We start from the raw sequence: 72,089 nt of genomic DNA, 5'->3' as shown, positions 1-72,089 counted from the left end.
CGACCCGTAGCTCAGCATCTTTCCTGCTGACCTACACCTCGGCGTTGGCGAAATGCACATGACATCTGGAGTAGTTCCCGAGGTAATTCGATCCTCGGGTTGGTCGGCCGCACCCAACTTGAGTCTCGGGAGATACACGTGTCTCCAACATAACTCTCGTAGTAGAATGTCGGATGCCTATAAAGTATCGATAGTATCAACGGGGGGTTGCGACTAGAGCCAAACCCACCAAGAGCCAAGGTAGTCTGAGGAGTCCTAGGCAAAATGTTTTCCGATTTTGCTTTATATGCGTCAGTTTTGAATTGTGACGTCGGTCAATAGTTGGGTTGTCGGACTCCTATAATTTTCTCCTACATTCCGCATTGATCGGCTAGGTGTGCAAAGGGAGAACCATTGCGATTGTACTTCCGATTTGACTAGTCAAATACCTCAGTGGAGAAAGTCAAAAACTGACTGCCACAATGAGCGCAAGGTGGTCCGTGACCCAATAACTCTATCAAACTATAGATCGATAGAGGTTACCCCGTGGGACTTACATAAAATTGGTCGAAGTGTTAATGGCTTGACCTTGGCTGGTGCCGAACACTAACCAGGGGCTAGTAACTTGCTACCCTACTTAAAATCTCCTATGAATAAGTGAAATTTACAAAGCCTGAATATCCGTTTGCTTCGTTTCCACTAAACACAACCGCCTACGGGCACCGAGATGTCGACTAAGGGTTGTCTTGTTAGTACGGAAACACCTTGCGTAGTATCTACAAAGGGGTGGAAGCCGATGATGGGCCACTTTGAGATTATAAACAGTCACAATGGATTCAAAATAGCTTATAGCATAAAAACATTTGTATTCAACATGCAAGTGTTGCCTTCCGTAATCATCGTTATAAATCCATAAATATGAATCAATTTGACTTAAGATTTTGGCCAAGCCGGGTTGCCTCGCTCCTGTGCAAACCTCTACATTCCCGATTGTTTGACTAGGGGGTAAAGGGAGCACCTGTGTGATTGTTACTTTCGGGTCATCCGTGTTAGTACCTGAGACTGGGTGAAGCCAAAAGCTAGCCATCTTAAGAATATAATTGGTCGGCAACAACGGAAGTGAAAATTTTGGCTCATCAAAGACCATAGAGTTCGGGAACATTCCTCGAACTAAACCCTCAATATTTTCCTCCCACATTAATCGGAGTTGAGGTTTCACGATCATGGTCAACATGATATGCTAGGAAAGGGAACTTATAAATGAACAACTTTTCCCAGAATATGTTTATTACATTAAAAGGTAATATAACATATCTCTCTACGTATCTTTGTTTATAAAACCATATGGATGGATTGCCTTGTTTGTCATAAATCGTTGCTCTTATAAAGGCTTTATAAAGTAGGACAAAAACACCTGGCTACTGGTCGTGGAGGTTGAAGTCGATGGCCGGTGGACAAAGTGTTGTACAATGCAGATTCAAGCATTAATGACAAAAGGTACTTGGATACATAGAATCATTACACTTAAATTGTGTCAAACGTAACAAAGCTTGTCTCAAACAAATATCAATCCTTAATTCGACCACTCATGCCCAAATTAAGGCTCGGGGGCTACTACATTGCTTATTCAATGAAGCAGATTCAAAGTGCAATACGGTCTGTGAGGAGATTCGATCCTCAGGTTGGTCGGTCGCACCCAACGCGAGTCTTGGAGGCTACTGCACACCTCAAAGAAACTTGATTTAGTTCGAAACGTAATGTTTTGCTGAAGTTTTTCAGTATTGTCGAGCTTGTGGAACCTTTACCCTATTTATATGTTTTTCCTTTCACGAGGCGGGACATCCTCTTGTTCGAGGTGTTTTGTGTGGTGGTTGTGCTCGGAGATTTTTTTTTTCCGACCTACGGTTGGGCATCCTCCCTGCCGAGCTCCACCTTGGTGTTGTCAACACACACTTAACCGATGAAATAGTTACCGAGGAGATACAATCCTAGGGTCGGACATGTTGCCCAACCCAAGTCTCGCGGGCTACTGGTTATATAGCTCGTCAGAGACTAAATCACACCAATCGGAAATTCTTTTCTGAGTCGTAGTTTGGCATCTTTCCTGCCGATCTGCACCTTGGCGTTGTCAAAACGTACACAACAAGTGCAATATAGTTTTCGAGGATATTACGATCCTCATGTTGGTTGGCTGCTCCCAACCTGAGTCTCGGGGGCTACTGCACACCGTGCTTTAATTCCTAAAGTATGCTGCCAAGTAAGGAGTTGATTCTTAGGCCAATTTCATGAATCGACGTGAGTCTCGTGAGCTATTAGGACGACGGTTTTATTTTATCCTTCAGGTGCATCTTAGGTTTTAGACCGACGCACACCTTGAAGGCTACTGGCTATACATCTTGATAGCAAATAAATTACACCAATCGGAAATAAATTCCGCAAAAAACAGCCTGTGACCGAGGTGGTCCTGGACTGAGGGAGTCCTGGATTGAGGGGTCCTGGCCCACTGAGGGAGTCATGTACTGAGGAGTCCGGGGGCCGCCGGCCTATCTCTATGGGCCGAACTCCTAGGCTACTTCGGGCAACCGATGACATATGGGAGGAAGATTCCACAAGACTTGGTGATCAAGACAAGGACTCCTCTACACCGACGTAGCCGACTAGGACTCTTGTTATCCCACGCCTCCGGTGTGTTATATAAGCCGAGGCCAGGCTAGTCGATAGACAATCTCATATTCATATGATCATTATCATTAGGGTTAGACCACAATATGTGATCTCGAGGTAGATCAACTCTGTACTCAATACTCGACTATCAATATAAAGAAGAGAAGGCCGTAGGGTTTCACCTCCATCAAGAGGGTCCAAACCTGGGTAAACATCGTTTCCTTCGTCCCTTGTTACCCATCGATCTAAGGTCCATAGCTCGGGACCCCCTACCCGAGATCCGCCGGTTTTAACACCGACACGAGGGGTTACAATGATGTATGAGGTTGCTACCGAGAGTTTATATCTGATATTAGATGCCCTAGAGGGCTCCCCGACCTCCCTTTATATAGTCAGGGAGGCCTAGGGTTTACACAATGATAGATGCAATCTTGAGCATCGTCGCCCTTGTCTTGGAGGGCAAGAATGTTTTCGCCGTTCCCTAGTGGGCCTCGGCGGAAACCAAGGTCGGTCTTCCTTGAAGGAGCCACCTCGATGTAGGGTATCGTCACTCGTTGCCCTTTGCGTGTGGGGGAGTGCAGCCGAGCGTGTGGTTTTTCTAGGGAGGGGCGTTGGTTGTTGGTGCATGGGGCATGTAAGGTGTGAGAAACGGTTTCCTGTGTGGCGGAGTACTACACCAATTTAAATTTCTAAATGCACAAGAGAATATATTAAGTTAGGACTACTTTTTGATTGTGTTTAGCGGATGTAACTATACGATGGTAACGAACTCTTTGTACGTTTTAGAGATACATTTAGAAAAGATTATGTTTACTCGTTTATAAGTATATTATTGCATTCATCACAAAAAAATACACTACCATATACTCCTTCCATCCGGAGAGAAATGAAACTTCCAATAATTATTTACACAAGGAGGGAACAGTACACGAGAAGAGATACTCCCATTGCTGCATAAAGATACATAAGACCGCTAGTTACTGATAACACCCACCGATGGGTGAGGAGGAGCCCTCACGCGCGGGTAGACAGCACGAGCTGGCGAACAAGGACGTACTTAGCTATCCACAGTAGGAGTAACATAGATAATAACATCGATGCCACTTAAGCAAAAAAGATGATGTGACAGCTAATTAATAAGGAAATAGGGAAGTTAAGTAACATAACTAGTTACTCACCCTATGAGTAACATCACAGATACTAAGACAAGATGAGTCTATAAGCTAATAAATAAAAATAGTAACTTAGACAATAACGGAAATGCATTTCGGCTCCCGGGGCAAAAAAAGTTTCAAATGAAAAAAATCTAACAAAGTTTATTTTCTACTTAGTCACATCCAAATGCTACATGCAAATTTTGAGGTAAAAAGGATAAACATTTTGGCTTGTGCAAAAAAGTAATTAAACACCAAAAGTTACCCCAAATTTGTTTTTTTCCACGAAACACCACTGCTCCTTATCACACGAAAATTGGCATGCATGTTTGTGACACTAATACTATTATCTACAAAAAAATTCATAATTGTTTGAAAACATTTACTATTATTTTCGGGGTTACTATTCATCCGGGTGCAAATGCACACCTCCCCGAGACAATAACATATATTCCCTCCGTCCGTGAATAAGTATACATCTAGTTTTTGGTGAAAGTCAAAGTTTTAAAATTTTGACCCATTTTATAAAAAAGAATAGTAGCATATATGAAATCAAATTGGTACATTATGGAACTATGTTTCAAAAAGAATCTAGTGATACTAATTTAGTGCCATAAATGTTGCTACTTTTTCCTGTAAAGTTGGTCAAAATTTTAAAATTTTGACTTAGAACAAAAGCTAGATGTACACTTATTCCCGGACGGAAGGAGTATATGTTATTACTCCATGTTACTCCCTCCGTTCCTAAATATAAGTCTTTTAAAAGATTTTAGTATGGACTATATACGAGCAAAATGAATGAATCTATAAATATAAATATGTATATATACATTCATATCTAGTTTAGTTGATAGTAAAATGTGTTAAAAAGACTTATAGTCGAGGGAGGGAGTACTTTCCATTGTGGGTAGTCGACCCAATTGCCTCATTATTGAGACCTCCAAATCCCCCTTCGAACCGCGGTCCACTTGCCTAATCCATGCGTCAGTGGTTTAGGCTGGTCGTAATGGGAGTACCATAGGTAGTATCATGCATGACAACTAAGCAATTTTGATAGGTGGCATAGAATTAAATGAAGAAAGAGAGGGTTGAGTATCATATCATGATACCGTATCATATTAAATATTGTGCTACCATGTGTCATGCATGACAATAAAGGATCTATCCTATGGTACTAACATATGATACTATGCATTACGGGTGTAGTATCATACACTACTATCATATGCATGATACTAGTATATGATACTCCTCATTACAACCAGCCTTACTACCATGCGGTTAGAGCATCTCTAGCACACCACGTATAATGCCCCGACCCACAAAATAACCGCCAAAGTATGGGTCGGGGCAAAAAATGTTGCCAGAGGAGAATCCGCAAACGCGTTCGGCCCGTAAATTTTTTTGTGGGGCGCGGCAAAACTTCTCCCTCAACCTTCAGATTCACGGGGTGGGAGGCCGACCCGAGCTCACCCCTTATCAGCAATGAGATTTGGCGGGAGGGAAATTTCCGCCCCGTTCCCCCTGCTCACCCTCCTTGGCAGCCGTTACCTCGCTCACCATGTGCTCTGGACCTTCTTCCCCGCCATTCTTTGCCGCCATGGAAGCCTTCCAGCTAGCGGATATCGTCACCATGAAGGTCGTGCACGTGCAATCCCGTCCGGTGGATCTCGTCGGTGGCCATGTCGCCCCCGCTCCCGCTGCTGCCAACACGCCAGCCCGCAAGCAACAAGGCAATGTTGTCATGCACAACGACATTCTTGCTGACCCAGTCGGAAGGGAAGGTGCGTCGGGCGCCACCGCCGTTGCGCGATCTGCCCAACCGCCGCCAGGGAAGATGAACAAGGTTTTGGGCGTGAAGCGGAAGAAGGTTCCTACGGAGAAACCTCCAACCACTCCATACGCCCCGGCGAGCCATTCCCCGACGGTGCCTTCCTACGGTGCTGCTTCCACCGCAGGCGAGGTGTTCGATGAAAAGGTCGTAAGGTATGCATCTTCTCTCACTTATTTTTTGCTTCGATTATTCACTGATTGTCATGGGAATGAACCTGATAATAGAGGTGTGGGGTACAAAAGGAGAGGGCGGAGTCCTAGCTACGGCAAGCTTGTACCCCAGATGTATGAGTTTAGGCCCCTCTCGTGGAGGTAACAACCCTACGTCTCAGTGCTCTGGAGCTCTTGCGGTGTGGAATGTGTGTTACAGGGGGTGCGAGCCCTTGTGCCAGAGGGGAGGGGTGGCTTATATAGAGTGTGCTACCCCTCATCAAGGCCCAGCATCTAAGGGTTCGATCAATAGAGTTTCAAGGTGTACGTTACTGATAACGTGCGTAATTAATGCTATTCATGACGACCAGCCGAACGCTCGCATGTTGGCCTCCTTGGAGTGGCTTCTGGTCTTCTGTGTCGAATGGTTTCTTCCAAGTGGAAGTTGGTTGTCGAGTGAAGGGGAACATACTCCGAGTGATTGCTTACCGAGTGACATAAACGCCATGGGTATCCAGTCGGAATCTTCCTTGTGCCTTCAAGTTAATAATGAGGTACCCTTAGGTAGGACAGCTAGGTCAGGCCTGTGACCCTACCCTAGGTACATATCCCCATCATTAGCCCCCGAATGGATCAGGGATCGAGTGAGGAAGGGGTCGATGCAGATTGTGTCGAGGCATATCGATCTTGAACGTACTTCCGAGCTTGATAGAACTGTGTGTTGACTGAAGTCTTCGTCATTCATCCTGATCGATTATGTTGTGAAGCACTTACGAATGAATTTAAGCATTGAGGTTGATCCGAGTGGTTAACGAGATCTTGAGATGTGACGGATCACTTTGTCAGGTCCGGATTTCACAAGATTCAAAATTTCGGTTAGCGCGCGCTGCACGATGATGACGCAACAACCAGGGCAAGTGGGATGGTGGCCTTGATTATCGCGCCGCCCTTATCGCCACGTATCGCGTCTCCTTTGTTATTGGGATAGACAGAGTTCCGGTGGGTCCACCACCCAGTGACTCACTCGGGCGGTTATAAATCTCGCCGGCGCTAGGGTTGAAGCAGTGCTTTCCCCTCATTCTCCCCTGCTCCCTCTCCACCTCTGCCTCGTAGCTGCTGCTTTGATCTGTCTCAGCTGCCGCGGTAATAACGAAGGGCAAGACGAGCCAGCTCGAGCGCGCCAAGAAGGGTGGAAGGTCGAAGAAGGGAGGCGGTCGATCTGCGCTGCCGCCAGGGTGGATCCAGGGAGATTTTCTCCCACCAACTATCCGGAGGGAGTACGTTCTAGAGCTTGTTGAACACAGGATGGTAGCTGAAAAGTCGTGGAGGTTGCCTGAAGGAGATCTTGAGCGAGAGCCCCGCGAAGGGGAACAAGTCCTCCTCCTTACTAACATTGAGCGAGGTTTCTCTTTGCCCCCTCATCCTTTCATCTGCGGTTTCCTGCGTTTATTTTGGTGCACAACTTCATCATGTTCCTCCCAACTGCATTGCGTATCTCGCTACATTCATTACGTTGTGTGAATTCTTTCTGGGTTGTCCTCCTCACTGGGGACTGTTTAAACACATCTTCACTGTGCGCTCCCAAGCAGTGAAGAAAGCACACCCGAGTGATAGTAGGACTCATGTCATTCAGTTGTGCGGTGGTCTGGGGATTCAAAAGAGGAGTATGAGTACGTATCCTCAGATGACCCTTCCTGAGTCAGTCCGGAACTGGCAGTCGACTTGGTTTTACTGTAATGATATTTCATCTCCAAACATGTCAACTGGCCTTCCCCCATTCACCTTGGAGCGACCGACTACTCCTAGGACGCTAAACGTGTTCGATGATGAGAAGACTCAGGTGGGGATGTTGGTGAATGAGGTGGTTAACTTGGTTCGTGGCGGAGTGACGGGGTTGGACTTGCTCGAAACGTTCCTTGGTCGGCGTATTCAGCCTCTTTAGGCGAGGGATCATGCCACGTGGCACTACTCGGGCCCTAAGGACTCCACTCGGTCGCACCCGGAGGAGGTTTCTGAGGAAACCGTAACTCAATGGCTCAAAAGCATCACCGGAGCCTGCGACAATCCATTAGGAGCCAAGAGGGTCTTGCCTTACTCTGCCGAGAACAAGCCACGGAATCTAGTGCATTATTTCTTTTCTGGTTACTTTCATATCTTTGTCGAGTGAATGGATCTTCGGCCGACTGACTTTGCTACTTTTGTATCTTGTAGGAGTGGACAAACATGCATTCACCCGTACCCAACGGGTCTCAGCTCGACGTCATTTGGGAAAGCGAAGGTGAAAACGTTGACAGCGACTATGTTGAAGATAGTGAGGGGAGTGAAGACGATTCGGGTGAGAGTGAGGAAGAAAACCAGTCTCCTCCGCGGCCCGAGTCACGATCCAAGCATCGTCGTGATCCAGTAGCTACCCCAAGCAAGACCTTAGTGTCCAGCACTAGGAACGCGAAGCGCGACAGAGCTGTCGCGACTGAATCTGTAGAAAAAGACGCCAAACAACCCAAGCCTGATGCTCCTGAGCCTCGGAAGGCTCTGCCTCGAATGAGGATTATCATGCCAATCGCTTCAACGTGAGTGCTTGTCTCTGTCTTTCTTTTGTCATTGTGAATTTCCATGCCTTTGATGACCGAGTGAAATTTACTTGCCAGAGTTGCTACCTCGGTGACGTCGCTTGTTGGGGATGAAGAAGATCCCATGGACTTGGATGTTGTGGACATGCCTGCCTCTCAACAAGGTACAACAAGTCTTCATTCTGCTATGTTTTCTAGATGAAAACCCATCGACTGAACTAACCGATAATTTCGACTGACAGCTACGGACGTCATCCTCTTGGATGATGAGGGATAACCACAATGTTCGACATCCGAACAAACTCAGCCATACCTGCAGCGCCAGTGTCAAGTGCTCCTCCAGCCAGTTCGACTGCTTTGATTACATCTCCGACTGGTTCAACTGTTGTGACAATAGTGCCGACTGCACGTCCTCCAATGACTCCTGTTATCACTGTTGCGATATCGACTCCTTCAGCTCTTGCATATTCTCTACAGCGTGTCCCGGAAGATCAAACCGGAGCTGCTAAAGAAGCCATGATTCAAGCCGAACAGATGATGTAGTGGACCAGAGAGGCGTTTGAGGCTAGCAAGTTAGCATACGATGCCAGTTCAGTGCTTCAAGACAACATCCGAGTAATTGCAATTGTAAGTCCATTTCTGATTGAGTCTTGTCAATCTTGCTTTTGCACCTACTAGGTGTTTTCCTGTGTCGTATGGTTGTTTGTCTATGATCCAGTGGGGGCACGCTGAGTGAACCCACTGGGTGTAGTCCCCGAGACCGCTGTCGAGTGCTTGCATTGGCAGGGGTCTGATTAGAAGTCTTCTTCTCTTTATGTCTTTTTTACTCGGCCAGGTCGGACCTGGTCGGGTGGTTTTGTATCCAGTGGGGGCACGATGAGTGCACCCACTGGGTGTAGTCCCTGAGACCGTTGTCGAGTGCTTGCATCGGCAAGGGTCTAATTGGAAGACACACTCTGTTTCTTTTTCGAGACTCGGCCAGGTCGGACCTGGTTGAGTGGTTTTGTATCTAATGGGGGCATGCTTAGTGCACCCATTGGGTGTAGTCCCCGAGACTATTGTCGATCGTTTATGAATGGCAGTAGTCTTAATAACCTGGATGCAGAATCCTTTTTTGCATTTATAGAAATTGTGAGTGGGTGCGGTGGGCCACCATTCAGTCGACTGAATTGTACTTCTCCACTCGGGAGCAAAAAATATTAGTGTCGACTGAACTATTTCCTTGATGTTTCTTAGAAAGCCTGTGAGATTGGAGTCAAGTATGCTAACTTGGCATGAGAGAAGAACCAGCTTCACCTGGATCTAGAAGTGAAGACCAATGACTTGGACGCCTTGAAGAAAGCACTCGAGGATAAGGACAAGGTCCTTGCGGAAGTTAAGGAGAGGTCCGAGGCTGCTGAGAAGAATCTCTTGGAAATAGACAAGTTGGAAGAAGAAAACACGAAGCTGAAGAAAGAACGACTCGAATGGGGGGGAATCTTGAGCAAATGGCGAAAAGGGGAAACGCCATGGAAAAGTATCTGAAGGACTTCCTGACCAAAATGCTCGGGACGCTTACTGGTATGCTTCTTTCGCCAAGTGAATCTCTTCGAACTTTACCGAATGAATTGTGACTGACTTTTCATTTTTCCTTCGCACAGAATTCTGCCTGAACTTTGATAAGGAGACTGAAGAGGTGGAGTCGTATCTGGACCCCACCAAGTCACCTGTTTCAGATGTCGTGGTCGTAGATATGTTTCGCCTCAACGCTCGTCTCTTGAAGGTCTAGGGGTACGTTGCCCGAATGCGAGCTACGTTGGGGAAGATTGACAAGGAGTTGTGGCCTGAAGATACTTTCCAGACTGGTCTAGAGTCCATAATGAGCCGCTTGGACCAGATTCCCAACAAGGTGCAGGCGTGGAAGAAGTCTGCTGCGTGATGCGGAGCTGACATGACCCTTTCGCTCATCCGAGTCCATTGCAAAGAAGCTAGAGAAGGTAAGTTGAAGGCGCTCCAGGTGGCTAATACGAAGAAGCTCCCGTTTGAAGATTTCATGGAGACCTTCATCGATGCGGTGACTCGCATTGCTGATGGGATCGACCTTTACACCTTCGTTGAGCCTGCGAGTCCTAGTGAGCCTTGGGAAGAAACTTTGATTATCGTCCAAACTTTAATTCGCCTCGGTATGCCGAGTGTTACTGTATCCATTAAAACTTCGTTCAGGTGTTGAACCCGAGTACTTTTGTCTGCATGGACGACTTTAATCTGTGTTGGATTTCTTTGAATTTATCTACATTTGGTTGAGTTTGTTTGGTTTTTTTATGTTCTCAACTGAATAGGTTGCTATTCATTCGGAAGGGATTTTTAACTTAGGCAATTGATTCGTGGCTAATCCTCCGAGTGATAGGATTTCTCTTCACTCGGAGTAGTTTCTATACTTAGGCGAAGACTGGTTCGCAACTAAGCATCCGAGTGAATAGGTTGCTATTCACTCGGAAGGGTTATTAACTTAGGCGAAGGCACATTTGCAGTTAAGCCCTCGAGTGAGAGGATTTCTCTTCACTCGGAGTAGTTTCTATACTCACGCAAAGACTGGTTTGCAGCTAAGCATCCGAGTGAATATGTTGCTATTCACTCGGAAGGGTTTTTAACTTAGGCGAAAACATGTTCGTAGCTAAGCCCTCGAGTGAGAGGATTTCTCTTCACTCGGAGTAGTTTCTATACATAGGCAAAGACTGGTTCGCAGCTAAGCATCCGAGTGAATAGGTTGCTATTCACTTGGAAGGGTTTTTAACTTAGGCGAAAACATGTTCGTAGCTAAGGCCCCGAGTGAGAGGATTGCTCTTCACTCAGAGTAGTTTCTATACTTAGGCGAAGACTGATTTGCAGCTAAACATCAGAGTGAATAGGTTGCTATTCACTCGTAAGGGTTTTTAACTTAGGCGAAAACATGTTCGCAGCTAAGCCCCCGAGTGAGAGGATTTCTCTTCACTCGGAGTAGTTTATATACTTAGGCGAAGACTGATTCGCAGCTAAGCATCCGAGTGAATAGGTTGCTATTAACTCGGAAGGGTTTTTAACTTAGGCAAAAACATGTTCGCAGCTAAGCCCCCGAGTGAGAGGATTGATCTTCACTCGAAGTATATTTTATACTTAGGCGAAGACTGGTTCGCAGCTAAGTATCCAAGTGAATAGGTTGCTATTCACTCAGAATGGTTTTTAACTTATGCGAAAACATGTTCGGAGCTAAGCCCCCGAGTGAGAAGATTGCTCTTCACTCGGAGTATATTTTGGGTGTGAAGCTAGTCGATCGGAATCGACAAAAATTGTAGGAATTATGACTTTGACAAGCAACATTGCTCAGTAAACTCTCTTATTACATCAAGCCAATCGGTTGTCAAGCATAAAAACGTCGGAGTAGATCTGCATTCCATGCACGGGGTTCGTGGGCTCTCTTCTTGAGGTTGTAAAGATGGTAGGCTCCATTATTCAGTACATTGGTGACGATGAATGGTCCTTCCCACGTAGGGTCTAGCTTGTGAGGTCTCTGTTGATCCACTTGGAGCACCATATCGCCTTCGTGGAATGCCCGACTCCTGGCATGCCTCGCATGGAAGCGGCGAAGATCTTGTTGGTATACAGTCGACCGAATTAAGGCCAGCTCATGCTCTTATTCCAAAAGATCCACTCCGTCTTGGCACGCCTGTTCAGCTTCAGCTTCTGAATATAAATCCACACAGGGAGAATTACGAAGGAGATCACTCGGCAAGACAGCTTCAGCTCCATACACCAAGAAGAAGGGTGTGCGTCGTGTCGACCGGTTAGGGGTTGTTCTCAAGCCCCACAAAACAAATGGTAATTCGGTTACCCAGGCTCCAACTGCATGTTTCAAATCCCGCATGAGTCGCGGTTTCAGCCATTGAAGGATAAGGCCATTTGCGCGCTCAGCTTGTCCATTGGTTTGGGGGTATGCGACGGACGCATAATCCACCCGAGTGCCTTGAGCAGAGCAAAAGCGTCTGAATTCCTCCGAATTAAAGTTAGAACCATTGTCTGTTATGATGTTGTGAGGAACTCTGTACAGAAATGTTATATCTCTCATGAACTTAATGGTGTTGCGCGAGTCCAACTTCTTTATCGTCTTGGCTTCAATCCATTTAGTAAACTTGTCGACTGCAACAAGCAAGTGTGTGAATCCACTCTGACTTGTTCGGAAAGGGACGACCATATCCAAACCCCATACAGCAAATGGTGAGACAAATGGGATGGTCTTCAAGGTGGACGCAGGCTTGTGAGACAAGTTAGAATAGAATTATCAACCTTCGTAGTGATCAACGATATCTTTAGCCATGTCATTAACACGTGGCCAGAAGAACCCGACTCGGTATGCTTTGGAGATAATTGTCCGGCAGGATGCCTGACAACCACAGGTCATCGAGTAGATATCTTCCAGAATCAGTCGGCCCTCCTCACGGGAGATGCATCGTTGGGCTGCGCCAGTAACACTTCATGTGTAAAGTTGATTGCCCATCAAGGTAAAAGCCTTCGATCTGCGGACAATCTGCTTAGCTTCAGCTTCGTCTTCAGGAAGTTCTTGCCTTAGGATGTATGCAATGTATGGTATTGTCCACTCGGGCATGATCGCCAGGATTTCCATAACTAAATCAACGACTGCTGGAACATCGACCTCAGTCGGATTGGAGTTGCATATCGGTTGTGGGGGATCTTCAGTGAAAGGGTCCTCTACACCGAAGGAGTATGCCAGTGTTTCAGGAACACATTGCTAGGGATAGGTTTCCGAGTGGACCCAATCTTGGCCGGTTCGTCAGCTGCTTGATTTTTCAATCGGGGAACATGGTGGAGTTCCACACCTTCAAACTTCTTCTCAATCTTCCTTACTCCGTGACAATTTCCAGCCATGGCGGGGTTTCTCACATCCCATTCCTTCATCATTTGATTGACCACCAGATTTGAGTCGCTATATACCATCAAGCGTCGGACGCCGAGTGAGATGACCATACGCAACCCGTAGAGTAGGGATTCATATTTAGCCTCATTGTTGGAGGAAACAAAATGAATGTGGAGAACATAGTTGAGCTTGCCGCCTTTTGGGGACACCAATACCACACCAGCACCGGACCCATTCAACATTTTGGAGCCATCGAAGAACATAGTCCAGTGTGTCGAGTGAATTTGAGTTGTTTGTTGTTGTTCCACCCACTCGGACATGATATCGGCAAGGGCTTGAGACTTGATAGCTTTATTTGCCTCGAACTTTATGTCAAAATATAACAGCTCGATGGCCCATTTAGCCACATGACCGGATGCGTCACGATTGTTAAGAATCTCTCATAATGGGGCAGCGCTGATGACTAATATCGAATGATCTTGAAAGTAATGCGCGACCTTCTTCGTTGATAAATATACTCCATAAAGGAGCTTCTGGTAATGAGGATACCTTTGCTTCGAAGGGGTCAATACTTCATAAATGTAATAGACTGGGCGCTGGACTTTGTAAGCTTTGCCTTCTTCTTCTCGCTCGATGGTCAGAACCATGCTGACAACTTGATTAGCAGATGCGATGTATAAGATCAGGGGTTCTTTGTTGTGCGGAGCAGCAAGCACCGGCTGGGTGGAAAGCGGGGCTTTTAGCTCGACAAACGCTGCTTCTGCCTCATCATTGCACTCGAACACATTAGATTTTTCATGAGTCGGTATAAAGGCAATGCCTTCTCACCGAGACGGGTGATGAACCGACTCAATGCCGCCAGACAGCATGTGAGCCTCTGGACATCGTGCACACGCACAGGGGTTTGCATCTGGATGATGGCACCGATCTTCTCGGGGTTGACATCGATCCCACGTTCGGAAACGAGGAAACCGAGTAACTTGCCGCCAGGGACTCCGAAACTGCACTTAGCTGGATTCAGTTTGATGTCGTACTTCCTCAGGTTTGCGAATGTCTCTACCAGGTCAGTCAGCAGGTCAGAACCTTTGCAAGACTTGACCACAATATCATCCATGTATGCTTCGACGTTCCGACTGATTTGATCAAGCATGCACTTCTGGATCATACGCATGAAAGTGGCACCAACATTTTTTAAACCAAAAGGCATGGTGATATAAAAGAAACACCTGAAAGGGGTGATGAAGGCCGTTTTTATTTCATCTGGGCCAAACATACGGATCTGATGGTAGCCAGAATAAGCATCAAGAAAAGATAAACGCTCACACCCCGCAGTCGAATCGACAATTTGATCAATGCGGGGGCGCGGAAAGTGATCTTTCACGCAAACCTTATTGATGTTCTTTAAATCGATACATATACAAAGGACTTGTCCTTCTTGGGGACCATGATGACATTCGCAAGCCACTCGGAGTTGTAGACCTCGCGTATGAAATTCGCCTCCAAGAGTTGCGCCACCTCCTCGCGGATTGCTTTTCTCTTTTCTGTTGGAGACCGACGCAAATGCTCTTTGATAGGCTTTGCCTTCGGATCCAGTCTCAGTCGGGGCTTAGCCAGTTCCCTAGGTACACCCGGCATGTCAGCGGGCTTCCATGTGAAGATGTCCCAGTTCTCACAGAGGAACTCGATGAGCTCGGCTTCTTATTTGCTGTCGAGTGTTGTGGAGATGTTGGTCGGAGCAGCATTAGGATCTGTCGGGTGGATGTTGACTAGTTTGACTTCACCTGTCGACTGAAAAATGAACTTAGAAGCGGGCTTCTTGGAGCGCATCAGGTCCGTAGGGACAGCATTCCGATATTCCTCAAGTTCGGCCACAGCCATCTGTTGATCAGCAATCTTCGAGCCTTGTTGCAAGCATTCCTCGGCTCTCTGTCGACTGTATGTGACTGTGATGACTCCCTTGGGCCCTGGCATCTTCATTATCAGATACACGTAACATGGACAGACCATGAAACTAGCATAGGTTGGACGACCAAGGATGGCATGATATGCACTCTGGAAGTCCACCACCTCGAATGTCAACTTCTCCTTGTGATAGTTTTTGTCAGAACCGAAAACGACGTCCAACGTAATCTGGCCGAGTGACTTGGCCTTTTTTCCAGGAATGACTCCATGGAACTGCATATTTCTCTCGCTGAGGCAGGACATCGGAATGTCCATCCCTTTAAGAGTCTCCGCATACAAAATATTCAACCCACTTCCTCCATCCATTGGAACTTTGCGGAACCAAACACCTTCCACAACTGGATCAACCACAAGAGCTTGTCGACCAGGAGTGGCGACATGAGCAGGGTGATCCGACTGATCAAACATTATGGGAGTGTGCGACCAATTGAGGTATGTGGTGGTGGTGGGCATGGCCATGTTGATCTCTCTGTTAATGACGTTTAATCGACTTCTACTCTCCACGTCAGCAAAAATCATGAGGGTTGCTTGAACTTCTGGGAAATCATCTTTCTCTTCGTCAATTTCCTTTTTAGGATCCTTTCCACTCGAGTGATCTTCTTTAAACTATTGGAACAACAGCCTACACTAACGAGTGGTGTGCTTGGGCAATATTAGATTGCCATCTTCATCTTTCTTTGTGTGGAGTACACACGGTTGATCCAAAACATCTGACTGACCCTTAGACTTTTTGGGGGGGAATGCCCTTTGGGTTTTCCCTTGAATTTTCCTTGTGCCGCCAGGGCGGTTGCTTCTACCGGAGTGGAACCATCAGCCTTGTGCTTCTGCTTCTGATCGGAATTGCCGCAAACATCGTTTTCAACTGCTTTCCCTTTACCGGTGCGGATGCGGTCTTCTTCTTCGCCATTGGCATACCGGGCAGCAATCTCCAGCATCTTGCTCATGGACATGTCACCTGTACGACCGAACTTCAAATACAGCTCTCTGTACCTGACACCAGCTTTGAAGGCATAGACTGCGTGGTGCTCAGAAACGTTCTCCACCGTGAGATGAAGGGTGGTCCAGTGCTGAATATAATCTCTCAAAGATTCATTCGACTTCTGCACGCAAAGCTGCAACTCGGATAAACCAGCAGGACGCTTCCACGTGCCTTCGAATGTTTTGATGAATACTAAGGTGAGATCCTCCCAACAATAGATGCTAGAAGGAGCCAACTGATTCAGCCATGCCGTGCCGAACCATCCAACAATGGAGGTAAATGCTTCATGGCAATGTTGTCATTACCCCCACCAATCTACACTGCCATTCGGTAGTCATCAAGCCATGTTTTAGGCTTGGATTCTCCTGTGAACTTACTTATTCTAGCCGCCAACCTGAAGTTGGGGGAATATCAGCAGAAAAGATTGCTCTACTGAAGCACTCGGGACCAGAGACTACAGTACCGCTTCCACTCGGATGATCTCTGTCGAAACCATCTCTATGAGCTCTGCCCCTGTCAATCCCCCTCTGCACGAGTACATTTCTCACATCAAATCTAGGACTCCGCTCATCACAGAACGGGTGTCTGTCGTCGTAGTGTCGGGACACATACGTACCACTCTTCGGAGGAGAGTGCACCTGACGGTGGTCATCACGGTGATAACGGGGAGCAAACTGATTCCGCCCCGGACCTATTTGTTGATTCTCTCGGTAACCTCCGTCTCTGCGACGTTGAGGTGACCCTGGACTGTAAACTGAACGAACTGTATTTGCTCTGGTTGAATTACCGTGTAACCTATTTAGAGATCGTGATACAGCTGAGTTTTGTTGTTGTGCTGCTAGAAGAAAGGTACGAATCTCCTCTAAGCCTCTACTAGCCTCTGAGTTTGATGGCTGAACAGAATCTGCTATCTTAGCGGTGGCTGCAACATTTAGTACCGGAGTACGATATACCTCAATGTTGTCCTGTCGTCCACTCGAGAAGAGTTGTCGTTGATCTCAACTGGAAGTTGGAGGATGACGACGGGCGTGTCCACTCGACGGTTCTCCGACCTCGCATTCGCCGCGACCTAACCCGGGCGGGCTCTCCATAGAACCCGCCATGAAGACCTCCGCTGCTGGATTGTAGCTCTCGCACTCGAAAGGAACGTCAGACCGATCTGACACCAAGTGAATTGGGCTCCAGAGAGGTTCAACAGGCTCGATGGTTGCAACCTGCGAAGACGACGGAGATAACGCTTCGCGATCCACTGCATGCTTCACCCATCACTGAAGTCGTGAGCGACCGGATCGCTTGTGACGACGAACAGCGGAGCAAACGGTCGACAACAGAGTCGACGAGTGCGGAAGGAGCTTGCATGGAAGTGCGTCGCCCCGCGGATCGGGAGCGCCTCGATGTCGAGAGGCGCCTCGTGAAGCCATGCCGAGTCATCGCAACAAAGACGAGCACCGAAACGGATCTCGCCGCCCAAGAACGAATCGTAATCGGAAGACATGATGAAGAATAAAAATCGCAAACTTGTCGGAAGTCACTTAGACGCCTGCCCCACTGTGGGCTCCAACTATCGTGGGAATGAACCTGACAGTAGAGGTGTAGGGTACGAAAGAGACGGCAGAGTCCTAGCTACGACAAGCTTGTACGCAAGATGTATGAGTTCAGGCCCCTCTCGTGGAGGTAACAGCCCTATGTCTCAGTGCTCTGGAGCTCTTGCGGTGTGGAATGTGTGTTACATGCGATGCGAACCCTTGTGCCAGAGGTGAGGGGTGGCTTATATGGAGTGCGCTACCCCTCATCAAGGCCCAGCATCTAAGGGTTCGATCAATAGAGTTTAAAGGTGTACATTACTGATAACGTGCGTAATTAATGCTATTCATGACGACCAGCCGAGCGCTCGCCTGTTGGCCTCCCTGGAGTGTCTTCTGGTCTTCTGTGTCGAATGCTTTCTTCCGAGTGGAAGTTGGTTGTCGAGTGAAGGGGAACATATTCCGAGTGATTGCTTACCGAGTGACTTAGACGCCATGGGTATCCAGTCTGAATATTCCTTGTGACCTTCAACTTAATAGTGAGGTACCCTTAGGTAGGACACCTAGGTCAGGCATGTGACCCTCCCTAGGTACATATCCCCATCACCCATCGTGATGTGGTTTTCACTCGATGTAGTCGTGGTTCAAACAATGCCGCTGTCGAGTTCGTGCACTTGTTGGCCACTGATGTCCACGCACATTTCTATTCTTGTAGACTATGTTAGGCCTCCAAGCGTAGAGGTATGTAGGACAGCAACATTTTCCCTCAAGTGGAAGACCTAAGGTTTATCGAACTCCCGAAAGTAGAGGTTGAAGATGGTCTATCTCAGGCAACTCTGCAATTAAGAAACAAGAAGTCTCTTGTGTCCCCAACACACCTAATACAATGGTAAATTGTATAGGTGCACTAGTTCAGCGGAGAGATGGTAAAATATGGGTGATAGGTGTGGCAAAGCAAGGTAATATAAATCTATAATAAAAAATTACAGCAAGGTAGCAAGTGACAAAAGTAGCAAAAACAGTGTAACAATGGTGAGAAACAAGGCCTAGGCTTCATACTTTCACTAGTGGCAACTCCCAACAACATTAACATAGTCTAATCACATGATATTTCCACTAAAAACATGCAATGGAGACGTACTAGAAGGTCATTCCTTTGTGATCAAGAGAGGACGAGAATTATTTAGGGCTACAAAAGCACACCTGTGAGTTCGTAGTTCTCATCTATGGATTTCCCAATGTCACCGCGGCCATCCAAAGAGAGTACCACAATCACCACAACATATCTCAAGGATAGTCAAAGACAAGCACCAAGAGACTCTCAATCTTCAATCAATTCACAAAAGAGGAAATCACTCATGAAAATATTCTTCTAATCCATGTCCAATAGACCGCTGTCACCATGGTCTCGGAGATTATACTAGATAAGATCAAGTGACTACATTAATCCAATACATAGAAGAAGGGGAAACATCATAGGATCACCCTAGATTAACATAGCCTATGATCACAATCAAGATCACATCATGGGAGAGAGAATTAACCACATAGCTACTATAGAAGACCTCTGCCCCGAGGAGGAACTACTCCCGCTTCATGGAGGGACGAAGCAACGTCGATGGAGAGGAATCCGGGGGCACTTCCCCGTCCCGGCAGGGCGCCGACACAGGAATTCTGGTTCCCCGAAACTTGTTGGTGATGGCAGTGGATATCGGAATTGCTTCTGGAGAAAAGGGTTCTCCAATCAGGGTTTCCTCCATGGGGGTAAAAATAGGGCCAAAGGGGGCCCCATGGGAGGTCCCACTCGCCCAGGCGGCCTGGTGGCGTGGCCACCCCCTAGGCCGCTCCAGGTGGCCGCTTGGGTGGGGGTGCCCCCCTTTGGCTCTCCTTCGGGCATCTGGAGTCTTCTGGAACGCTGATTTTTTATATATTTTCTGTGGAATTTTTCGGGCACTGTAAATATGGGTATAAACCTGCAATTCACAGACATCAGCAGAAAGAAACTGGCACTGGGTACACTGAGTTAGTAGGTTAGTCCAAAAAAGGTTAAAAAGGTATGAAAGTGTACAAAACACATAGCAATATCACCCAAAACTTGCATGGAGCAAGCAGAAATTATAGACAAGTTTGGGACGTATCAACATCCCCAAGCTTAATTCCTGCTCGTCCTCGAGTAGGTAAATGATAACAAGCATAATTTATGTGGTGACATGCTAACATACATATAAGAACTTCAAAGTAAACAAGTAAGATATGCAATTCAAGTCAAGACAATAACAAGCAAGAGTCTATATCTAGTATTGAAACTAGCAAAGTAAGAACATAAAGGTGCAAGAGCTCTCGTTGTCTGTGACTCGAATGTCTCCAAATGGTGTTTGCGTGCAACAAGTGGGACATGGGTTTAGAGCATAAAAATACTATATATCTTAATTGAGAACTCAATCTACTAAAACTTCACACTTGGTCTCCTTTGGAATTTTATTTTGACTCATCTCTAGACCACTAGTCACGCACAAGTCAAAATGATCCTCTCCCTTTCGACTTTGAGCAGTCATGCAATGGATGAGTGCGAGAAAGATATATTGGCACTTAGGATGTCAAAGGGAATAATGATAGGGAAGGAAGACAAAAAAGGTGTGAAAGGCTCACATGAATGAGGACAATCATAGGCGAGAGAAAGCCAAATGATAGATATGATGTGAGGAGTAGGGATTGCCATGCAACATATGCACATATGAGCTAAGGTAAGCTCTCCAATGGAACTAGTGGGGGTGCATCAAACTTGCTTGCTCATGAAGACCTGCAGCTCATTTGAGGAGGCTCATCATTGGAATATACAAGCCAAGTTCTATAGTGTAAGGGTCCCCACATAGTTATGCATAAATGATAATCTCTACGGAGTAAAAATATAACAATGGAGTACGAGTGTGGATCTTTCAAAAGGAATAGTAGTGTTGCCCCCTTCTCTATTTTGTCCCTTTTTTATTTTTGTGGCCTCTTTGGCTCTTTCTATTTATCTCTCATTTGTCCTCTTTGGGATCTTTTCATGTGTCCTCTTTTTGGATCTTTTAATTTGTCCTCTTTGGGATCTTTTCCTCACTTAAGGGCAACACTCTGTATTTTACAAGAAATAAAAAAGAAGATCTTCACACTTTATAAGAAGTACTCAACATAAAGATAAATGAAAACTATCATGATGTATGCAAATGTATGCATGTGCCAGTGTAGCAGGATATGCAATCATACTAGTGCGTCATGTAGCAATAATAAGGGCAAAGCCCAACTAGCATGCGGCTCCTCGATCAAGCAAAAGCATGTATGACATGAAGATCAAATCATGAGATGGTGGATGTTGCATGGCAATGTATCTCGGAAAGGCTATGGAAATGCCTTAATAGGTAGGTATGGTGGTTGTTTTGAGGAAGGATACAATGAGGCTTATGATGATAGAGCGTATCATGCCAAGGGTTTGGATGCACCGGCGAAGTATGTACCAACTCTCAAGATGAGAAAGGGCAATGCACGATACCGAAGAGGCTAGCAAAATATGGATGGTGGAAGTGCCAACAATCGAATACTCGCATTAGTCTGAAGAACTCATGCACTTATTATCGTTAACTCTCTATCTAGTTAGGGGATTCACAAAGAGACAAGTACCCCAAGGAGGAGTGTTTGGGGGTTTGGTTATCCTTGCGCATCCTTGACCCATGATAACGTGAGGGTACTCTATATATTCCAACCCCTCCAGAGGTTAGCGATCCATCTAGTAGCTAGAGTTCTCAACTATTTTTTTTAGTTTTGAAAATACACACGGATTGCCCAAAATACGACACCTATCATTAATAGGCTCAACCTCTTGACACCAAAAGTACAAACATTACTCAAATCAATACCTCAAAACTATTGCAAGTTACTACTATACTTAAATAGCAATCTCAATTACCTACTCATGCAAGACACACAACTCAGTGCAACAAGCCAACTCTCTAAACAAGATAAGCATGATAACTTAAGAGAGTTCCAAAAGCAACCTAAATAAAAGCTCTTAAAAAGATAAAGCATGAAAACTAAGAGCTAACCATGACAACAGCTATGAAAAGATAAAGAACACACAAAACGATAAGCATGAAAACCTATGTTGTGTTCTAGGGTGGAGTGGAGCGTGTTTCTCTCCCAAACAAAGAAGGCTAGGGTCCAACTTGTTATGAACAGCAAGCAAAACTAAAACAAACTAAAAAAGTAAAGAGCGGGACGCTCCAAGCATAGCACATAACATATGAAGTGATAAAAATATAGCATGGAGAAGGACGAACTGATGATTGTTGATGGAGAAGGGGATGCACGGGGGCATCCCCAATCTTAGACGCTTGAGTCTCCTTGAATATTTCTTGCGGGTGCATGGGAGCATCCCCAAGCTTGAGCGCTTGACACTCATGGATCTTCTTTCATCATCTTCCATCGCATACTTGAAAACTCCCTTCATACGAAACTCATCATAAGCCGATTAGAGTGGTTAGTGCCCATAATAAAATAATTTTTATCCACTGGAAATAAAGATTTTCATGAATAGATACTGTTTTTCAAGATTGCCAAAAAGTTTTTGCAAAGAAAAAGCAAGCTTAAGATTTTCAAAACGATGAAAACGCAAAACGTGGCAGAATCTGTGAAAAACAGACCAACACGTAGTAAATAAAAACAATTCAGGGCACTTCTGCAACTCAAATCAAAAAACTCAGAATAGATGCTAGAAATCCAATTGTATAGAGCATACTGCTAAAAAAATTCAGATCAAAAAGATGATTTGGTGGTTTTTAGTGATTTTTTCCGTCAAGCAGACAGAATCTGTTTCTCGACAGCATGTCACAACTTTTGAACTTTCTTGCAATCAGAGGCTAAAACTTGGCACAAAGCTTAAAAATATAGATACAATGATGTTGCTAAAGTAGCAACACACATCAAGACTACTAAAAACTGAAAGTAAAAACTCAAAGTAAAGATAACAAGGGTTGTCTCCCTAGAGCTCTTTCTTTATAGCCATAAAGATAGGCTTAAGATTTTAATGATGCTCTCGTAGGAATAAGAGTTGTAGAACAAAAGAGAGCATCAAAAAGAAAATACCAAACACATTTAAGTCTAACATGCTTCCTATGCATAGTAATATTGCAATAGAATAATTCATTGAAGCACAAAGCAATAAGCATAGGAAGGCAAAACAAGTGCAGCTTCAAAACCTTCAACATAAAGAGAGAGAACTTGATATTATTGAAATATCTATAAGCATATGTTCCCTTACCATAATAATTTTCAGTGGGATCATGAATAAATTCAACAATATAAGTAACACATAAAGCATTGTTACCATGATCCATATGCAAAATGTTACTCTTACTCTCCACATAAGCATAATCTTTCTCGTTGGTAATAGTGGGAGTAGGACTATCATAAACAACCTGAACACTATAGATTAATTGTGTGTTGGGGAGCCCATGGTTAGGACATTTTAGCATTAAAGTTTTCAGTCTCCCCCAAGCTTGAGCTATGCTCTATCCATCATGAGGATAGAAATTATAGACATAATTCCTATTCTCATGAAATTCATGAAGAGGATAAAACTTGGAGTAAAAGAGAGACTGAATCTCTTCCCAATCCCATAGGTGAGAATCATCTAGTAGCATATACCATTCCAATGCTTTTCCTTTGAGTGACAAGGCAAATAATTTTCTCATGACTCCATCTCTTGTCAAACCTGAAATCTTAAACAACACACAAAGTTCTGTAAGTTTCAACAAATGGATACTAGGATTGATTGTTCCATCTCATGCATAACAATCATTCCTAATTATTTCAGTTATCCCAAGTGGTATTTTGAATGGGATAAATTTAGTAGGTGGAGGAGACTTCTCTACCACGGGTGTGGTAAAGCGGCCTTCCCCAAGCAGCGTACCAAGAGTGCAGTTTTCCATAAGCCTAACTAGTGAAAATAAAAACAAGAAACGAAAAGATTTAATTGCAAGATCTAAAGATATACCTTCAAGCACTCACCTCCCCGACAACGGCGCCAGAAATAGCTTGATGTCTACGCACGCTTCTATTCTTGTAGACTATGTTGGGCCTCCAAGCGTAGAGGTTTGTAGGAGAGCAGCAATTTTCCTCAAGTGGATGACCTAAGGTTTATCGAACTCAGGGAAGTAGAGATTGAAGAGGGTCTCTCTCAAGCAACCCTGCAATTAAGAAATAAGAAGTCTCTTGTGTCCCCAACACACCTAATACAATGGTAAATTGTATAGGTGCACTAGTTCAGCGGAGAGATGGTAAAATATGGGTGATAGGTGTGGCAAAGCAAGGTAATATAAATCTGTAATAAAAGTTACAGCAAGGTAGCAAGTGACAAAAGTAGAACAAACAGTGTAACAATGGTAAGAAACATGGCCTAGGCTTCATACTTTCACTAGTGGCAACTGCCAACAACATTAACATAGTCTAATCACATGATATTTCAACTAAAACATGCAATGGAGACGTACTCGGAGGTCATTCCTTTGTGATCAAGAGAGGACGAGAATTATGTAGGGCTACAAAAGCACACCTTTGAGTTCGTAGTTCTCATCTATGGATTTCCCAATGTCACCGTGGCCATCCAAAGAGAGTACTACAATCACCACAACATATCTCAAGGACAGTCAAATACTAGCACCAAGAGACTCTCAATCTTAAATCAATTCACAAAAGAGGAAATCACTCATGAAAATATTCTTCTAATCCATGTCCAATAGACCGCTGTCACCATGGTCTCGGAGATTATACTAGATAAGATCAAGTGAGTACACTAATCCAATACATAGAAGAAGGGGAAATATCATGGGATCACCCTAGATTAACATACCCTATGATCACAAACAAGATCACATCATGGGAGATAGAATTAACCACATAGCTACTGTAGAAGACCTCAGCCCCGAGGAGGAACTACTCCCGTTTCATGGAGGGAGGAAGCAACGTCGATGGAGACGAATCCGGGGGCACTTCCCCATTCCGACAGGGTGCCAACAAAGGAATTGTGGTTCCCCGAAACTTGTTGGCGATGGCGGCGGAGATCGGAATTGCTTTTGGAGAAAAGGGTTCTCCAATCAGGGTTTCCTCCATGGGGTAAAAATAGGGCCAAAGGGGGGCACTAGGGGAGGTCCCACTCGCCCAGGCGGCCTGGTGGCGCGGCCTACCCCCTAGGCCGCGCCACATGGCCGCTTGGGTGGGGGGTGGCCCCCTCTGGCTCTCCTTCGGGCGTCTGGAGTTTTCTGGAACGCTGATATTTTATATATTTTCTGTGTAATTTTTCGGGCACTGTCAATATGGGTTAAACCTGCAATTCACAAACATCAGTAGACAGAAACTGGCACTCGGTGCACTGAGTTAGTAGGTTAGTCCAAATATGTTGAAAAAGGTATGGAAGTGTACAAAACACATAGCAATATCACCCAAAACTTGCATGGAGCAAGCAGACATTATAGATACCTTTGGGACGTATCAGCCACCAACGCAGTCGACATCGATCAAGTCGACGGTGGTGAAGTTTAGGTCGAGGAGATAGATGATGGGACGTATCAGGAATCGCAAGAAAAAAATGCGTGAGATCAAAGAACTACACGGTCTTGGAAGATCAAATGTTGATCAAGGCTTGGAGTTCGGTGTCTCTGGATCCTTGCACGGGTGTGTCTCAAACCGCCAGGACGTCTTTGCAAAGAATTGAAGATCAATACTTCCATTTGATGTCCAAGTATCCCAACAGGACAACACGTACCTTTCATTCACTCCAAGGCAATTGGGACGTGATCAAGCCGACTTGTAGCCATTGGGCAACTTGTTTGGAACAAGTTTACAATGCTCCTCCAAGTGGAACCATCGAATCCAACTATGTCAGTTAATTGCAATTGAGATGAAGCCATTAGTTTGCATAATGTACAATGGTTCCATGTCACACCCTGTGTTTTGACTCTCCTAACTAAACTAACTTAACTCAAAATTTAGGACCAATTAAAAATTTTGTGAGTGCTTATGATGCTTGATGTGATTGTTGCTTGCTTGATTGTTTGCGTGTGTTTACATCCCAATGTTCCTGCCACTCTCCAAACTCACTTTCTAGACCTAAACCCTTTCCTAATGATCATACCATGTGTGTAGGACCAGAAACTATTTTTACCAAACATTATTTTGACCAAAAGCATTTCCTTGATTTAAGCTTTCAAAACCCCCTCAGATGGGACTAGTACTACAAGTCATCAAATTAGGGAAGTTATTTTGCATCAAATATTTTATTTAAATCCCATTATCAAAATGGCTTCCCAAAACCACAATATTATTATTTTAAAATTTATTTTACTATTTTATTTAAATACCTTCCTCTCAGGCCAGAAATGGTCCCTTGTGAAGGAAAGTTATATTTATTGCTTCCAAAATATTTTAGAAACTTTAGGGAAACTCACTGGACTTATATATTCCATATATAAGAGTCTGAACACATGGTCATGTTCGAAATATTAGACAAAACCGTTCAAAACCCATCCTGCCTATTTCAACCTTTTGGAATATTTCTACAACAAATATTCTTAATAAATTCCATTAAAATTCTAGCATGTCAGACGGGATATATGTGATGATCTTACCAAGTTTCATCTCAATCCAAGTTGATTTGATTCACCTAATTATCCCAAAACCCTATCTGTCCACATCCAAATTTGAGCAACTCTACATTGCCGAGTGTTTCCAATTATGCTCAAATTTGGTGGACATGTTTTGATACTCCAATAATGCATCTACACCAAGTGGTGCATCAAGGAGAATAGAAGAACCTGTCCCAAACTCTTCCAAACCTTCTCTTTTGGTTTCTAACTTTGGGAAACTTTACATTATAAAGTTTCTCCAATTGATCCCAAACTTTTTGGGCATGCCCTAATGCTCAAATATAGCCATCATGCCAAGTTGTGGATTAGTGTGAATTGATTTGCATAGTTTTGTAAGCGGAAAGCCATTTCTACCCATTTCATGAGTTTTTCAATTCTACATTGCAAACTTTCTCCACCAAATCCCAAATTTGGTGTCCAAGCTCATTTTCACCTATTATGTGATCATGTAAAGTTTCATAGCAAATGCAGTCCATTTGATAGCCCTGGCAACCGTCAAACACCTTCTGTCCATTTACCAAAACTGCTACTTTGGCCCCTTCCACTAATATCCTTGAGCTTAAATTTTTACCACAACTTTACCTAGTCCCCCTTTACATCTAGTAACCTTGTCATGGCCTCTGGTCAATTATTGGAGGATGACTTCATCTCTGCACCTCTCATTTTTACCTTGGCAACACTATTTTTACCCTCTTGCTATACTTCTGCTCAAGCCAAGGACCCCATATCTTTCCATGGAGTCTCTAGCTTAATGATGCAGCATTCCAAACCAAAATATGGCATGCTGATGTGAGAATTATGAGCAACCCTTCTAAAACTTGTTTTTGGCAGAAATTTGGCCTTCAACTGCAACTACTAGCTATACACCCCTCCTTGATCTGAAAATTTGAAGACTTGTAGTCCTTCCATGCCTAATCATGCTAGACAGGGTTTCATCCTAGGATACCACCTGTGAAGACAACTTTTGCTAGCGCCAAGTTTGTCGCTGCAAACTAAATCAATGTACAAACCGATTCAAACCACCTCTATATGAGTCCAAACTCATGAGTCACCTTCGTGCATGCTTGCCTTGCAGGTAGGACATCTTTGACTGGTCGGATTTACACGTTGGGCAGGTGTCACCATGGTGACCACACCCCTGGCATGCAGAAATGATGCTCTCCACCTTGTCCGCTTGCTGCAGCTCGGGTCCAGCAAGGGTAGCGTGTCCCAGTGCGCCACAGAGAATCCTTTGATCGTCCACGCCCCTCCCCGACGCCAGGGTGCAGCCAAAGGAGCCACGCACATGAGTGGCCGCCATGTCGAGTGCATTCTGAGCGCACCCGAGCTCACCCTGCCGCCCCCCTTGCTTATCTCCTTCCCCCTCGAGCACCAGAGCGCCTACATCTCCTCCCCTCTCCCCTAGACACCTCCTGAAGCTCCTCCCGCACCTCTCCTCAGCTACATCCATGGCAATGGTCGGAACCATGCCGGCGACCTCTTCCCTAGGTGAGGTTCCCCTTCGCCCCTCACCTCCTCTGACTACGGAGAGGTGCCCAAGGTGCCCCTGCAATCTCCCTGCTCTCCACTCCCTCCTCTAGGTGGTCGGATGCGCCGCCTCCACGGTCGTCGTCGCCGGATCCCACCGTGGCCGTAGCCCCACTCCCCCAGCACTTCCCCATGGGAATGGAGCCATCAGGTCGATGCGGCAGGGCTCCCTTAGTCGTCTGGTGACCGCACGATCGCCAGAGTCGATCGGAGCCACCAGGGCAGCGCCGACAATGCACTGTCCTGCCTCCCCGTCTTTCCCAGCTTGTGTGGTAGGTTGGAGATAGAACTGACCAGCGGGGCCCGCCTGAAGCGGCACAATGCCCGGGCCCAGCCATAAGTGGAGATGTGAGCCCTCCTGGTCATCTCCCCGCACAAGAGACATAAAGCCTAGAGGTACTTTCTGCATCACCCCCGCCACCGTGAGCCAGGCCAAGCTGGGCCGGCCCGAGGCCTATCATGCGCCCAGGGCGACTATAGCCCCTCCGGTATAGCCCCTCTTCACCTTTTCCTTTTTTTAGAAACTTCAATAATCCATATCTAATTCATTTTAGCTCCCATTTTGTTGATTCAAAATACTAGATACTCCAAAAAATCAAGATATATCCAAATATGTGCAATGCACATTTTTCGAGAGACAGTTTGTGAGAGATCAACTTCAAATATGAATATGATTCATTCAAAACTCACTTTGCAAAAATCCTAGAGGACTCAAATCAACTCCAAATAGAGTAATTATAATTTCCACATGCTTCAGATATCATGCACTATTTTTGCAGTATTAGTCAACATTTTTCTCTCTCATGTTTCTGTTGCATTAAATAAATAGCCCCTTTTGTTATTTATTCAATGTTAGAAAAACCATAGGAAATTCATACCAAGTCCAAATCCAGTGAAACCACTTCCAAAATGTTTATAAATTCATGCTCTATTAAATGAGTGCCTCCACTCATTTTTAGCAGAATGTTTTCTGTAGACTTCTTATAGGATCACATATTCCTCCTTTCCTCCATTAAAAATCCCTCATACTCCAAATCTCCTAGAATAAGCTTTAGGTATTTTTCTTATGACCAGAGATGTCCAAGAAAAATAAACTCCCATTTATAGAGCACTTTTATTTCTGCTTGTTGTGTGGCTTAATGTGGTTGTTTCCGACGGTAGTTGACGGAATTGACGGAGTACTCGGAGTTGGACCAGAAGACCTCGGAGGCCCAGAGACCTATTTGAGCAAGGCAAGCAGCCCTTTGACCATGTCTGAGAAAATATTTATGCATGCCATGTTTAATACTTTGTTCCGATGCATATGATCATGATTAATCGGTACACCCTCAGTATGGTGTTACCGATGGCTCCTGTGGAGCACTTGCATTTGAGCATGACCTTACCTTCTATGAAGGTCACGCTGACAAAAGTTGACAAGTAGTTATAGCTATGCATAGGGTAAGCATGTGCATGGTGATGGTAACACACGGGTGATATCAAAGGTTTTTCAAAAATCCAGTCGGGTGCCACTAATGCCCGAGGGTGATGATAACCACTTGAGAAAGAAGTGGTGTACCACGAAAGGTTTTGTGTGAGCGGTTTCGGAAATGGGATTAGATTTAAGATTGTCGATCGACCCAACCTTACATGTGCGACCACGGTATCCCTTTATGGGACGGGGATGTGTTGATTACTCTGGTCATGCTAGCAAAGAGCCCGCATTACTAGTGGCGGGAGTGAAATGGTCACTATCGTGACGGGGTCGTGCCAGGTAGGGCGACTATGCCGTTTTTACGTGTTCCGGGCACATCGTTGGTCCCTGCATGGATGATATGGTGTAGAGTTGGTGCTCGTAAGACGTACAATGTGGGCTGGGTACCAATCGAGTGGACTATTTGTCTAGTGTCTTCAGGGGACAGGCATTGATCGGGTACTTACCTCGGGTATGTTATATACCGCGAGTCGTCGATGACACGAAAGTTTCTCGGATCTCATGGGTACAACGCGCAACCTCTGCAGAGTGTAAAACTATTCGAATAGCCATGTCCACGGTCAAGGACAGTTGGGTGGTGCTTCTTAAACTACGTCTAGTCATTTCCGCATAAACAAAGTGTGCGTGTTTATAAAGGTGTTACACGAGAAGGAATACTTGAGTCAAGTCTCATGACTTGACATGGAGGGCGAACGTGAGGTGTTCAGCACTCGGAATGTTTATGTTGACATATGTAACATGTCCTTATGCTTACCACTTATCTAGTGATGCATGAGCATCTAAACACTTGACCATGTCTCTGGATTAATGAAAATCTTTTTTCCGCAAAGGCTGCATACTTGTGATATATCATGTTTCATTATTCCCTTGTTCCACATCATGGGTTGCTTGCGAGTACATTCAAAGTACTCATGGGCTTGACACTAGTTATTTCATTGACCAGGTAAGAGAGAACAATAGATGATGAGGAGTATCTGGTGACGTCCCTGCGAACTAGGACGTTGATATGTCTCCGTCGTATCTACTTTTCCGAACTCTTTTGCCCTTGTTTTGGACTCTAATTTGCATGATTTCAATGGAACTAACCCGGACTAACACTGTTTGCAGCATAATTGCCATGGTGTTGTTTTTGTGCAGAAATAAAAGTTCTCGGAATGACCTGAAAATTTACGGAGAATTTTTCTGGAATTAATGAAAAATACATGCGCAAAGATCCATCGGAGGGAGTGTGCCAGTGGGCCACAAGCCCATGGGCCGCAGTCACCCCCTGGCCGCGCCGTGAGGGCTTGTGGGGACCACGTAGTGCCACCGCCTCCAAACTCAGCTCTATTTATTCTGTCTCGCCCGAAAAAAAATCAGAGAGAAGGATTCATCGCGTTTTATGATATGGAGGCGCCGCCACCCCCTGTTCTTCATCTGGAGGGTAGATCTGGAGTCCGTTTTGGGCTCCGGAGAGGGGAAATCTTCGCCATCGTCATCATCAACATTCCTCCATCGACAATTGCACGATGCTCTTCACTGTTCGTGAGTAATCTCATCGTAGGCTTGCTGGAGGTGATGAGTTGGATGAGATCTATCATGTAATCGAGTTAGTTTTGACGGGGATTGATCCCTAGTATCCACTATGTTCTGAGATTGATGTTGCTACTACTTTGCCATGCTTAATGCTTGTCACTAGGGCCCGAGTGCCATGATTTCAGATCTGAACCTATTATGTTGTCGCCAATATATGTGTGTTTTACATCCTATCTTGCAAGTTGTAGTCACCTACTATGTCTTATGACCCGGCAACCCCGGAGTGACAATAGCCGGAACCACTCCCGGAGATGACCATAGTATGAGGAGTTCATGTATTCACCAAGTGTTAATGCGTTGGTCCGGTTCTTTATTAAAAGGAGAACCTTAATATCCCGTAGTTTCCATGAGGACCCCGCTGCCACGGGAGTGATGGACAATAGATGTCATGCAACTTCTTTTCCCTAAGCACGTATGACTACATACGGAATACATGCCTACATTAGATTGACGAACGGGAGCTAGTTACATATCTCTCCGTGTTATAGTTGTTCCATGATGAATCACATCCGGTATACTCATCCATCACCGATCCAATGCCTACGAGTCTTTTACTACTAGTCCTTGCTACGTTACTTTGTCGCTACTATTGTTGCTACTGTTGTTACTCTGCTGTTGTCACTACTGCTGTTCCTTGCTACTGTTGTCACTACTGTTGTTACTTGCTGCTGATGTCACTACTGCTGTTACTTGCTACACTGCTGTTACCTGTTGCAAGACTCTTCTGGAGCCGTTGTTGGGGAAGAATAGTCCCCCGTCAATGTGCTATTTACTGGCGCCATTGATACAACAAGTTAGGAATACTCTTTCGTCAACAGATCCTTTTCTGACACCGTTGTTATCATACCACTTTGCTACTGATACTTTGCTTGCAGACACTAATCTTTCAGGTGTGGTTGAAATTGACAAACTCAACTGCTAATACTTGAGAATATTCTTTCGCTTCCCCTTGTGTCGAATCAATAAATTTGGGTTGAATACTCTACCCTCGAAAAGTGTTGCGATCCCCTACACTTGTGGGTTATCAAGACTATTTTCTGGCGCCATTGCCGGGGAGGCACGGCTATATTCTATGAGTCACTTGGGATTGACGTCTGCTGATCACTATGAGGAATCTGATAGATCCAAGAACTAAATTCTTGCCTTCCACTACGAGGACTGGTAAGGAACTGCCATCTAGCTCTGCACTTGATTCACCTTCAGTTATGAGTAAGTTTGCGACATCGCCTCCTACTAGAAATCCTGATATGTCCCCTGTGCTTGATGATGCTACTTCTGCTACCCATGATGCTTATGATGATGTTATGCTTGATACTATGCCTAATGATGCTATGCTTGATACTATGCCTGATGATGCTATGCTTGATACTATGCCTGATGATGCTACGCTTGATACTGCTTTGCCACTAGGTGCATTCCTTGATGCACAAATTGCTAGAGTTGCTGCTAGACGTGATGATACTTCTAAAACTGCTGATACTATTGAAGTAGAACCTGCTACTATGCCTGAATTGCCTGTTATGCCTGATACGCGTTATGTTATGGAGGGAGAGATAGCTGAGGATTTTCTTGCGTGTAAGGATAGCTATGATGTTGAGAAATTACTGTGCAAGTGAAAAGAAAAATCTCTGAACGCTAGGATGAAATACGACCCGAAGTTTGCTACTTCGCCTATCTTTGTGACCCATAAGGATTATGAATTCTCTGTCGACCCTGAGTTAATCACTCTGGTCGAATCTGATCCTTTTCACGGTTATGAGTCTGAAACGGTTGTAGCCCATCTTACCAAACTGCATGATATAGCCACCCTGTTCACTAGTGAGGAAAAGATCCGCCACTACTATATCATCAAGTTGTTTCCTTTCTCGCGAAATGATGATGCTAAGACCTTGTTCACTTCTCTTGCTCCTGGTTGTGTGCGTAGCCCCGAGGATATGGTCTACTACTTCTCTGAAAAATATTTCCCTGCCCATAAGAAGCAAGCTGCCTTGCAGGAAATATACAAATTTTGCTCAAGCTGAAGAAGAGAGTCTCCCACAAGCTTGGGGGAGGCTCAGCCAGCTACTGAATGATTTGCCTGATCACCCTCTTGAGAAGAATGAAATATTTGATATCTTCTATAATGGACTTACTGATGCTTCCAAAGACCACCTAGATAGTTGTGCCGGCTGTGTTTTTAGTGAATGAACTGTAGAACAAGCTGAGATCCTATTGAATAATATATTGTGCAATGAGAATGCTTGGACTATTCACGAACCACCTCCTAAGCCAACTCCAAAGAAAAGAGGTATTCTATTCCTCAGTCCTAAAGATATGCAAGAAGCCAAGAAATATATGTGAGAGAAAGGCATTAAATCTGAAGATGTCAAAAATCTACCACCTATCGAAGAGATCCATGGTCTCGATAACACGATACAGGTAGTAGAAGTAAATTCTCTGCGTAGGTTTGATGAGAGTGATATTCCTTTTGATAAACCTGCTAGCTTATGCCTGGATGAATTTGATAACTTTGTTGCCAAATAACAAAGTTTCAACGATTATGTTAGCAGACAATTGGAACAGAATGGTCGTATGCTTAGTCATTTAAGTGCTTGTGTGGACAGAAATGTCAATGATCTTAAACTTCTAAGTAAACATGCTTCTATGGTTACTACTCAGGTAGAACAAGTACTTAAAGCTCAAAATGACTTGCTCAATGAGTTGAATGACAATTCTGTCAGAGTCGTCCCTAGAGGCGGTAGAATGACCCAGGAACCTTTGTATCCTGAGGGTCATCCGAAGAGAATTGAACAAGATTCTCAAGGAGTTAGCACTGATGCACCTAGTCATCCTAGAAAAAAGAAGAAAGATGATAGGAACTTGCACGCTAGCAACCCTGTTGTTGCTACACCTGAGATTCCAAACGATGCCTCTGTCTCTGATGCTGAAACACAATCTGGTGATGAACATGAGCCTAATGATAATATCAATAGTGATGTTCATGAAGATGCTCAACCTAGCAATGATAAGGATGTGGAGATTGAACCTGTTGATCTTGATAACCCACAGCCTAAGAATAAGAGATACGATAAGAATGACTTTGCTGCTAGGAAGCATGGTAAAGAAAGGGAACCATGGGTTCAGAAACCTATGCCCTTTCCTCCCAAACCATCCAAGAAAAAGGATGATGAGGATTTTGAGCGATTTGTTGAAATGATCAGACCTGTCTTTCTGCAAATGCGTTTGACAGATATGCTCAAAATGTCTCTGTATGCTAAGTACATGAAAGATATTGTGACTAATAAGAGGAGGATACCTGAGGTTGAGATTTCCACCATGCTTGCTAATTATACCTTCAAGGGTGGAACTCCTAAGAAACTAGGTGATCCCGGTGTGCCCACTATACCTTGCTCCATTAAAGGCAACTATGTTAGAACTGCGTTATGCGATCTTGGAGCCGGTGTTAGTGTTATGCCTCTCTCTTTATCGTAGACTTGAACTGGATAAGTTGACACCCACTGAAATCTCTCTACAAATGGCCGAAAAATCAACTGCTTTCCCTATCGGCATTTGCGAAGATGTGCCTGTTGTGGTTGCTAATGTCACTATCTTAACATACTTTGTTATCTTGGATATTCCCGAGGACGATGCCATGGCGGTCATCCTCGGAAGACCCTTTTTAAACACCACAGGGGCTGTTATAGATTGCAACAAAGGCAATGTCACTTTCCATGTCAATGGTAATGAGCATACGGTGCACTTTCCGAAGAAACAATATCGAGTACACTGCATCAATGCTATCGAAAAACTTCATCGATTCTTATTGGGAGCTTTGAATGCCCTATTCCTCGTGTCAAGATGAAGTATGATTTGCTTGTTGGGGAGACACACATCCCCATTGAGGTGACCTAGTGACTATTCGAAAATTCTCCGTTATCTTTTGCTATTCGAAAAGGTTTGTCAAGGAGACTTGATCAACCTCATTGACAGATTTTCTTTCGATGACATGAGATGGATGAATCGAGGAGTCACAAACCTATGTTCCAAGCTTTCACTTTAGGTTGCTTAGAAGAAAAATGATAGATTTAGTTTAGTTTTCCCTGTTTTCTGTTTAACGTCTCGTAGAAAAGTACCCTGAAAATAGAAGTTCTTAGAACGTCTTGAAAATCAAGTATGATTTTTTCTGGATTTTTTTGAAAATTCTGAGACAAAGAGCTTGTCTCGGGGCTGTACCAGTGGGCCACAAGACTTGATGGCGCGGGCACCCCCCCTAGCCGCGCCAACCAGGCTTGTGGGGCCCACAGGCACCCCCTCCACTCATTCTTGCTCTCATCTGGTTCTCCTACCTCCAGAAAAAATCGTTTCGCAACTCAAACCCGTGTTCTTGCTCCTCTTGCTGGGATTTTCGATCTCTTTGCTCAAAGCACCATTCTCCGAACTGTTTTGGGGAAATTACTCCTTGGTAAGTGACTCTTCCATTGGTGCAACTAGTTTTTGCTCTAGTTCCTTATACTCCGTGTATTTTTGCTACCTCGGTGACCATGTTCTTGAGCTTTGCATGCTAATTTTAGCTGGTCCCAAGTAGTTTTGATGCGTAATATGGAACCTAGGCACTTGTGGGAGTAGTTGCTACTAATTTATTTGAGCCTTGTTCACTTTTCCTTTGGGTCACTGAAAATTTCAGAAAAGGAAGATGTTCACGAGAAACTATCATGGTGGTTCCTTAAGAAAGAGAGGTCCCCGTCTTGCGATTCGGAAGCCTGATCCTTACCAACCAAGGGACGCGCAGGTACAACCATGTGAATGGCCTTCTGATGAATTTATGATTGAGGCAGGTTTCAAAGATGAGTTTGATGCACTTGTTCACAACGTCGGACTCGAAAAATTCATATCCGATAAATGTGAACAGTATGTTGCTCTCACTGCCTCTTTTGTTCGTAGATTCAAATTTTCAGCTGGCCGTGAGACATCGGTACTGTTTGATCTCTATGATAAATCGTATACAATGGATTTAGAGGATTTCAATAGAATTTGCAAAATACCTATTTGGGGTAGCCTCAATGATCCTCCTAAATCTTCGGTTAGAGATTTTTGCTCTGGTATTGTTGTTGGAGAAACTAGAGACATTACGCAAGCTACCATGGGGAGTATTCATTTTCCTGCCTTGCATTACTTTGCCCTCTTCATAGGCAGATGCATTAATGGCAAGATTGAGCATTGTCACCTCTGCGCACCGACCTTAGTATCCTTGAGAGCGCAGTGACGAGTGAAAAAAGCTTCAACATGGGAGCTATAATAGCAAGGAGGCTGAATAAGAATGCTAATGAAGGGGATTTCTTTGGTGGGATCTATGCCGCTCGCATAGCAAATTTTCTTGGAGTACCCATCCGCGAAGGAGATCCCCCACTCCATACAGCTTTCCTTGACCGCGTCGCCTTGACACGCTACCAGTTCCTTGAGAGGGATGATGAATCCCTCCTATACCGTTTGATATTTAACCGGCAGCGTGTTTTCCATATTACCCTTCCTGCTCCTGTCTTCTTTGACTTTCAGGTAAAACAGAGATATTACATAACCAGAGGAGAGGCAGAGGAGTATGAGAGGGAGGCAAAGGTTGCTCGTCTCTATGAGGCAGCTATTCAGGCAGTGGCTGCAGCGCTCCCGTATAACCCCCATTATGATTTTGGGTTTCGCCAGGACCATCCTTGGGAGTAGACCAACTTAGGCCAAAAGCCTAAGCTTGGGGGAGTATGTGTTCTCACCGACTTTACATTCTTGCTTATGCTTTCACTTTGTTAGCCGGTGTTCACACTTTGCCACTGTATCATCCATGCTAGTTTATTTTCTTTTTCTAATTTTCTTTTCGTGTGTCTATCTAGTTTGAGAAAACCCAAAAAGATTTTCTTGTTCTTCTTTTGCTTGTTGGGAGCTTTCCCGTGTAAATAGTTTTCTTTTTCTTTGGGTCAAGGTAGAAGACCATGGTTACAATGTTTAGTGGCTCTTGCATGCATACCTGTTTAGCTTTCAAAGAGCCATATTACCTTGTCTTCTCCTTTGTGTTTGCCTGCTGATTCTAGCTTTAGTCCAATGCACGAGCAGTCTTATTATTGTTCACATCATTCGGTCGTGCAAGTGAAAGGCAATAATGACGATATATGATGAAGTGACTGAGCCTGGAAAAGCTGGTATGAACTTGATCTATTTTGTTTTTGTAAATATGACTAGCTCATCATGCCTGATTCAGCTTTGTTGTGAGAGAAACATGTTTGCAATGACAACTTAGAGATCATAGTTGCTTATGCCATGCTTACTTAGCTAGGAGCTTATAATGGTTTGTCTTGGATGCCCACATGAATGTTGAGATGACTGTGTTGTAGTATGATAGGATGGTATCCTCCTTTGAATGATTCAAGTGGCATGACTTGGCGCATGTTCACGCATGTAGTTGAAACAAAATCAACATAGCCTCTATGATGTTCATGTTCATGGTGATTTATGTCCTACTCATGCTTGCACTCAATGTTAGTTAATCTCAATGCATTTTGATGACTGTTGTCGCTCTCTAGTTGGTCGCTTCCCAGTCTTTTGCTAGCCTTCACTTGTACTAAGCGGGAATACTGCTTGTGCATCCACTCCCATAAACCCAAAGTTGTGCCATATGAGTCCACCATACCTACCTATGTGTGGTATCTACCTGCCGTTCCAAGTAAATTTGCTTGTTCCACTCTCTAAACCTTCAAGAAATAATCTGTTTTGCATGCCCGAACTGCTCATGTGGTGACAGGGGGCTATTGGTATCTTCCATGCTAGGCGTGTTATCCTCGATATGTGTTTATTCCCTATCATTCACGAGAAAGGGGCCGGTAATTGGAATTCCCAGTTCCATGCTCAAATTTAAAAGATAATTGCAAACAAAACTCCCCCAGGATTGATGTTGGTATGGACGGTACCCGAGGATTCGGCTAGCCGTGGAGTGTGATTGATTGGTGGTGGGGGAGCCAAAACTTTACTTTTCTATTTGGGAACCGCCTATAGCATGTGTAGCGTGGAAGATGTTGAGAACTCTTAGTCATTGCGTTGACAATGAAAGCATGCCACCCAAAATTATTATCTCTGTTTTAAAAAGCTTGAGCTCTGGCACCTCTGCTTCCCTCTGCGAAGGGTCTGTCTATTTATGTTCCTGTTGAGTCATCCTCCTCTTACAAAAGCTCCAATTAGAGAGCACCTCTGTCATTTTTATGCTTTGCTTTTAACTGTGTTGAGTATGAATGTGACTGAATCTTCTTTGCCATGAGTTACAATGTTTAGTCAGCCCTTGGTCTTTGAAGGTGCTCTGCATTTATGTTTCGCGGTCTCAGAAAGAGCTAGCAAGATACCATCTATTCGTACTGCTTCATTTTGTTTTGATTGAAGTGTTGACATTTGAGGCTTATTATTATTTGCTCGCTAGTTGATTACGCCATTGATATGAGTTTATCGTGAGACCTAGATGTCATTTGCTTTTGTGGTTTGCTTGTGATCTTGCTGAAATTCTCGTTATGAGTTAGACATAGTTGCAACAACAAGATCAAATAGAGTTTGTCAAAGTTTTTTCTTTTGTCTCTTTCAATTTGTCAACTGAATTGCTTGAGGACAAGCAAGGCTTTAAGCTTGGGGGAGTTGATACGTCTCCGTCGTATCTACTTTTTCGAACTCTTTTGCCCTTGTTTTGGACTCTAATTTGCATGATTTGAATGTAACTAACCCGGACTAACAGTGTTTTCAGCAGAATTGCCATGGTTTTGTTTTTGTGTAGAAATAAAAGTTCTCAGAATGACCTGAAAATTTATGGAGAATTTTTCTGGAATTAATGAAAAATACCTACGCAAAGATCCACCGGAGGGAGTGTGCCAGTGGTCCACAAGCCCATGGGCTGCGGCCACCCCCCTGGCCGCGTCGTGAGGGCTTGTGGGGCCCACGTGGCGCCACCGCCTCCAAACTCAGCTCTATTTATTCCGTCTCGCCCGGAAAAAATTTACAGAGAAGGATTCATCACGTTTTACGATACGGAGGCGCCGCCACCCCCTGTTCTTCATCTGGAGGGCAAACCTGGAGTCCGTTCTCGGCTCCGGAGAGGGGAAATCATCGCCATCGTCATCATCAACCTTCCTCCATCGACAATTCCATGATGCTCTTCACCGTTCATGAGTAATCTCATCGTAGGCTTGCTGGACGGTGCTGAGTTGGATGAGATCTATCATGTAATTGAGTTAGTTTTGACGGGGATTGATCCCTAGTATCCAGTATGTTCTGAGATTGATGTTGCTACTACTTTGCCATGCTTAATGCTTGTCACTAGGGTCCGAGTGCCATGATTTCAGGTATGAACCTATTATGTTGTCGCCAATATATGTGTGTTTTAGATCCTATCTTGCAAGTTGTAGTCACATACTATGTCTTATGACCCGGCAACCCCGGAGTGACAATAGCCGGAACCACTCCCGGAGATGACCATAGTATGAGGAGTTCATGTATTCACCAAGTGTTAATGCATTGGTCCGGTACTTTATTAAAAGGAGAACCTTAATATCCCGTAGTTTCCATTAGGACCCCGCTGCCATGGGAGGGATGGACAATAGATGTCATGCAAGTTCTTTTCCCTAAGCACGTATGACTACATATGGAATACATGCCTACATTAGATTGACGAACGGGAGCTAGTTACATATCTCTCCGTGTTATAGCTGTTTCATGATGAATCACATCCGGTATACTCATCCATCATCGATCCAATGCCTACGAGTCTTTTACTACTGGTCCTTGCTACGTTACTTTGTTGCTACTACTGTTGCTACTGCTGTTACTCTACTGCTGTCACTACTGCTGTTACTTGCTGCTGCTGTCACTACTGTTGTTACTTGCTACTCTGTTGTTACCTGTTGCAAGACTTTTCTGGAGCCGTTGCTGGGGAAGAATAGTCCCCCGTCAACGTGCTATTTACTGGCGCCATTTATACAACAAGTTAGGAATAGTCTGCCGTCAACAGATCCCTTTCTGACACCGTTGCTATCATACCACTTTGCTACTGATACTTTGCTTGGAGACACTGATCTTTCAGGTGTGGTTGAAATTGACAAACTCATCTGCTAATATTTGAGAATATTCTTTCGCTTCCCCTTGTGTCAAATCAATAAATTTGGGTGGAATACCCTACCCTCGAAAACTGTTGCGATCCCCTACACTTGTGGGTTATGAGACGCTTACGAGTCAGAATGCGTATAGGTTAAGGTTGATGGCATGGGTTCACGCTTTCGACCAATATTTCCACTATTGGTCAAATTTGTTGTGTCAGCCTCCAAGGCCCTATCTATGTAAGATTTGACCGCAAAGTCATTATCTGTATCAGATGGTATGTATGGATGTAAGAATCTTGTTATTCAGTTTTTGTGTGTTCGGTGAGTATTGATCTCTGGGATCACTAAGCACGTTCATTCAGCGATCTCGACTTGTAAGTCAGGGTCCCCACAAAGCTGGTATCAGAGCCATCCTGAGTGTACGAAGCTCTTAGGCATGGACGTTAGTTAGGACAAAGCTGATTTCCAAACCCTTCAGAAGTACTTGCAAAATTTGTTTCTTTCTCACCATTCCTAAATTTTCAAGGAAAGCAAGGGTTTTACCTTAGCACCTCCACCCTTATTCTCTTGACACACCTCGTTTTTGCCTTTTGATAACTTGCAAATGATCGCTAGCACCCTTATGCCCTCTGATCACCAGCTTACTTAAAATCCTCTTGGGTAACTTGGAAGGAAGCAACATTTTCGAGCAATCACCCACGTACTTGGAAGACAAGGATGGCAACGCTACGACCAGACTGCACCAATAGAAGCTACCTCCATGAGAAATGAGGACATCGAGACTCAGAAGGTGTCAACACCCTCGACACTGTCCTGGAGTGATGCAACCTTCACCTGCGGTGATCAGGACATAAGATATGCAAGACCATGATATGCATTGTTGATAGAGCAACCCTGTCAAAATCAATGTTGTGTCGACCACCACTGGTGGATGAGAACCTCGCCATTTGGTCCGCCCCACGTGTGTGAGCAGGAAAATGGTTCACTTCATCCCCCGCTCTAGGTGTCGATAATGTGATCATCTTGACTGCGAGGTCAGAACTCTATTATGCCTTGGTGATGTCATTGCATAAAGGTTGTCCACTTGGAACTCTCGACGCCTTGGAAGACAAGAAGACAATGACAAGATTGCAAAGATAACAGAAGACCCTGTCAACGACAGCCATGAGCAACCACCTTCGTCGGCAGCTCCCCACATGAGAAGTCATCATGGACTCTTTTGAGCCCAACCCGAGTCGTTTCGGCAAACAACAATAAGGGACACAACGACGCCATGAGAAGGTCTAGAAGACTGAGCGGACTCCTCTCTGAAGCATGAACCAAGCACGACCGTCGAGACCGAGAACCCTTAGGTTAGGATGCGTCATGAATCCCCTATATGAAATCGACTCCGTGAAATGGTTCGGATGGAACCATGTTGTGTGTTGCTTGTTTTCTTGTTGGTGCTTTGATATAAGTCGCGCTTTTTCTCTAGGCAACAAGCACGCGGTTCTATCACCTGCCTCATCTTGATGTTTGAGTTGACTTTTCGACACTTGTCTGATTGCACTCGCACTATACCACTCCCCTTAGGCACTCCCCTCTATGCTACTTCCTCTCCCCCACCTTTCTCGACAACTCGAGACCAGCGAAACAAGATGCACCAAGGATCCACTTCGACAGACAACTGGTGAAAAGGATCGAGATGGACCTAGAGGGGGGTGAATAGGTACAAATCCAAATTTTAATAATTACTTGGCAATTTTAGGCTAAAGTGCGGAATATAAGTGTAAGCCTAATAATTGCAATGACAGAGAGTAAGCTATTAGGTGTGAAGCAAGGCAAGCGGTAAACAATAAGCAAATACAAGTATGTAATAAGGATTAACACAAGTATAGAGTTAGGGTTAGGAATAACCGAAACTTCGAGAGAGACAAGGATGTATCCCGATGTTCACTTCCTTGGAGGGAAGCTACGTCACCGTTAGAGGGGCGGATGTTACCACGAAGGCACACCAACACCACGAAGGCTCACCCTATTCTCCCTTTGAGATAACTCCACGAAGGCGTTTCTCAACCACTAGTGGTAAGCCTTTAGGTGGCTTCCAAACCTTCACAAACTTTCCGGGGGATATCACAATCGTTTGATTCCTCTCCGAAGAGTCCTACCACCTAGGAGTCTCCAACCTCCAAGAGTAACAAGATCACGGGGATTGCTCAAAACTTGCTCAAATCACAAATCACTTTGGTGGGAAGGAGGAGAGGAAGACGATCTATCTTTTCATTGGAACAACACTCAAAAGGACTCACAAATGCTCTTGGGATATAGGATTTGGTGTAGACAAGAGTGAGTGAGAGGAAAGGTGTTCTTGGGTGTGTCTTAGCTGTGTTGAACACCCTTTCACGAGGTGGGATAAGAGTATTTATAGTGTGGAGTGAAATCCAGCCGTTGGAGGTGCAATAAGTCACACAGGGTCCGGACGTCCGACACTTTTCGGAAGTCCGGACGTCCGTGAGGGGTCGGACGTCCGACAGGGGTCGGTCGTCCGAGACCTGTAGGCATGACTGGAACTCTTCTGAATTCATCAGCGGTCGGACGTCTGACAGGGGTCGGTCGTCCGAGGCCTGTAGATGTGCCTGAATCATATTTGAATTCATCAGCATACGGACGTCCGGAGTGGCCCGGAAGTCCGTGTTATACAGCACAAGTTCTACTGGTGGTGGCTTCCGGATTTCCGATGGGTGTCGGACATCCGGCGCTCGGGCATCCGGAGGAAGCCGGATTTCCGAGATATAGTGCACACATTCTACTAGTGTTGACCTCCAGATTTCCGGAGCTTGGCCAGACGTCCGGCCCTCGGACGTCCGGAGGGAGCCGGATTTCCGAGATATACGCCTTACAGACTACTGGTGTCTGGTTGCGGATTTCCGAAGCCGGCCGGACGTCCGGTCCTCGGACGTCTGGAGGGAGCCGGATGTCCGAGGTAATTGGACATATATTGAATTGTAGACAGTGGACAATATGTGGTGTTTGATGTGTTTGTAGAGATGTGGTATGAGCAAGTTTATCGCAAAGCCTGTGATCCCCTCTTAATAGTGCAGGATCCCTATACTCAATATCAGTAACCTCAAAAGACTATTCTATAGCATCTCTTCTTAATCCCGAGTCTTCTCGAAATATACATCACCAATCTTTTCAGGAAACCTTTGGCACATAAATCTTAATCTACTAAAGTACTTGCCGTCCTGAGATACACTCAACAAATAGGATTAGTTTCCTATGTATGTGTTGTCATTAACACCAAAAGACAATTAGGGGCATAGCATGCACTTTCAATCTCCCCCTTTTTGGTAGTTGATGACAACATATACATAGGTCTCAAAAATATTAAAACATACATTATAGTCTAGGAGATGTTTAGTACGGAGCTCCCCCTCAAGATATGCATGATAAAGAAATCGAAGCTCCAAATGGATCAAATGGAAGGATAATAGATCATCATAGAAATAAAGGAGCAAGACATAATAGTCTATGATGATATCATAGCAAGTCACAACCATTCATAAGTATCCATACATGAGTTTTATCCATTACATTAAATCTCCAAAGACTAAAAAAATGACGAGAATAAAAATTTAACTACGATACATTACTCCCCCTTTGGCACCAAGTACCAAAAAGGGAGCCATCAACAGCACCAACCAAACTCAAGGCGCATCACCATCATCAGCAGCATCATCAGCCAAACCACTGCCCCCAGCCTCGTCAAAGAACTCAGACCACTCAGGACCAGAAGAGAAGCCAAAATCAATGGAAGGAGCAGCAGGAGGGGCCTCATCATCACTCACATCAAGATCGCCCGAGGCTCTCAGACGAGCCTTGAGGGCATTCTGAGAGGAAACTAAGCGGGAAACCACATCATGGGTTTGACCACACTGAAAGGAGACAGCCTTCATCAAAGCAGAGTGAGCTTTGCCAAGGAATTTGGCAATGCGGCCGAGAGAAGCGGAGCTAGATGAAGGGGTGGCGGCCCGTGCAGCAGTGCGGCGAGTGGTAGTAGAGGAAGAAGGGGCGTTCTTGGGAGCAAAGTCATCCGCCATGTGAGCGGGAATGGACCACTTGCGATGGATGTGAGTGGTAGCCACAGAGAAATCAGCAACGTGGTTAATAAGTGCCTGAATGAAAGGAGCGTGAGGAAAGGCTCGCTTGTACTAAAAGCTAGCAAGCCGAATCTCATGCCATAGGAAATGAGGCACATTGATTTTGCTCTTGGGGTTCTCGAACAAGTGGTACATGATGTCGATACAATAGCCACTGCAAGAACCCTTATCACCCATCTTGGGATAAATGGTGCGGATGACACACTGAAAGATAATGAAGTAAGGTGAGCGCCAGATGGATACCTGGTTAAGGTCCTTCAGGCGCTCATCCGCATCAAGCTCACGTAGTGGTTTGATTAGGTGTCCACACACGTCAATAGTCTTAGGCGCATGGTTAGGATCATCCTTATGTATTTTATAACCGGAATGGGGAAAACCCAGTGCGGCAACAAAAGTAGCATAAGTGGCTTTGAAGCGAACGTCAGAGGTGATCCAGGTGACAGTGTTGTCGGAGCCAAAATGACATGTGGCATAGAACTGGTGAATGGCAGCAGCATTATAGTCGCAATGAAAAGCAAATGTGGCGGCAAGCCCCGATGACTCAATAAGCTCAATGGCACCCGGATATTTCGCCGGGTGCATGCGAATGTGCTCAACATCAATGTAAAGATGATTAGATAACCCCTTAGGAACTATGACGGTGGAAAAGATGTCCGCCTGGACGTTTGTGCGGAAACGTGAATCCGTAGAATCACTGCGGATTTCGTATTGATTTACGTCGCGGTGGAAAGTAAGATAGGAAGCTGCCCCAAGTGTGGTGAAGTTTGTGATATTATGACCTAACGTGGCAGGAGGCTCTAAGGAGATGCGGCGAGCTTCACCTTCAGGCTGGGCAGGAGGCGGTTGTGGCATGTAGGACGCCCTGCGAGACCCGAGCTTAGACCTTCGAGCGACGGGTTGAGGAAGTTCCTCGGTGGCAAGCTCCTCCTCGAAGTCGGGGTCAGCATCATCAGACGGCGAGGGAGACGGCGAACGCCGGGGCAGAGAACGCCGGGCAGTCCGTTTGAAAGGACGGTGTGGCTCATCCGATTCCGACCCTGTGTTCATAGGGGTGCGAGAGGATGAGCCGGCCCCGGTCTTTCGAGCAGTGTGCTTGGTCTTGCCCATGAAGTCCTACGCGGATGAAGAATCCCCAAATGAGGAACGAACAAGGAGAGACATGGGAGAAATCAAATCCAACGCAAGAAAAGACGGAGGAGCAACCTGAGATGGATCCCATGAAGAGTACGGACGGAGAAGTAGGGGAGCCGCGGAGGAGATCGGCTTGATCTCGAGGGTGGCGGCGCTGGGGAGGTGCTCCTCGAGCAGCTCCCAGGGCTGGCGGCGGCGGCTGGGGAAAATGGGGCGCTGGGGATTAGGACAAAAGGCCCAGCCCCGCGCCCATCTTTATATAGGGGCCCCGAGGCATCGGACGTCCGAGAGGCGTCGGACGTCCGGCGGTGGGACGTCCGAGAGGTGTCGGACGTCCGGAGGATGTTCTGGCGCCGGACGTCCGAGATGAGCCGGACGTCCGAGAGATAGAGGAGGGGAGTGTTTTGATGATGATGACTTGCATGGTATATATATATAAGACAAACTATGAGCACTGTTTTCCTAGAAGCATTGCACGCATGAAATGATTTGTGCGTACTTGTAAGCTTAAAAACACATAGAATTACTACGCACTCCCCCTAAATATATGCGCACATCAAGACACAACCATAATGTGAGTGTATGTATGCGTGCAAGATTTCAAGATATATTGTCAAGCTCCAAGATACCAAGTTCACGCCTAAGTTGACAAAACCTAGCTACGCTAAGTGGCTTGGTGAAAATGTCGGCTAACTGCATGTCGATACCCACATGGGTAATATCAATGTCACCCTTTTGCAACATGGTCTCTCAAGAAATGATACCTAATATCAATATGTTTTGTGCGAGGGTGATCAATGGGGTTTACGGAGATCTTTATGGCACTTTCATTATCACAGAGAAGAGGAACGTGTCGATACATGATACCATAATCCTTCAGTGTTTGCCTCATCCATAGCAATTGAGTAGCACAGCTTGCGGCTGCAATATATTCGGCCTCGGCCGTGGAGAGAGAAACACAGTTCTACTTCTTTGAGGACCAACTTACCAACGAGCGTCCAAGAAACTGACATGCACCGGAAGTGGATTTCCGTCCCAATTTATCACCGGCCCAATCCGCATCAGAATACCCAATAAGATCAAACTTTGCATCCTTAGGGTACCATAAGCCTAACTTTGGGGTGTGAACAAGGTATCTAAGAATGTGCTTAACCGCCGTGTGATGGCTTTCCATAGGGGAAGCTTGAAATCTAGCACATATTCCTACACTTAACATGATGTCCGGTCTAGATGCGCAAAGGTAAAGTAGCGAACCAATCATGGAGCGATAAGTAGATGGGTCAAAAGGAATACCGTTTGAGTCTTCATTTAGAACTACATCGGTGGCCATGGGTGTCTTCATTGGTTTAGCATTTGTCATATCAAATTTCTCAAGAATGTCCTTGAGATACTTAGTTTGAGACAATAAAATCCCTTCTTGAAATTGTTGTATTTGAAAACCAAGAAAGAACTTCAAGTCCGTGTTGAGTGACATCTCAAAGGTCTTGGTCATGGAGGCCGCAAACTTCTTGCACAAATGGATGTTAGGAGAACCAAAAATGATGTCATCTACATAGATTTGGCATAAGATCAAATCACCATTTTCCCTCTTAGTAAAAAGAGTGGGATCGATCACCCCCACCACAAAGCCATCATCGAGTAGGAACTTCTTAAGATGATCGTACCAAGCACGGGGTGCTTGTTTAAGACCATAAAGTGCCTTGTGAAGTTTATATACATGGTCTTTGTGATGAGGGTCAACAAACCCAGGTGGTTGTGATACATATACCTCTTCTTGTAGAGGACCGTTAAGAAAAGCACTTTTCACATCCATTTGATGCAAGGTAAAACCATTGAAAGCAGCATAGGCCAATAAAATGCGAATGGACTCAAGACGAGCAACAGGGGCGAAAGTTTCACCAAAGTCCAAACCTTCAACTTGGGAGTACCCCTGTGCTACTAACCTTGCCTTGTTGCGTAGAACAGTCCTGTTCTCATCTTCCTTGTTCTTGAAAATCCATTTAGTTCCAATAACATTATGTTCCTCAGTTGGTCGTTCTACCAATGACCATACTTCATTGCGTGTGAAACTGTTTAGCTCTTCTTGCATAGCAAGTAGCCAGTCATTGTCACATAGTGCATCCTGAACCTTGTGTGGCACGGTACTAGAGACAAACGAAAAGTGAGCACAAAAGTTTTTTAATTGTTTACGAGTCACTCTACCTTCCGATACGTCTGTGAGGATTTGATCAATATCAACACGACCGGCCACACGTGGCATGATGGAGGTCAAGGTTTCACGAGGTTCAACTTTGTTTCCATCATCAATGTCCTCAACATATGGATCATTTATGTGCGGAGGAAAATATTCCTCTTCGCGTTGCACCTGTTGAGGTTCATCATCAAGCATACCCATACTTTGCTCTACCTCTTGAAGATCAACTCGTTCTTGAGTGTCATCTCCCACTTGATCCTCAAAAACTGGCATGATGGGTGTGCTAATATCTTGTGGAGGTACGGGTAGTGAACTGTCTTAAGGATGTGAGATGTTCTCATCATCTTCATCATCATCATGGGGTCTTTGTTCCATAGGCAGAAGTGCACCTACACCCATGTTTAAGATATCTTGTGGGGAGTCTTCTTCACCTGCAACATTTAGATCAACTTGCTCCCCATGGGAGTGGTTAAATTCATCAAACGTCACGTCACAGGTTTCTATAACACATCCAGTGGATTTGTTGTAGACTCTGTAGGCGTGAGAGTTTGACCCATAGCCAACAAAAATCACTTCAGTAGTTTTGGATTGAAATTTCCCTAACCGTTCCCGTTTGTTGAGGATGAAGCATTTGCATCCAAACACACGAAAGTACTTAACATTGGGCTTGTTCCCAGTTAGGAGCTCATATGGAGTTTTCTCCAATATTGATCGGAGGAAGAGCTGGTTTGATGCATGACATGCTGTGTTGACGGCCTCAGCCCGAAAACTATGTGGTGACTTGTATTCATCTAACATGGACCTTGCCATTTCCACAAGTGCCCGATTCTTCCTTTCTGCCACACCATTTTGTTGGGGAGTGTAAGGTGCGGAGTACTGATGTTCAATCCCCTCATCACTCAGAAATTCTTCTAGGGTGTAGTTCTTGAACTCAGAGCCATTATCACTTCTTACTGCCTTGATGTCCTTGTCAAACTTCCGCTGGGCTTGTTTGGCAAAGTCAATGAAAGTGATCTTCGTCTAGTCCTTGGACTTGAGAAAGAACACCCATGTATATCTTGAGTAATCATCAACAATGACTAGGCCATACTTTTTCCCTCCAAGACTTGCCCATGAAGGAGGCCCAAATAGATCCACATGAAGGAGCTCTAATGGCCTCGAAGTGGATACAACGTTCTTGGGTGGATGTCTTGATTGATGTTGCTTCCCAGCTATGCATGCACTGCACACACGATCTTTCTTAAAAGATACATTTGTTAGTCCAAGAATGTGATTACCATTTAAGAGATTTTGAAGGTTTTTCATGCCAACATGGGCGAGCGAGCGATGCCACAGCCATCCCATGTCGGCCTTGGCCATTAGACAAGTTGTATGGAAAGTGCTCTCTTTCGAGAAATCAACCGTGTAAAGGTTGCCATCCAACTCTCCAACAAAAGCCACTTCAAGAGTGTCTCTCTTAAAGACTTTCACATCCGTTAGTCCAAATAGTGTGTCATAACCGACGGAAGCCAATTGACGAACTGAAAGTAAATGATATTGAAGAGATTGGACAAGCATGACATTTGCAATAGACATGTCATTAGTGATTGCCACCTTGCCCAACCCAATTACCTGCCCTTTCGACCCTCCACCAAATACAATGCTCATGTATGGTCGAATGGCTTGCATGAAGTCATAGAGCAAGTTACTATCTCCGGTCATATGATTGGTTCATCCACTGTCGATCACCCATTTTGCTCCACCGGAGAAAACAGCCTGTAAAGAATTAAGACTTCGTTTGAGGTACCCATTTTGTCATGGGGCCTTTCACATTAGTTACAAGAGTCTTAGGGACCCAAATAGCATAGAATCGAAATGCATTACGGGGACCAACGAATTTAGCATAGACTTCTCCTTCCTTTGATTTGCGTAGTACATAGGATGGCGGCATGAATTCAGTTGTCTTGTTGTGAGTAGACGGACCCCTAGTGGCCGATCCACTCACAACCTTACCTTTCTCCGTGTGTCCCTCTGGTACAAATATTTCCTTAAGAGGAGTGGTACTCTTCAAAGGAGATGCACTTTTCTTGGCAGTGCTTGGGTTGAACCCAAGCCCTTCCTTGGCAACACCTCCATTGTGTCGACTTAAGATCTCATTGAGAGTCTTTTGTCCTTGTGCACATGTCATGAGACCTCTATCTAGCTGTGCCCTCAACGAACAGTTTTCCTCAAGGATAGATGTCAGTTCACTACTAGGGTTAGTAGTGCAGGTATCAACATTGATAATAGGTGAGGAGTAGGCCTTAGCTAGAGTGTCAAGATAAGTGACCTTAAGTGCCTCAAATCTCTTTGTAAGAACAGTGAGTTTCTCTTCCTTGTCTTTGAGAGACAAGGATAGACGCTCACAGTCCTTAGAAAGAGAAGCATGAGAGTTCACAAGTCGGTCTTTATCATTTAGTAATTCTCTACACACATTTTCAGCCTTTTTCAAGGAGGCAAGATCATTAGCATGTTTATCAAGGTTTTCACCTACTTTTGAACATAATGCATCATTTTGTGCTTCCTCATAAAGGACTTTCTGCTCAAGGAGTTCATTTCTCTCCTTCTCCTTAGTGACGAGGGTTTTGAGTTCCTTGATGGTATTGGTGTGCTTACTCACCATTTCCATAAGTATGTGAAACATAGTGAGCTTCTTTCCTTTAAGAGAGCACATAAATTTGTTCATTTTAGCAAACATGGGATGATCTAAATCATCATCCTCATAATGATCTTCCGCATCAAGATACTCATCAGAAGGGGTAGAAACTAGACTGAAAGAGTTTAACCGTGGGGTTACCTTAACCTTATCATGGGAGCTTTGGTCTTCCCCATTTCCCATGGCAGTCTTTGCCATCAAACACTTGTGAGCGTTGCCCTTGTAGTCCTTCATATAGTTGTAGTGAACAACATCACCACTTTTGTTGACTAGCCTCAAGGTACTCGGTGTATCTTGAGCTACTCCGGCAACTCCACCAACATCTTCTGGATCTGATTCTTCTTGTGCAACCATTGCTCTTCCATCTGTCCTCTTGGACTTGGAGTTCATAGGGTTTGGTAACTTCCTCTTTACAAAGGTCTTTGGAAACCTTGGTTTGTCTTCTCTCTTCTCATAAGGGCAGTCGTTGGAGAAGTGGTTGGTTTCCTCACAGTTATAGCATTTCCTTACCTTCTTCTTTGGAAATCTTCCCTTGAACTTCCCTGCACTGAACTTCTTCACAAAGAGAGCAATGTCCTCAAACGATGGGCTTTCATCAGAGTCAACATCATCACCATCGTGACAGTCATCATCACCTTCTTCTTCTTCACTTTCTTCTTCGTCATACTCATGCTTGGCTTTCAAAGCAAGATTGATCTTTGATGTTGAAGTGCCATGCATGGCTAGGTGCTTTGTTGCATTTGCCTTTGACTCTTCAAATAATTGGAAAGTGGATATGATGTCATCCGGAGCCATTTCTTTGAAAGCATGATGTTGTTTCATGTCCCATACCATTTGATGGTGATATGGAGCAAGAGCGTGAAGTAACTTGTCCACAAGGAATCTCTTGGTCAGATTGAAACCATCTTGCGTCTTGTCACAGTCACATGACTCAATGTCTGCGGCGAGAGTCATGAGCCGTTCTAGTAGCTGCTTGGCAGATTCACCCTTTTCCATACAGAAATTCTGTAATTGCCCCTTGGCAATTTCATATTGAGCAAGTCGAAGAGTGGAGGTACCGGTCTTGGTTCGTATGATGCTGTCCCACAATTCCTTGGCACTTGTGATGTGAATGTAAGGTCTTCGTTGCTTGTCATTCATTCCTTTTCTTATGCACATGATCGCAGTGTCATTGAGATGCTTGTCATAAGTTTCTCTGGGCGTGAGGCATCTTGGATCAACAGGATTGTACCCATGTTCGAGGATGTCCAGCATCTCATCATTGGCGTACCTAAGATGATCCTGCATACCAACTCTCCACAAAGCAAAATCGGAATTGTCATCAAGCAAGGGAGGTTTTCCTCTAGGATTGTACTTAGGTTTCTCAATTAGAGATCTAGCATAAAGCCATGGAACACTGGTTTGGTTCCTCTCCGGAGGAGGTTGGCCAAATGGAGTACCGTGCACGTGGGGCCCTGAGGCCCTCGGGGACGTGGTTGTCCCCGTGGTTAGTGATGCTAGTCTCATTTGGATCATGGTCTCAAGAGAAGCATCATGCTCCTCTTTTTTCTTGGCAAGGGCCCGTTCCAGGTCCTCAGAGGTGCTAGACTTGACTTCTCAGGAAGTCCTGTCCCTCTGCACTGGAGCTACCGTAGCTGGATTCACGTCCATCTCGCTCTAGGGCGGTTAAGCCACACAAATAGAGCACAAGGCTCTGATACCAATTGAAAAGGATCGAGATGGACCTAGAGGGGGGTGAATAGGTACAAATCCAAATTTTAATAATTACTTGGCAATTTTAGGCTAAAGTGCGGAATATAAGTGTAAGCCTAATAATTGCAATGACAAAGAGTAAGCTATTAGGTGTGAAGCAAGGCAAGTGGTAAACAATAAGCAAATACAAGTATGTAATAAGGATTAACACAAGTAGAGAGTTAGGGTTAGGAATAACCGAAACTCCAAGAGAGACAAGGATGTATCCCGATGTTCACTTCCTTGGAGGGAAGCTACGTCACCGTTAGAGGGGCGGATGTTACCACGAAGGCACACCAACGCCACGAAGGCTCACCCTATTCTCCCTTTGAGATAACTCCACGAAGGCGTTTCTCAACCACTAGTGGTAAGCCTTGAGGTGGCTTCCAAACCTTCACAAACTTTCCGGGGGATATCACAATGGTTTGATTCCTCTCCGAAGACTCCTACCGCCTAGGAGTCTCCAACCTCCAAGAGTAACAAGATCACAGGGATTGCTCAAAACTTGCTCAAATCACAAATCACTTTGGTAGGAAGGAGGAGAGGGAGACGATCTATCTTTTGATTGGAACAACACTCAAAAGGACTCACAAATGCTCTTGGGATCTAGGATTTGGTGTAGACAAGAGTGAGTGAGAGGAAAGGTGTTCTTGGGTGTGTCTTAGCTGTGTTGAACACCCTTTCACGAGGTGGGAGAAGAGTATTTATAGTGTGGAGTGAAATCCAGCCGTTGGAGGTGCAATAAGTCACACAGGGTCCGGACGTCCGACACTTGTCGGAAGTCCGGACGTCCGTGAGGGGCCGGACGTCCGACAGGGATCAGTCGTCCGAGACCTGTAGGCATGACTGGAACTCTTCTGAATTCATCAGCGGCCAGACGTCCGACAGGGGTCAGTCGTCCGAGGCCTGTAGATGTGCCTGAATCATATTTGAATTCATCAGCATACGGACGTCCGGAGTGGCCCGGAAGTCCGTGTTATACAGCAAAAGTTCTACTGGTGGTGGCTTCCGGATTTCTGATGCGTGTCGGACATCCGGCGCTCGGGCATCCGGAGGAAGCCGCATTTCCGAGATATAGTGCACATATTCTACTGGTGTTGACCTCCGGATTTCCGGAGCTTGGCCGGACGTACGGCCCTCGGACGTCCGGAGGGAGCCGGATTTCCGAGATATACGCCTTACAGACTACTGGTGTGTGGCTGCGGATTTCCGAAGCCGGTCGGACGTCCGGTCCTCGGACGTCCGGAGGGAGCTGGATGTCCGAGGTAATTGGACATATATTGAATTGTAGACAGTGGACAGTATGTGGTGTTTGATGTGTTTGTAGAGATGTGGTATGAGCAAGTTTATCACAAAGCCTGTGATCCCCTCTTAATAGTGTGGGATCCCTATACTCAATATCAGTAAACTCAAAAGACTATTCTACAGCATCTCTTCTTAATCCCGAGTCTTCTCGAAATATACATCACCAATCTTTTGAGGCAACCTTTGGCACATAAATCTTAATCTACTAAAGTACTTGTCGTCCTGAGATACACTCAACAAATAGGATTAGTTTCCTATGTATGTGTTGTCATTAACACCAAAAGACAATTAGGGGCATAGCATGCACTTTCAACTGGCACTGAATACTCCGACTCCAACATGCTCAACCAGGCGTGGCCTGTAGAAGTTATGCTTTCCCTCAAGATTGGAAAACCCTCTCTAGACCAAACTAACACTCACAAGCTTCCCCAGCTCAAACTTCTGGTCACGTGTCTAATACACGGATTGCCAGAGCACCCATTGAGCTCCGATAAACCCTGTTTAGCACTGGGTTCCTTATGGAACAAGTGATTACAGTGAACATGTATCCTTCATTCTTAAAGCTAGCACCAAAACCGTGATGCCATAGGAAGGATCATTTCGAGATATATGATTTGTAGGCAATGCATGTTGTGAAGATGATATGTATCTTGAGGATATAGCTAGACTATCTTGGTGGATCGTAAGACCCTATGATGGTAGGTTAACTTGGTGGAACAAGTCGATAAAGTAGCATAACCTACATGTCCCTGGGGTGAGTTTGGGTTCAGTAAGGACAATTATGATCATGAGCTAAATTTTTTGGTGGTATAATGAAATGGCTTTATCAAGTATTAGTCATGGTTTGATGATGTTACCGTGATGACTAAGGGTAATGAGTAAGAGTTCTTGTTGAAGATGAGGTTTGGATTTAGCAAGTGACCTTAATAGAGTATCAATGATGAATGAGGCCACATGGTTCGGAGTAAATTGGATTAGTCCGACGATCTCGATCATGATACTATGTTTCTCGGCGGATGACTAGTACAAGTAATTGGATTTGTCGAATTGATTTACGAACCTATATAAGCTTGGCCTTGGAGATTAGTTGTCCATGATATTGGAAGTTGGTTGATGCACTATGACGTAGTCCTTGCAATAATATGTGGATTATGAGGAACTTTGGGTGATCATATAGAACCCCATCAATATTGGATTGTAGGAGTGATGGGTCCAGTGGCAATCAATAGGATTGGTGGACCACTTGATCGGATTCATAGGAAGGGAACAAGACCTTGGATTGGTATACTACGTGTTTCCTTAATATAGGAATGCAGTACCCTGTCCATTGGAAGACCTAGCTGAGCACCTGGAATTGTGGTGTCTTCATTCAAGCTTAGAAGCTTGTATGCTCACCCAAGGATTTTTACATAGGGATGTGTGGGGACCCCGACTTACGAGTCAAGATCGCCGAATGAACGTGCTCAGTGATCCCAGAGATCAATGCTCACCGAACACACAAAAACTGATTAACAAGAGTCTTACATCCATACATACCGTTTGATACAATAAATGACCATTATGGTCAAGTCTTACATATATAGGGCCTTGAAGGCCCGCACACCAAACTTGACCAATAGCAGAGATATTGGTCGAAAGCGTGAACCCATACCATCAGCCTTAACCTACATGCATTCTGACCGGGAAGCGTTCTAGCTCGCAGGAACGTCACCAAGGTGCTCTTCACCATTTCATGTTCTCTCATACCTGGTCAATGAAATAACCAGTGGCAAGCCAATGAGTACTTTGAATGTACTCGCAAACAACCCATGATGTGGATCAAGGTACTAAAGGAACATGAACTAGCATAAGAATGTAGCCTTTGCGGAAAGCAAGTTTTGATTGTAAATAAGCATGATCAAATACTTGTATGGACATGCATCATAACTGGATGGTATTCATACACAGATATCAACATATCTGCTCGGGGGTTGAACACCACGGGTTCACCCTATATGCCAAGTCACTGAACTTGTCATATCATCTTTCTCAGATAACACCTTTAAACATACACACACACTCACACTTGGTTTATGCGGAAACGACTGGACGTAGTTTAAGTAGCACCACCCAATTGTCCTTCGCTGTGGACACGGTTATTCGAGTAGTTTTACACTCTAGAGAGGTTGTACGTTATACCCACGAGATCCACGAAACTTCCGTGTCCTCCACGACTCGCAGTATATAACATACCCGAGGTAAGTACACGATCATTGCCTTTCCCCTGACAACACTAGACAAAGAGTCCACTCGATTGGTAACCAGCCCATATGATGTATGTCTTACGAGCACCAACTTTAGACCATATCATCCATGCGGGGACCAATGGTGTGCCCGAAACACGTAAAAACGGCATAGTCGAGCTACCTGGTACGACCCCCTCATGAGAGTGACCACACATCACTCCCACCACTAGTAATGTGGCTCTTTGCTAGCACTGACCAAAGTAATCAACAAAGCCCCGTCCCATAAAGGGGTATCATGGTCGTACATGTAAGGTTGGGACAGTCGACACATCATAAATCTAATCCCATTTCTAAAACCACTCACACAAAACACTCCTGGTGCACCACTTCTTTCACAACTGGTCACGTAACTCAACATCATCACCCTCGGGCATTAGTGGCACCCAACGGGGTTTTCGTAAAACCTTTGATATCAACTTTGTGTTACCATCATCATGCACATGCTCTTTCTATGCGTAGCACTACTGTCTACTTGCCAATATATTATCAGCGTGACCCTCATAGATGGTAAGGTCATGCTCAATGCAAGTGCTCCGGAGGAGCCGTCGGTAACACCATGTTGGGTGCACCGAATAACCTTTACTATATGCATCGAAATAAAGTATTCAACTTGGCATGCATAAAAATGTTTTCTTAGACATGGTCAAAGGGCTGCTTGCCTTGCTCACATAAGCCCTCCGGGTCTTCGAGGTCTTCCGGTCCATCTCCGTGTACTCCGTCTACCCGTCAACTATCATTGGAAACAATCACGGCAAGCCACACAGTAAGCAGAACAGAAGTGCTATATAAATAGAAGCTTTTATTTTTCTTGCACCTCTCTGGTCATAAGAAAAATACCTGAAGCTTGCTCTAGGAGATTTGGACCATCGGGGATTTTTGAATGGAGGAAAAAAGGAATAGGTGATCCTTCAAGAAGCCTACAAAAATCATTCTGTTAAAAATGAGTGGAGGAACTCAATAAACAAAGCATGATTTTAGAAATATTTAGGAAGTTGTTTCACTGGATTTGGAGTTGATATGAATATTCTAGGGATTTTCTAATATTGGATAAATAGCAAAAGGGAGCTATTTATTTAATGCAACAGAATCATGCCAAATAAAAATGTTGACTAAGGCTTCAAAAATAGTGCAAGATATTAGGAGACTCTCGAAATTGGAATCACTCCATTTGGAATTGATTTGAATCCTCTCGGATTTTTGTAAGGTGGGGCTAATTGTATCAAATCTGCATTTGAATATTAATACCACAAAAAGTTGCTCTGGAAAAATGCGCCATGCACATATGTGGATAGATCTTGAATTTAGGAACATGTAGAAATTTGAAACATCAGATTTGGAATACATATGAATTGTTTATGGACTTTTGAAGTTTCTGATAAAAGAAAAATAATGAAAGGGGGGCTATACCAAAGGCTATATTGCGCCAATGGCGCTAGAGAGGGATTGGGTCGGCCCAATGGCTCGGCCTGGCGGCGGCGGCCACGTCGAAGGCGGGTTCCCGTCGGGCGTGTCCCTCGTGCACACGCGGACTCGAGGGACACCGTCTCCACTTATGCGAGAGAGCCAGGGCCACAGCCACCTACAGACGGGCCTCGCTGGCAGGTCTCCCCCTACCTCCCGCCCAAATCAGGGGAGTGGCATAGAGGCTGGCCGAGCACGACCCGGCGCCCATCCCGGAGGCACAAGCGATCTCCGGCGAGGCCCCGCCTACCTATGAGCGCGATAGGATGTGCCATGCCGCCCTAGGTGGATCCGGAGCTCGGGGAGGCCTAGGTGGGACGTGGGGTCGGCCACGGCGGAGGACACTAGCGGTTACGAGGGCACGGTGTTGCGACCACTTGAAGCAATAAAAATGGGAATGGCCGAGTCCCATAGGTGGTTAGTGTTGGAAATATGCCCTAGAGGCAATAATAAATTGGTTATTATTATATTTCCTTGTTCATGATAATCGTTTATTATCCATGCTAGAATTGTATTGATTGGAAACTCAAATACATGTGTGGATACATAGACAACACACTGTCCCTAGTGAGCCTCTAATTGACTAGCTTGTTGATCAAAGATGGTCAAGGTTTCCTGGCCATAGACAAGTTTTGTCACTTGTTGACGGGATCACATCATTAGGAGAATGATGTGATGGACAAGACCCAAACTATGAACATAGCATATGATCGTGTCAGTTTATTGCTACTATTTTCTGCATGTCAATGTATATGTTCCTATTACCATGAGATCATGCAACTCCCAGACACCGGAGGAATACCTTGTGTGTTATCAAACGTCGGAATGTAACTGGGTGAATATAAAGGTGCTCTACAGGTATCTCGAAAGGTGGTTGTTGGTTTGGCATGGATCAAGACTGGGATTTGTCACTCCGTGTGACGGAGAGGTGTCTGGGGGCCCACTCGGTAATACAACATCACAATAAGCCTTGCAAGCAATGTGACTAAGGAGTTAGTCACGGGATCTTGTATTATGCAACGAGTAAAGAGACTTGCCGGTAACAAGATTGAACTAGGTATAGAGATACCGACGATCGAATCTCGGGCAAGTAACATACTGAAGGATGAAGGGAACAACATACGGGATTAACTGAATCCTTGACATAGAGGTTCAACTGATAGAGATCTTCATAGAATATGTAGGAGACAATATGGACATCCAGGTCCCTCTATTGGTTATTGACCACGGAGTGTCTCAGGTTATGTGTGTGTAGTTCTCGAACCGGCAGGGTGTGCACACTTAAGGTTCGGTGATGTTTCAGTATAGTTGAGTTATAGGTGTTGGTAACCGAAAGTTGTTCGGAGTCCTAGATGAGATCCTGGACATCATGAGGAGCCCTGGAATGGTCCGGAGGTAAAGATTTGTATATAGGAAGTCCTGTTTTGGTCACCGGAAAAGTTTCGTGCTGATCGATAGTGTACCGGGAGTGCCGGGAGGGTACCGAGAACCATCGGGAGGGGTGTCACGCCCCGAGGGGCCTTATGGGCTATGGGAGGATACAAACCATCCCCTAGTGGGCTGACATAAGCTCCCACTAAGTCCCATGAGGTTTGAGAAGCAAAAACCCAAAGGTGGAAAAGGTGGAAAGGGTTTCCAAGTGGAAAAGAGGAATCCTACTCCGAGTACGATTGGAGTAGGACTCCTCCACCTCCAATTTTGGCCAAAACTCGAGTGTTTGAGGCTACCTATTCCCCTCCCTCCCTCCTATATATACTAGAGGTACTGAGGGTTTTTGAGACACAGAAAAACAGCCATGTGTTGCCCTCTCTCTAGATCTGTTGATCCTCTAGTCTAGTTTCAGCGGTGCTTAGGCGAAGCCATGCTGGAATAGCTACACCACCACCACCATGCCACCGTGCTGGAGAACTCATCTACCTCTTCGCCCCTCTTGCTGGATCAAGAAGGCAGAGATCGTCATCAAGCTGTACTTGTGCTGACCACGGAGGTATCGTCCGTTCGGCACAAGATCGGGATGGATCGTGATGGGATCACGGGACGGATCGTGATGAGTGGAAGTGCGTTATATCGACTAGAGGGGGGTGAATAGGAGATTTTTAGAATTTCATCACTGAGGAAATTCCTTTTGAGGAAATTTCTCACTGATGACTAACTTACAGCGGAAACAGTTAAGGATCAGACGTGCAAACGTTCACACCAGCAGTATTACAGAGTGAAGATGTGAAAAACAGATTGCACAGTAAGCAGGCACGCAGAATACAGATGATGATTAACTTAAGTGAAGAATTTGGGGTTGAGGAAATTCAGAGAAATTCTTCAGCAAATTCTTCAAACAGTCACAGTGAAAGTCATCAACACATAATACAGAGAAAGTAAAGAGTTGAGGAATTATAACCCGATTCTTGGTGAAGACTGTTGTTGATGACCCAGTTCCAACTGCTGTGACAGTTGTACATCTGGTTTGGAGCGGCTTGGTATCGAAACCAAAGGACACCCAGTCCCGGGACACACAGTCCCTACCGTATTCTCCTTGAGCTAAGGACACACAGTCCTCACCCAACACTCGTGGTAAGTCTTCAGGGTAGACTTCCAAACCCTCACAAACTTGGTCACCCGGTGATCCACAATTGACTGCTGGATTGCTCTAGACCATGACACCTAACCGTCTGGAGGATGCACAGTCCTCAAAGGTAAAAGGCTTCAGTCCCACACAGGAACAACTTCTTCAGTGATGCTCAATCACTAGGTTTGGTTTGTGGTTTCGGTGGGTGGTGTATTTCCTCACTGATGATTTACTCTCGAAGGCTCTGAAAAATTTGGGTTGCTCTTATGACAAGTGTTAGTTTCTAACGGAGCAGCCAACCAGCTAGTGGTTGTGGGGGGCGGCTATTTATAGCCTGGGAGCATCCCGACATGATTTGACACTAATGCCCTTAAATAATATGACCGTTGGAGTGGATAAGACTAGTGACTTGGCGTGGTTATCGAAACGGTCGGGACCCTCAACTGTGAGAGTCCTCATGTCACTCATATTCCTCACTTGAGGCTTTTGGTAGGATTTGGCTTGGGTTGAGCATCATGAGGAAATTCATTCCATAGTGTTACTTTGACCCCCTTTAACAGTACGGTGTTCCTATTCATCAAATGCGAAGAAAGTAAAACAGAAAACGTAAATCTTCACGCTTCAATTTCTTCAGAACGATTTTCTTCAGGAACCACCGATCTTCTTAATATCAATATCTTCATGAGGAATATCAATTTCATTGCAGATTCCTCGCGATTCATTTCTTCAGCTCCAGACCAATTTCTTCAACTGAAGACATATATTTTTAGGGGTCGATATTCTTCAAATATCTCAAACTCCTCAATGACTTATAGATCCTGTGTATACTCACAAACACATTAGAAACTTAACCTATAAGTCTTCAAACCACCAAAATCACTAAGGGGCACTAGATGCACTTACAATGAGATCGTGGGACGGGTTGTGATTTGGATCACGAAGATGTTCCACTACATGAACCGTGTATATATATGCTTCCGCTTAGCGATCTACAAGGGTATGTAGATTCACTCTCCCCTCTCATAGATGATCATCACCATGGATAGGTATTGCGTGTGCGTAGGAAAATTTAGTTTCCCATGATATGTTCCCCAACAGTGGCATCATGAGCTAGATTCATGCGTAGATGAAATCTCGAGTAGAACACAAAAGAGTTTGTGGGTGTTGATGTTCAATTTGGTGCCCTCACTACTGGAATTGAGAAATTTGCCATCTGCCATGCCTTTGCCGTCTGCTGACGCATGGCAAAGATCCCATTTGCCGTCAGTTGGCACAAAGCAGACGGCAAAGAGGTTGCTCATGGCAAAGATTTTATTTGCCGTCGGCCACCTCTTTGCCGTCTGCTGACTCATGGCAAAGGCCCAGAGGAGGACGGCAAAGAGAACCCAGACGGCAAAGGGGCGCCACCCTAACGGCCGAAGCCCGCCCCACCCCACCCACCCCTTTGCCGTCCGCCTCCCAGCTTCTGCAGACGGCAAAGGGGGGCTCCCCCTAACGGCACCCAGCCCCCACCCCCGCTCCCCTAACGGCACGCTGCACCCCCGCTCCCCTCGATCTCCTGCCTCTCTGGCGCGCGCCCCTGCCCACTACAGCGCCGCCGCCACCACCCCCTTCACTGCTCCGGCCCACCGCCGCCGCCCACGACCAGAGCTCCCCGCTCCCCTCCTCCCCGCGTCCCTCCTCCCTGCGGCCCTCCTCCCCGCCGCCCACGACCGGAGCTCCCCGCTCCCCTCCTCCCCGCAAAGGGGCGCCACCCCCACGGCCGGAGCTCGCCCTCCCCTCCTCCCCGCGCACGTCCTCCCCACGCCCCTCCTCCTCGCCGCCCAGGGCCGGAGCTCGCCCTCCCCTCCTCCCACTGCCCTCCTCCCACTGCAGGTATGTTTTTTTTCTTTTTTTCTTTATTTCCTGTTTTTTCTTTTAAACTAGTAGATAGTATATAGTATAGACATATAGTGTGTAGAAGAAGAGGAGGCATATAGTGTATATAGTATAGACATATGGTGTATATAGTATATAGTATAGAAGAAAATAAGAGAATAGTATAGACATATAGTGTATATAGTATATAGTATAGAAGAAAATAAGAGAATAGTATAGACATATAGTATATAGACATATAGTGCATATAGTATAGACACAGGGCCGGGACGACAAAATTCAAGGCCCTGTGCAAACTCTAAAATGAGGCCTATCTTCCGCTGACCGAGCTACACTTTTCTTTAGCGGAGTAATCTAAAGAAGATCACATAAAAGGTGTAAATTCCAAACCATATGTAGTAGTGTTTTAGTGAAAATAATATACACTTGATACATTTTGTTCCCATCGATTATTATATCGGCAAGTTCATCCTCGAAACAATAAGGCCAGCTCGTGCGGGCCGAGGAAAAAAAGAACTGAGGGTTATATCCAACTCTTGTGCACTTTAATAAAAGGCGGCAAAACATTTGATAAATGGCAGTCAAATAGCAGAGGAAGTACACAGAAATTTAGACAATGTATAAAATAAAACTTAGAGAGCCTATACAGTGAATATTGGACAACACCAACACTGAATTTTGTACAACAAAATACTGAAATTGGGACATCACATACACTGAAATTTACATATAGCAAGATGAATGAAATTCTGACAGAAAATAAAAGGGATTATGGACAACATCACATCAACAAGACTTTATCAGTGTCAAGAATGAGCTCACCGGGAGGAGGGGATCCGAGTGGCCTGGCGTTTGGCTTCCAGGACTTAAGCTGCGCCATGTAGATCGAGCTTGACGATGTCCTAGACTCGTGGGCGGCACCACCAGCCCCAGAGGAAAGACAACCCGGTGAATCGGGCTAGGTCCCCGACGTTCCCGGTGGCTTCGCACAACAGGTCCTCCTCGGATGGAGCGGCGCGTGCGGCGGGGGATCGTACTTGTGTGCTGGACATGTAGCGTGTGCGCGGCGGCGGCTGCATGTATGCCGGTGCCCACACACTGTGCTTCTTGGACCAGCACCAGATTGATCTGTTGTGGGCTAGAGAGAGGAGCCAGCGATGGATCCATTTGATGGGCTGCGTGCTACCAAGTTGGGCCTTCTACAAAAAATGGGCTACAAGCCAATACTTTGTTTAAAAAATCTGGGGCCCCCAAAACTAGGGGCCCTGTGCGGATGCACAGGTTGCACACCCATGGGCCCGGGCCTGTATAGACATATAGTATATAGTATAGACATATAGTATAGTATAGAAGAAAATAAGAGAATAATAAACTAGAAGAAAAAGGAAGAAGAAGAAGAAGAAGAAGAAAGAGGAAAGGAGGAGAAAGATAAAAGAAAGAAGAAGAAGAAGAAGAGGAGGAGGAGGAGGAGGAGGACAAAGAAGAAGAAGAAGAATAATATGATGATCAAGAAGAAGAAGAAGAAGAAGAGGAGAGAGGAGAAGAAGAAAGAAAAGGACCCCGACCCCCGACCCCCGGCCCACGACCCCCGACGCCCGACGCCACCAACCCCCGACCCTCGACTCCCGACCTCCGACGCCACTGAGACCCGACTCCCGACCCCCGACGCCCGACACCACTAACCCCCGACCCCCGACTCCCGACCCCCGACTCCACTAACCCCTGACCCCCGATGCCCGACGCCATTGACCCTCGACTACAGAAGCCACTGACCCTCGACCCTCGACCCCCGACGCCCGACGCCACTGACCCTCGACCCCCGACACCCGACGCCCCTGACCCTCGACCCCCGGCCCCCTACCCCCGACCCCCGACACCATTGACCCCCAACCCCCGATCCCGACACCTCTTCGGCCTCTTGTTGACCAAAGAGACCCCAACCCCCGACGCCAGTGATCCTCGACACCCGACAACACTAACCCCCGACCACAGACACAACTAACCACCGACCGCCGACACCACCGACACCCGACACCACCGACCATCGACGCCACCGACACCCGACACCACCGACCATCACGCCACTAAGCCGACGGGGTCATAATTTTGTAAATTATGAGTTAGGTCACATATTTTCCGATTATGTTAATTATAAAAACATCATATTTGTGTTGATCGGGTGAATTTCAATGTGCAGTTGTTCGACGACCTCCACGTGCGTTGGACAAGCTCCGCCCTTGCGTTTGTTGGTGAGCACAAATGACTTCTCCTCCTACCCCCTTAATTTGCTCTGTCCCGGTCTTCGTGCCGATGAAACTTGCTAGCTATAGGTTTCTTCAATCATGAGTATGCGTGACCAGTATGTGTCTCCCGTTCGAAAGGGATACATCTATAAGTATGCATTTCTTTGCATATTTATAACCGCCATCCTTTCGAATTGTCCAACATTATCCATGGACAGCCCGAGTATGTGTAGATTGGGTTTGTTTTCCCGTATGTTGTGCTCCGGATCCGATGCGGAATTTCGTCAGTGCCTCCCCTGTTGTTCTCCGGGTACACATCCTCTCTGCTTATTGCCGAGACGTGTATCAGGAGAACAGCGGGGAGGTACTGCCAAAATTCTGCGTCGCATCTGGAGCAGAGCATGGGAAAATGAACCCAGTCTACACATACTCGGGTGGGATTAGGACCTATCTTTGCCTATTAGCGTGTAGGTTGCATGGACGTAATAAAAGTGACAAACTTGATTAGCGTATGAATATAGATGATGAATTATATATTTATTTCTTGTGCCCCCATAGGTAGCTAGGCAACCTGAGTGATCGTGCTTGGATGTACACTAGTCACCCTAGTCAGAAAGACATTACCCATGAATGGTTAACAAAAACCAGGGGGTTTGTGAGAGCCGCATTTGCAAATGGCCAGCATAAAACATGGTGCCCCTGTCCCAACTGCGACAACTAGAAAAAGCAGACAGAGTTTCAAATGGGTAAACACCTGCAGAAGTGGGGTTTTACGCCTAATTATATGGTGTGGACTTTTCCTCGTGAGTCTGACCAACGTGCCAGAGCTGAGGTGATTCGTCATCGCACCAACGAGCATGGTACCGGGATTGAATACACGGTGCAAGACTTTGATGATGCTCGTGATTCGGATGATGAGATGGAGGAATCTGCAAAGGCCTTCTATGAAATGCTAGAGTCTTCAAAACGTCCTCTCCACGAGCAGACTGAGCTTTGTCAGCTGTATGCCATCGCACAAGTAATGGCTCTGAAGGCTCAATTCAACCTAGGCAGACAATGCTACGACGCGATGATGACGATATTTGGATGCTTTCTACCCAAAGGCCATGTACTGCCTGCAAACCTGTACCAGTCAGAGAAAATCCTCCGGGTACTTAAGATGCCCTATGAGAAGATACATGCCTGTGAGAATGGATGTGCCTTATTTAGGCTTGAGTATGCGGCCTTGAACTATTGCGCCATTTGCAATTCTTCCAGGTATATTGTGGTATACAACGGCATGGGTGAGAAGAATCAGACCAAAATCCCCATTAGTGTTCTTCGATATGTGCCAATCGTACCAAGACTTCAACGTCTTTTCATGGTCGAAGAGACGGCCAGACAGATGACATGGCACAAATTGGGCAAAAGAACCGAACTAGATGCGGATGGGAACAAGATGCTGGTACACACTTCAGATGGTTTTGCGTGGAGGCACTTCGATGCATTACATAAGGATAAATCGGAAGATCCAAGGCAACCTAGAGTTTCCATCAGCACGGATGGGTTCAATGTGTATGGTATGACGGCAACACAATACAGTTGTTGGCCTGTATTTGTCATTCCACTAAATTTGCCACCCGGAGAGATTATGAAAAGAAAGAACATTTTCCTGAATTTGATAATTCCAGGGCCCAACTATCCGGGGAAGAATATGAATGTGTACATGTAGCCGCTTAAGGATGAGTTGCAAGAAGCCTGGGATAATGGGATCAAGACCTACGACGCGGCTACCAAAACAAATTTCAAAATGCATGTGTGGTACATGTACTCGAAGCATGATTATCCGGCGTTTGCGCTATTTCGCTGGTTGGTGTGTGCATGGAAGGTTCCCGTGCACCACATGCAAGGCAGCTCTTCAGTTCCGTTGGCTGCAGGCTGGTCGCAAGTATTCTTGCTTCGACATGCATAGACAATTCCTGGATCCTGACCATAAGTTCAGAAAAGACAAGAAGAATTTCATCAAAGGTAGAGTTGTCAAAAACACTGCACCAGCTGCGTTGACAGGCCAACAGACCCTTGATCAGTTAAACACTCTCGAGCCTGATCCTTTGCGTCCAGGATACTTCAAAGGGTATAATACGGAACACGCCTGGACTCACAAGTCATGCTTATGGGATCTCCCTTACTTCAAAGACCTCCTTTGCCCACACAACATTGACGTGATGCACACTGAAAAGAATATTGCGGAGGCCATTTTTGGTACATTGTCCGGCATAGAGGGGAAGTCAAAAGATAATCCTAAGGCTAGAATCGACCTGGAGGCTCTATGTGATAGACCGTTGCAAAACTTGCGACAACGGAAAGGAAAGCAAAGCATAGCGAAGCCAAAGGCATGGCTCAATCTTGAAAGGCCAGCTATGAGGGAAATGCTATTGTGGGTGAAAATGCGGTTGATGTTCCCCGATGGGTATGCTGCGAATCTAAAGAGGGGAGCGAGTCTTGAGAAATTGAAAATATTTGGGCTCAAGAGTCATGATTGGCACATATGGATTGAGCGGGTAATGCCGGTGATGTTGCGTGGCTTTATCCCTGAGGATGAATGGCTAGTACTGGCAGAGCTAAGCTATTTCTTCCATTCTCTTTGTGCGAAAGAACTATCGCCTGGCGTGCTAGGTGAAATGGAAGAATTGGCGCCGGAGTTGATCTGCAAATTAGAAAAGATCTTTCCACCCGGCTTCTTTAATCCAATGCAACATTTGATTTTGCATCTCCCGACCGAGGCAAGAATGGGGGGGCCCGTTCAAAATTGATGGTGCTACTCAACTGAGAGGATGCAGAAGACGCTTCGAGCTAAGTGTAAAAATAAACGTAGAATTGAAGCATCGATGGCCGAGGCATTCATTACTGAGGAGGCGGCAAACTTCGTGACAGCACACTACGAAGCCAAAAATTATCATTTGCATAACCCGAAGCCTCGGTACAATGATGGCGATCGACAAAAAGTTCGATCCAACCTCAGCCTATTCAAAGGTAAGCTCGCACCATCCGGTGCTTCGAAAGGGAAATCGTTGGATGTCGAAGAATGGCGGACCATTTCATTGTATATCTTCACCAACCTAACAGAAGTGCGGCCGTACATCGAGTAAGTTCTCGGTAATTTATTGTTCCGCAAATTCTAATTGCTTTGAACCACTCTTATTCCCGGATATTTGATATAGTCGATACGTCGCCGAATTCTCGGATGGAGCGGTCATCGAAAAGGATTCCGTCGAAGAGTATGAGATTCTCGCAAAGCATGGAGGCGACTATCCTGGTTTCATCTCTTGGTTCAAACAAAGGGTAATTAATTACCATTAAGGGCCCATTTGACTTATTGGTCTAATTTGCGGCTAATGCATCCATTCTTTCTTATTAAACTTGTAGGCTGATGCAGGGTCTATGGACGCCGAGTTGAGACAAGTCGCTAATGGTTTTGACTATAAGGTCCGTTCATTTGACAAATACAACATCAACGGGTATCACTTTCGTACCTTTGGCAAAGAGCTATCTATGCCCGACCTAAAGACTACAAATTGTTCTGTCTGTGCTATCGGCGAAGGAGACACCGAGTATTATGGAAGGGTTGAAGCAATTTATGAACTTCTATTCTATGGTGAAAACCCACCGACCGTCGTAGTCTTCAAATGTTATTGGTTTGAGCCGAGGGAGACTAGAAGGACTCATGAACATATAGGACTAGTCGAAATCAACCAAAACACCCACTTAGATGTTCCCAATGTCTATATTACGGCTCAACAGGCGACACAAGTTTTCTATCTACCGTGGGCCTGCCAAACTGATTCAAATCTCAAAGGTTGGGATGTCGTTTATGAAGTGCCACCACATTTTAGACCACCTACCCTCAATGAAGAGGATTACGAACCTCACATTAACCCAGACACATATGAAGGAGAATTCTTCCAAGAAACACGTATGTCCAAGAAACGTTTCAAGAACCGCTCTACTTCACCCCAGAACATTGAAGTAGACAGCGACAGTGAATCCGTCTTAACCCGTGAGCCCGAAGAGGAAGAGCTAGAAGAAGAAGAGGTTACTGCTGCTCATGACCTGTCACTTCTTGACCGATTACATAATGGTGGCCTTCCACATGTTCTTCGTGATAGTGATGATGATGATGCATTTATTGATGATAGTGATGATCATGATGCATTTATTGACCCCGAAGCATATATAGACGAGGACGATTGTTATTAGTTCATGTCAGGTATTCAACTATTATACTATATATAAATTTTGAGTTCATGTTAGGTATTCAATTTTTATTAGTCATGTTGGTATTTATGACGATGATACACTTAAATTATATACATTTTATTGCTCCTGTTGGTATTTATGTTGTACTAATTTCATTTACTATTTGTCATGACAGGTGTTGAAAGATGGTGGGAAAGGGTCGAAAGCACTCCGCGGCTGCTTCTTCGTCGGGGGGTGATGGGATGGGTACTTCCATTCCTGCCTCGCCTCTTCGGAGAGTGTTGCTTTCTACTTTGCCAGGAGCGCCCCCCGTGAGAGGAGGTCGACCCCCCGCGAAGCCGAGAGGCACTAAAGGTACACGTTGTATTCATGTTGGTATTTATGTTGTACTCGTGTTGTATGCATATTGGTATTTATATACATTTTGTTACTCATGTTGGTATTTATGTTGTACTAAAGGTACACGTGGCCGCGGGAGAGGTAGGGCTACACGGTCTCCGCCACCACCCCAAGCTGATTCACCTGAGCACAGGACTTCTAGGGTGGATTCGTCTGAGGTGGAGGCTACACGGTCTCCGGTTCACGAGCCTCGGGTCGACGAGCCTTCGACCCACGAGACTCGTGTCCCAGAGGCTTCCTTCCAGGCGACTCCGGAGCAAAGCAGGGATGAGGGTACGTCCCAAGAGATCCAGTGGGATACCTGGCCTGAGGCAAGTGGCCATGCTGGTAGCGACGAGGAGCTGGGTGAGGGGGCTACCGTCTACCAGCGTGGTAGTTCGGGGCTCCCGCTCGTGCCAGCGACCCCCGAGCAGAGGTGGTCGATTAGGCCAAATGGGGACAAGTAAGTTAATTTACTCTTATTTAACCTTTTGCCTTCGCGTTTTCTCAAATATCTAATGTTTTGGCTTTAATTTGTCATACTGTAGGGGTTGGATTGTTGCCAAGGGTGTCCGCAAGCCCAACAGCGTCCTTGGTGTTCTTTGCCGTCAAAACTTCCCAGGGTTTGTTACATTGCCCGGTCGGGAGCGAGAGGTAGGAATGACCTGGGAGCACTACTTGGGTGCCCCGGCCCCGCCGGAGGTGGAGATCGATGGTGTTTTGTGTGACACGAGGGCGGACATGGTGATCCGAAAGTTTTGGGTAATTTCTATTTCACACAATTATAAATCAACCATAGCTATTTATTGTACTAATCGGTGTTGTCTCGTTTGTAGACCTACTACAGGTGTGAGGAGGGATACGAGGAGGACGCGGCAAAGGTTATCGAAACCGAATGTCGCCGCCTACTTCAAAACTTTCGGCACGAGGCTTGGGTGCAGGCTGTTCGAGACTACTATGCCACGCGGCGTATTAGGCTTGACAAGGAGAAGTGCCGTGATGCTAAGATGGAGAAGGAGCATTACATGAAGGTAATTACATATTATTAAGGCTTTGTAGTTAGTTTCCTTGATTTGGTTCTTACGCGCTCAAATTTCTCTTTATTAACTTAGGTGCCCCCGAGATGGTGTGTGGATAAGATGGATTGTTGGGAGGCCTTGGTGGATCAGTGGTGCTCCGAAACGTGAAAGGCCAGCCACAACAACGCCAAGGAGAGGCGTGGAAAAATGGTTGGCATGCCACACCATCAAGGGAGCGTCAGCTTAATCCAATTTGGTGAGAACTAGGTATGTAGTTTGCTTCATGCCTCATGCAATTCATTCTTAATGCTATCTTGAGCCCTTTACCAATACAATTTTTCCTCTCTCTCTCTTTTAGGCGCGTCACAATAAGACGGAGGCGCCATAGATGTACGACCTGTATGCGATGGCCCATACTGCCTCGTACAAGAAGGTCAAGGCATTCTCTGAGTCTGACCTCAAGCATCCAGAAAACTTCACCAACATCTCCTCCCCCGACAAGCTCGTGAAGTACAGAGATCACGGGAAGGCGAGGAAAGGGGAGGACTTTAACCCGAGCGAGGGGCCTATTGATCCAGAGCTAGTGATGATAGATTGCAACGGGAGGCCCCATGGCTCGATCGCCATTGGAGACGGCCTTATACGTTGTCCTAGCTCTCTCCGGCAGATAAAGGCACGCCAAACGAGCTCTTGTCCGGAGATAACACGTCGTCCACGGCCAGTCGAGCTCGCCATCGAGGTTAGTTTAATGGACTCAACTATCTTTCCGCATTATGTTGTGCGTTGGAACCAATATGATTACATTGTTAACAATGAGTTGTGTTGTAGGCTGCTATTCAGAAAGAGAGAGAGACAATGCAGGCGGCTATGGCGGAGAAGGATAAGGAAATTAGGGAGCTGGAGGACAGGGCGACTGCATTGGTGGAGGCGGAGAGGGCACGGAATGATGCGTCTACCAGGGCCATAAACGAGCTCTTCGTGGTAAGTTTCTTCTTCATGTTATTTCAAATCTTGCATTTGAATGTCCGTTTCATTAATAAATAAAAAGTTTGACTTGTCGACACCAAATGTACAGTCTATGTGCGAGAAGAACAGCCAAGTCCCTCCGCCGATGCCAGTCATTAACGTGGCGGGGACAGTGAGTTTCATTTCCGTGGAGTGATCTTAAGAGTGTCCTCATGCTAACTACACATTGCAAACGATGTTTGGTGCAGAATATGTCCCAAAACGCATCGCACGACCCTTCTACAGTCGAGCCTTCTCCAGGGCAGCCTTCTCCAGGTGAAACAAGCCAGAGCCACCGTGCTTGACCCTAACTTAGGTATGTTATTTCTAGTGTTTTAATAAAAGATAGCTAGATGACATCATTAGCTTAGTTAGCTCCAAAATGACCTATTTAATAAAAAATGATCTATACTTAGCTAATTATCCTCGAAATGACATAATTAGCTTAGTTAGCTCCAAAATGACCTATTTAATAAAAAATGACCTATACTTAGCTAATTATCCTCGAAATGACATAATTAGCTCCAAAAAGGCATTCTTAGCCAATTTAGCCCGAAGAAGGGGACGAGAGGAGAAGAAAGAGGAAAAATGAAAGGAATGAAGAAGAAGAAGAGGAGAAGAAGAAGAAAGAGAGGGAGGAGGATAAGAAGAAGGAGAAGAAGGAGGAGAAGAAGGAGAAGGAGCTCCTCCTTCTCCTTCTTCTTCCTCCTTCTTCCTCCTTCTCCTTCTCCTTCTTCTTTTCTTCTTCTTCTCCTCTTCCTTCTCCTTCTCCTCCTCCTCCTCCTCCTTCTTTTACTTATTCTTCTTCTCTTTCTCTTCTTCTACGTAGCTTAGACTCATCCAACAAAGCCTAAATTGGCTAATTATCCATCTAAATGACATAATAAGCTTAGTTAGCTCCTAAATGACCTATTTAATAAAAAATGACCTATACTTAGCTAATTATCCTCGAAACGACATAATTAGCTCCAAAAAGGCATTCTTAGCCAATTTATCCCGAAGAAGGGGACGAGAGGAGAAGAAAGAGGAAAATGAAAGGAAGGAAGAAGAAGAAGAGGAGAAGAAGAAGAAGGAGAGGGAGGAGGATAAGAAGAAGGAGAAGAAGGAGAAGGAGCTCCTCCTCCTTCTTCTTCCTCCTTCTTCCTCCTTCTCCTTCTCCTTCTTATTTTCTGCTTCTTCTCCTCTTCCTTCTCCTTCTCCTCCTCCTCCTTCTTTTACTTCTTCTTCTCTTTCTCTTCTTCTACGTAGCTTAGACTCATCCAACAAAGCCTAAATTGGCTAATTATCCATCTAAATGACCTAATTAGCTTAGTTAGCTCCTAAATGGCCTATTTAATAAAAAATGACCTATACTTAGCTAATTATCCTCGAAATGACATAATTAGCTCCAAGAAGGCATTCTTAGCCAATTTAGCCCGAAGAAGGGGACGAGAGAAGAAGAAAGAGGAAAAATGAAAGGAAGGAAGAAGAACAAGAGGAGAAGAAGAAGAAGGAGAGGGAGGAGGATAAGAACAAGGAGAAGAAGGAGGAGGAGAAGGAGAAGGAGCTCCTCCTTCTCCTTCTTCCTCCTCCTTCCTCCTTCTCCTTCTCCTTCTTCGTTTCTTCTTCTTCTCTTCTTCCTTCTCCTTCTCCTCCTCCTCCTCTTCCTCCTCCTTCTTTTACTTCTTCTTCTCTTTCTCTTCTTCTACGTAGCTTAGACTCATCCAAGAAAGCCTAAATTGGCTAATTATCCATCTAAATGACATAATTAGCTTAGTTAGCTCCTAAATGGCCTATTTAATAAAAAATGACCTATACTTAGC

This window comes from Hordeum vulgare, chromosome 4H (genome assembly GCF_904849725.1).
Source record: "Hordeum vulgare subsp. vulgare chromosome 4H, MorexV3_pseudomolecules_assembly, whole genome shotgun sequence".
In the NCBI taxonomy this organism is placed as follows: Eukaryota; Viridiplantae; Streptophyta; class Magnoliopsida; order Poales; family Poaceae; genus Hordeum; species Hordeum vulgare.
This window is presented reverse-complemented; position numbering follows the sequence as displayed.